The following is a 70,790-nucleotide window of genomic DNA, read 5'->3' as shown; positions in this document are numbered from 1 at the left end:
AGGCTTGCTAAATTTAGCTGACCTTAGCCTGAAGTCAAACCTGAGGCTTGTTGACCCGGGGTTAGCCCGGACCGATGCGATTGCCGCTCGGGTTAAGTTGCCCAAAATTGTCAACTTAACCCGACGATTGTGAATGCTCTAAATAAACATTTTTCATGTGAGCGTAGAAGTAAATATATAATAGAATAGCAATAGGCCAGGAAGCGAGCACGACAATGAGGGGCTAGCTAGCAAATATACAACGGGCATTTAACAGAAGAGGCTATAGTCGAGTGGTTTCCACTCGCAAGGGTTGCTGATCAGATGGCTCACCATGCCGGTGAACACGGAATTAATGATACGTTCATAAACATTGATGTTTTAAGCACAACGTGACACTGAACAGTAAGGGTGTTCAAAGTTGAAATCATAAAATTTTCAATGCATAAAATCATAAAATCATAAAACTTTCAAGTGATGATTTCATATGTACCATTCTAGAAATGTTGCTCTAATTTGAGTGCTTGGGTGCAACATATTTTTTCAGCTTAGAATTTTATGATTTTATGGTGTTATGATTTTATGCAAGTCAACTTTGAATACCCTAAGTGAGGGTCGGGCATAGTAGTACCCGCTCTGAATATCTGGTGCCGATTTTTTTCATGGAAATCAGGATTCACAAATGCAACTTGAATGTTAGTTTCAGTCGAGCCTCCAGTGTTTCGAGATCAACTGGACGTTGTCTGGGAACAGCGGATTTGGATGAGATAGACTCACCGGTAGGGGCTTCGAATTGGCCGGCGAAGGCAAGCCGCATGCGATGATCAACAAGAGAGCCAAAATGAGGGAGTTTGACATGTGAGACATGGCAGAGTTGGCTGTTATAGCCGATTGCAGCGGATTGATCGCTAGTTAGATGCACGTTTCTCTGAGTAGGGATAAGTCAACAACTGGTGGAGAAGGCTTACATTAGCGGTGTGTGGGTGGATGTGAAAACAAGTGTTGATGGGTGAGCGAGTGTGGTGGGTAGGGAACATGGAGGTGATGGGGGGTCCAAGTCGTGGTTGGATGGAGGTTTTATAGGCCATCCGGCCCCCTCATGACATCATCATTTGTTCCCTCTCCCATCGAACTCCAAGACGCCCCTCGGACTCTGTACATGGCCTCTGGCATCCGCCAGCGAGCAGTCTCTCGGCCGGCCTGACCTAACGTAGTAGGCTGGGTGTCTCTTAGGCACAAATGGACAGATAGATGGGAATTCCTCCATTCCGAGGTTGATTGGGAAATTGTTCAAGTTTTGCGTCCGCCGAGGTCCGCCGTGGGCCCCAATTATAAACAAAATTTTGAGTTTTATTTTGAAAGTATTCGAAAACAATTTTGAAACGAAAAAGAAATCAAAATGAAAGATTTTTGATTTCAAAAATCTCTTGCGCAAACTTCAAACAGCAGGGTGCACATATAAACATATGTGCATCCCTCACTGTCAAACTCATGTCAGAAACAGCAAAAAGAAAACAAAAACAAAAAAAATTATATTGTGTAAAATCTATATAATCTCTTGGTTACGCTTTAGCTCACAAAACAGAGCATGATGTGTTATTGAACAGTTGTTTTTTATCTACGTTGTGTTACGATTAGTAGAATGTTCTTTCATTAAAATAATCTCATTTTCCTTATAAAAAGCGATGATTCAATCTTGTTTCTATTTTTCCTTAAGAGACTTATTTTGTTATTTTATGTTATCTTCTCAAAAATAGTATTTTAGTTTTGTCTCAAAAGCCATAACAGTGTGGCATGTTCTTTACACTCACCAAGTAGCTTGCCTGAGTAGGCAGGTGCAAGCTGTCCGTGACACGGGCCAGCTGGATATCAATACAGCTGAAGTGTTCCGCCTCGGCTGGCTGAACCAGAATCCGCACACCGCATCACTACTCGCCATGATCCCCCTCCCACTCATGTTGTGTTACCGGGAGCGCAGTGGGAGGTGGGTGGAGTCCATGGAACCGTCCAGCCCTCCCTGTACGCGCTAAGCCCCAACGCACGAGATGGACGCCGACAAGCTGTACATGGAAGCTCGTGCTCTGGAGGCGCCGGAGATAGCGGGTACTGGGAGCCAGGGGAGGTCGTCTCCCAGAAACCTCAGGGCCCCCCTTTTCCCCTCAGAGCTCGCTCCTTTCCCCCAAGCTTCCCATCTCCCAGTCTCCCTCTCGCCAAGATCCTAGGATTGCTCAGTGCTCCTCAACTCGCTCCCACCATCCCAGATCTAAGACCTTTTTTTGCAAATCTAAGACCTTTCTTTTTCACACAAATTTCGTAATAGTACGTTCCCAAAACAAGCATTTCAACCCAAACAAATCCTCAGAAACACACAAACTCTCTCAGTCGCTTACTCATCCCCTCTTCCCGATCTCTGTCCTACCCCACAAACCTTGATAGTCGCAAAATGTCTGGACTGAACATCCAAGACACGATGAACAGCATCAAAGCCGCCCCTGTGGCGGATGAGGGCAGCCAAACGGCCCAACCACCCACCCAATCCCAAGAGTTGTACACAGATGCAAACCCGCAAGGCGCATTGTCCCAAGCCACAGGTCCAACCCTAAAACCAACCAAAGCGGTAAAGGTCACAAAGAGTAAAGTGGTCACTCAAGCCTCAGCAAAAAACCCCCCAGCTGCGCCAAGATGCGAACCGGCCCAAGAGGAAAACCCAGGAGGACCACTCAGAGACCCAGAAATCGCCAAGATCCTTGATCCCGCAAGTGGTAAGCCAGAGAGCAAATAGAGAAGTGGAGCAGTAAACAAATCAGTAAACTGACGGAAACCACAGCTGCCCCAACAGATCCAGTCACAGACAAAGCCAACCCACTTACCGTTGACAACAATGAGTTGTTGGAAGCCGAAGTCAACAGGGAAGCCCAATCCATACTAATGGCCCAAGATAATCAAGGCCAAGAAAACTGGAGATGAGGCAAAGGTGGAACGATACATGAAAATTTACAAAGCCGTCTTGGCATACAAGAAGACCGGCAACTCCAAAACGGCGATACCGACCGTCACTAAAGTGACAGCTCTAAGTGTTAACATCCCCTCCCCTCAAACACCAACCATCCCCCAAAAGAGGCCGGCAGAAGCTGCCAAGACAACCCAGGTCCAAACAGTTAAGTTCATAGCCGACTGATCCAATTCGCCTGACAACAGCGGTTTTCCCCCCTACTTCCACAAGTTGCTCCTTGAGTGTAAAGGACCCCTCCCCCTAACAATCTTCAACAGGGAGTGGCAGGAAAGAGCCCTAGCCAAGCACTCGAAGAAACGACCAAAGATTGAAGAAACCGCTGCGGAGAAAGGCCTCCAATACCACAGATTCCCCGTCCCGGACGAATTTTCCCAAAATTTTTCCGACTGGACCTTGAATCACCGCTGTTTTCACTTAACAATGCAAGATAGGTACAACTATCCGGTCCTGGCCAACTGGATCCTAGCCCACAAGGAGCATTGCGACCGGCTCCACAGGAAAAGGGGCTTCATGGTAGCCCTTTGTTACAACGTCAGGATTTGTAATAACGCCTTTGCGTTCTGAGTAGAAGAGAACGGAGAGGAATCCTTCTCCAATATCTCCCAATTCAAGCAGGAGACAGCGGATGAAGCAATTTCTACCTGCCAAGACTTCAACAAGATCGGACTTGCGGACAACCTCTACGCGATAGGAGACGGGAAGGTTGGAGGAGATCCCTTGAAAGGCATCCAACCCTTGAGACCGGCCAAGAACAACCCCCAGCCCAACCCAATCCACCCAAAACCAAACCGCAACCAAAAGGAAATCAAGAGGACGGGACCAACTCAGCCCAAGGACACTTGTCCCTCCCCCCCAAGCCTGACCAAGGTAGAGCCCCCCCCCCAGTAGCGGGTACAAAGGGAACCATTTCAACCCAAACCACATAGGTGGAAGCGTTAGAAACCGCAACAGAGACCAGTTGGTACCCCATTTCCCTCTGCTTTGTCCCTTTTCTCCTCCCCCCCCCCCCCCCTCCCTTTGGAAACCCAAGCTCTAACTCCTCTGTACGGACCGTTAGAACGGCACCCTTTTAGGGCTATCCAACACCCCATAAGACATGTTGCTCGCCACTCTCTACGTTTCCCCTTGCTCTCTCCTTTCCCCTCTCCCCCTTCCTGTGCTTGTTGGATTTCTATCTCTTCCTTCTGCCTCATTGTCTCCCCAGAGCTCTTGGTTGTCATTCTCATATCACCTTATGCCTGTCACACCTGATGTTTCCTTTTAGATTGGTCATGCTTCCTGTCTCACTAGCCATGTGACTTTGATCCCTGTCTAGATTAGCCCGATTAGCTTTCCAACTACTGTGTTTCCTTGTGCGCACTCGCTCTGCTTGTGATCCCTTGACTGTCACCAATCTCTCCTTGAGTTCCATCTGATTCCATCACCTTCTTTGCATATCCATTTTCATGTTGCCCACAAGTTGATTCCCTGTATGTAGTCTATATATACATAGCCTACAACCTGCAATCAACTCTCATCAGTTCTTCCTCTGTTTTTTCCGCGCCCACTATCCGAGCCGATCCGGTGAGCACTATCCCCCTCACCGTCCTCTCTCGAGCCCAAAGGCTCATCTCTGTGCCCTATTCGTGCTGCGGTCTTCTCGTGAAATCCCTTCAGTGCTGTTTTGTCACTTTCTCTGCCTTTTCTTTGTCACTTCCCCCCTCTCTCCCTTCCCTAGTTGTTAGCCTTTTCTTTAAACATCTGAGACACATAAGCAATGGAAAATCAATGAATCTCTGACATGCGCGATTCTTGAATTCTTGCTCATTGCAGGACAACTGAGTGCCCTGTCCCCCAAGAGCTATGTGAGAGTCCAAAGCCCCAAAAAGAGAACCCATCACCCCCAAAAAGAGAACCCATCACCCCCAACATGCCCAACATGGATAACGTGCGAAATGAACATCAAAGAATGGAGGAAAGCCCTGCTCCAAGCAGACCTTTCCGAGAAGTATAGTGATGTTGTCCGCGGCTTCCAAGAAGGCTTCCACCAAGGCATTTCAGACCATGACCTAGGCCCAAGCATTCCGTACTACACGCCACCAAACCACCAAGGAGCTCTCTTAGCAAGACAAAAAATTGAATCCACGATTGGCAAGGAGATTGCAGCATGTAGAATGTTCGGGCCATTCACACACAATCAGCTTATGGAGCGCTACGGATTTTTCCAAACTAACCCCCTTGGAGCCGCAATGAACGGAGATGGCTCAGTTCAACCAATAAACAACTTGTTGTTCCCCAGGAATGACCCAAGGATACCATCTGTCAACTCATTTGTGGACAAACTTGACTACATCACAACGTGGGATGATTTTGAGGCAACCTCAAGATTCTTCCGCAGCCAAAAGAAGCCCCTTCTCCTGGCAATCTTTGACTGGGAAAAGGCGTATTGCCAAATCCCAACGGCAGAAAGCCAATGGCGCTACCTGATGGTTAAGGATTTCAACGGCGGAATCCTTATTGACACCCGCATCGCGTTCGGAGGAGTAGCGGGATGTGGCTTGTTTGGTAGACCGGCGGACACCTGGAAGGAACTCATGAAAAGCGAGTTTGACCTCATCAATATTTTCAGATGGGTAGATGAAAATCTGTTTGTCAAGACACTTCACTCAACGGTAGAGATGGACCACATTGTAGCACGATCGGAACAACTTGGTGTCAAAACAAATGCAACCAAGTTCTCCCCATTCAAGGAAGAACAGAAGTATATTGGCTTCATCTGGAACACTAAGAAGTGTCAGTTTTTAAACTTGCGCATGGGTTTTGGTTTAGTCTATGCATGCGTTTATGCATGCAACAAGGATGCACATGCGTACACTTATCACTCTGTCAATCGGTTTCGTTGATCTCCCTGGACTCCAAACAACAACCTTATTCCTCCGCCAATAAAAATCTTCTCCCCTTTTTTTGTACTTCTCATTCTTCCATCTTCAATCATCACTCAATCATCAAACAACAAAATACTCAAAGCAAATTCTTCTTTGTTAATCAAATTGATTCAAATCCAACTCTAATAATCTCAACTCTTGCTGATTGCTAACATCTAGGAGGAGCTAGATTCAGCTTCTGGGCAGGTATTCATTTACAACATCTATTGGTTTTATGAATTATGTTATTGACTTAATTACTTCTTTTCTGATAGGCTGTTTCATCGTGATAACTCCTTGTGTTATACATTGTTGTCGTTGTGATTGTGTTGCAATTTTTTCTTTGATTTGATTTGTTTCTTTGAGGTATTTATCTTTACTTTATTATTATTATATCATTATAATTAACCAAGTCTAACAATTGTTTTCTATTCAAGTGTATTACTGTTATTGAGTTTATATTTATAACTGTTTCCATAAAGTAATTGACCTACCATTTTTACAAGAAGAAGACCGTCCGCCTCCCAGATGACAAAAAATACCAGCGGGTGCAGCAAGTCAAAGTGTTCCTTGCCCCCAACGCAGAATTCTTGTTTGCCCAAGTTGAGCAGTTAGCGGGCCGCCTGAACCACGTGTCGTATATCCTTCCACAACTGAGGTGCTACCTCAACAGCTTGTACCAATGGATGAATGGATGGATCTACCGGAGGAGGACCGCACACCCCCCAAGGACGCCAGGGCAGACCTTGAATACTGGCTATCAACCCTACTCCAATATAAAGAAACAAGGATGATACAGAACCCAGACCCTACTGAAATTGGGTGGGTGGGCAACACATCTACCGGCTTTGGAATAGGTGTCCTTGTTGGCAGAAGGTGGGCCCAATTCCAGCTAGCACAGGGCTGGGATAAAGGACCCAAACCAAAGAGAGACATCGCATGGCTAGAAACCGTAGCAATACGGCTAGGTCTCCTTCTCCTACAAGAGCTAGGCATCCGACCAGGTAAGACTCTAATAGTCTGGACAGACAACACTACGACCAAGACAGTCATTCTGCAACGGAAGTCTAAACACCCGGCCGTCAATGAGGAATGGAAGATTATACAGAAAATGCTGGTAGACATGGAAATTGACATTGTCTCCAGACGCGTCACATCCAAAGAAAACGCCGCGGACGCCTTGTCATGTGGAGACCGCTCAAAACATGACATGCAGTTCCAGGTGGCGGTAGTAGTGCCGTGGGACCTGGAAAATAGGCTATTTCAGGTGTAAACATGTTTTAGATCATTATTTCCTTTCCCCCTCTCCAATGTTTCCCCCTTGCTTTGGTGGCTGTTTCAACTCTCCCGGTTTCTCCCTCTCATGTGTAATAAAAAAAAAAATTGCTCCCATTTGCGCCCCTTCCTCTCAAGAAGAGCCACGCACCAAGCGAACCACCTCCGGGACATGTCGTCCTCCGACCTTCTGAACAGTCTGACAACCCTTGCTAAGAAGGGCTCCTGCTCTCCACGCAGGACGAACACTTTATCCTTGGATACAGGTGGAATACCCTTGCTTGCTATAACTCCGCTGTGAAGAAATACATCAAGTTCACAGAGAGCTCTGGCCGCATCCCATTCCACTTACCGCTGTCTGCAAAGGATATATATGATTTCTGCTACTGGGCAGGTTGCACCTTTGACCGTCAAGACGCTCATAAGGTTTCCTCCGTGACCCTATCAAAATACTTAGCGGGCCTCCAAATGTGGCACACAATGCATGATGCTCCCTACCCACACAAGACAAAGAACAAAGTCACCACTCTCTTGAAGTCCTCCGCCTACATCAACGCTAAACAGACCGCAAAGCCAAAAAAGAGAGCCGTCCTTGTGAGGCATCTGGTCATGCTCACGTCCGCCTGGATTAACGGGACCGCGTCCCAGAAGGCTCTCTTATACTTGTGTATTGTGGCCTTCTGGGGTTTGGCCCGCCTTGGCGAACTCACGTACAACAACAAGTCCGGTCCCCTCCGCGAATCGGCGTCAGTCCTCGTCCGTGAAGTCCAATTCCAGGTCGTTGGACCCAAGAAGAGAGCCGTCCTAGCGGTCAGAGGAGCCAAGACTGCAAGCCCCGGAGTGACTCAAGAGATCCACCTATCGTCCGTGAAATTCATGATATGCCCAATCTAATTAGCCCTTGAAAGACGGATCCGAGACGCCGCTGGACATGACACCTCATTGTTCGTATACTGGGACGCCGGGACGAGAGTCCACATCACTAAATCCTCCGCAACCCGCGCCTTAACCCAGTTCTGGAACGAAAATGGTTGCTCTGGGATCTCGGGACACTCCTTTCGGGTCAGTGGGACTTCATTCTTCCACGTGACCGGAGTCCGCAAGAACAACCTCTGCTGGCTCGGCCGGTGGGAGTCAGACTGCTACAAGTTATACATCCAAGAATACTCCTACGAGGAAAGCACAGACACTAGCAACGTTCTGCGAGAACTACAGCAATGCTGGGCGGCGTAAGCTCCCTCCTCCCTTGATGCAATTCAACCTTTCCCTTCAAGCAACCTCCCCATGTCATCTACTTGCCACTCATCGGGAAGGAGCAGACTCAGTATGTCAGAATACAGGAGATGATGCACAACCTGAAAAAAGGCGCAGGGGAGAAACAGACTGTCATGCAAAGACATGTAAGCACAGATGTTTCATCCCTCCAAACAAAAAGCCACAAGTGCGGTAGCTAACTCCGGGTTGTTTCATTGCAACTACAGCAGATGTCACTAGCAACAACACCCCTAGTACGCAAGCCACAGACTACAGAAGCCACAGCAGCAAGGCGAGCACGGTTCCAAGACCTTTGGACCAACAGTTCTATCGTCCGCATAGCTCTTTATACCACAGAATAACCAATCACCCAGCCAGCCTCAACTCTTGCATAAGTCCATTGACCAACAAGTGAGTGCAGATCCTATTTATAGCCAGACAGTCACATGATTGAGACTGACCAGGACGGTCTCTTAGCCACAGCCTTAACCGGGAAAACTCGTTGCAATCATAAACCGTCACCACAAGCGTGCACATTACAAGAGGTAGAAACATCTCTCCTCCTTTGACAGCTTATGCAATGGGCACTGAGTGAGCTAGCTGAATTGTAGCGTTAAAATCACAGACAACAGACTGTACTCTTTTCCGAAGCCGATCCCTTCCTACCTCAACCCTCCTCAAGACCTTGTGTCCTTTCTATTTTCTTCTTTCTCTCTTAAACTCAGAAGCACGGCAAACTGGCCTGCTCTTAGGTGATTAACTATTTCACTCCATCTCCTTATTGTACTCAGATAACGGCAATATTCCATTGTACATAGTTTTGATCTAAGTTTTCTAACATGAAATCGTAACTCTTAGTTGTCAGAATCTTTACAGATTTACAGTCTCAACCGCTCAAGCAACCTCACTCACCACTCGCAGCAACTAGGAGCAGGATTGAAAATGCCAACCGCCACCCAACAAGGCTCTCTTCCTCCAATCAGCATTCCAACTCCTGTAACCGCCATCACCAGCAAGAAGGAAGAAAAAGAAATCATTGTAATTCCAACCTTCAATGGCAGCAACTATGCTAATTGGCAGAACGCCATGAGTGCCTATCTGGAATTCAAGAAGCTATGGCCTGTTGTGGAAAAGGACACGTCCGAGTCAAATGATGACAAGATCAAGGAACAAAAGTTAGAGGCGTGGCTCATCCTCAACTTAAAAATTGTTCCTGAAATTCTCATGAGCTTGTCAAGCACCTGTGGACGCGACCCCAACAAGAAATGGAATTGATTGAAGACCAATTACGCCACGGCCACCATCTACGGCATATATCACATCTGGTTGCAGTATCTTCGAATCTCCTACAATGATGATCTCCTCAAATACATCATCAAGGTGGAGGCATCATTGGCAGAAATCAGCACCATTGGACTTAGCGTCATGAACAAGCTCATCAGCGTGAGCATTATTGAGAAGATCACTGAGAGAAGGCCCATCATCATGGAAAGGATCTTGGGCAACATGGAGATGCTGTTGAACCCATTTCTCCTACTCAATAATCTCAGACTAATCACAAACCATGAAAAAGTCACAAGAATGAAGACTCTCTTGAACGAACCCAACCCTTCATCAGGTCCTCCATCCGGTACAGCGCTAGCCACCAGCTCAAGAAAACAACCATTCATTGCATGCAAGAATGGGAGACACAACCCAGAGGCAATGCATGAAGAAAACCAATGCTGGACTCTTCATCCAGAGCTCGGGCCAATGTCATTGCTACGGAAGAAACAAGCAACCAACCTTGTTACAGCCACTAGCAGTGATGATCGAGGCAGCACCGGACAGAGCTACACGTATCACATCACGGCTGAGCAAGTTGAGAGAAACTCAATCATTCTAGACTCTGGAGCCAGTCAACATATGTTTAACTCTTTGGCATACTTCACTGAGACAACCCTCACCAACGTGCTTATAATCACAGGAACCGGCAACAATAACCCTGAGATGGTTGGCAGCAGAATCAGAACGGTCAAACTCAACTTCAGCAGCAACACGGTGATCACCCTTTGTAATGCCCTTTATGTTCCCAACCTCGCGACCAACCTCATTTCCTTTGCGCAGCTAATCAAAGACAAGGCTGAAATTTACAATGACAAAGGAAAAATGATGGTTAAAATCAACGGAAATCACAGGATGAAAATCAACACAAGCCAAAATCTCTTCAAGATCAAAGGAGCACTATCTCCAAAGTCAATTGCCTGGAGCACCACAGTCATAGCACGGGCAAATACCTTCATGAATTGGCATCAAAGACGCGGTCTGTGACCCCGCGCCCTGCGGACTCACAAGAACAATCACATAGGAATCACGGAACCGTCCCCGGCAGGACCCTTAGGCCTTGTCTCCCCGCGCCCTCCTAGCTCAGCAGGGAAGTACTGACCACTTCCTCTGAGCTAGGTGAGCACTCAATCATTCCTCTTCCCCCTCCCCCATTCCTTGTTGTATGTAGTGAGGGAAGTACTGACCACTTCCTCTGAGCTAGGCCTTTTGCAATAAAGAAAACCTTGGTTCTAGAAGTTTCCCTCCAAGACCTGAAAGTCTTGTCTCTGAGCCTGCCCCTGAATCTGAAAATCTAATCTGTTGTGAAGAGTCTATCTGAAGACCCTTACACGGTCATGCAAGTGCAGCCAGAATCAAGACAGTCCTCGGCAACATCGACCTCCCTTGAGAGAAAGCCGCCTGTGAAGCGTGTATGCAAGGCAAAATGATAAAACTGCCGTTCAAAGGAAGATTTTCTCCAACCAAAGAACCCCTTGATCAAGTCATACACGGTGACATTGTCGGCCCAATTTGGCCAGTCACAAACAGCAGATGCAGATACTTCCTCACCATCGTCAATCAGCACACTGGATTCATTCATCTCAGCCTCCTCAAGGAAAAATCTCAAGCAGTCTCCGCCATCCTTGAATACAAGACAAAGTTCAAAAAACAAACAAGCAAAACCATCAAAAAGACCAACGGAGGGGGGGGATTTCGCAACAACGCCCTCAGCAAAATTCTTAGGCATGAGGGCATTCAGCACAATGTATCTCCGCCCTACACTCCACAGCACAACAGGATCGCTGAAAGAGCCAATCGCACTGTCATTGAAATGACCAGATGCATCCTCATTCAGTCAAACATGGCTGCTGAATGGTGGGGAGAAGCTGCCCTCACTGCCACCTTGATCACCAATTCTCTGCCATTGCTAGCCAAAAGTTGGTCTCCGCCAATAACACTTTTTCTCAAGCTCCGTCCAAACACACCAGAAACTTTGTTTAAATTCCACCCCTGAAAAAACAAAATCATTGACAGGGTAAATTAAACTGCAAATTTGATTTTTTTTCTGTGGTTTGTTTTTGTATTGGAAAAAATATACATGTAGGTTAATTTGTGTGGAAGAGTGTACAATGCATAATTTTAGATAGAATTATTTTTCATCACCATGTTGGGAAGATAATTTGTCACAACAAGAAGTCAAAAATCTGTCATTCTTTTCTGATTTTCTTCCTTCATCATTCTTCAACCCATTCCTTTCCCTCCTGTATCCCTTTTTTATCTCATTGAAATAAACTGCAACTTTGAATTTTTTCCATGGTTTGGTTTTGTGTTAGAAAAAAAAACATCTGCCCAATTTGATGTGAAACTTGCTCGTGTGGTTTGTAGAGGGCATTTCATTGTTTACATGGTGCATCAATTTTTTCATGTTTCTCCATGTTGTGTATTTGGTTTTTTCTCATGCTTTGTTGAAGTATGTTGAGTGGGGCTCTTTCATTAGCTACAACTTCGATCATATACATGCATTTCTGGGTTGAAAGGGGCTTGGAGAGCGGAGTCAGTATTGGGGAGAAAGATGACATTTGAAGCCCCCCGGAAACAAAACTGGAGAGGGCTGGGGGTTTTTTGCTGGCTACTGGCTTGCAATCGTCTGTCAACTTGACTTGGTTGGATGGGGATGATGGGGGGTTTTGTGGGGCAGGGCACAACCTGGGGCGCGCGGGGAGATGGCAAGTGGGACGGGGCAGGCGACGGCGTTGGACGACGTCGGTGACGACAAGGGAGGAAGAGGGAGGATCTCTGATGATACGTCGGCTAGGCAGGCAGTGTTAGGAAGGAGAGGGATGGCAGCGGCCATGGGCGCGAAAACTTCAGCGGCGAACTGTCTAGCTTGCGGATCGTCCGAAAATGGTCGCCTGCGGAGTCGGAGAGCAGGGTGTTTTTGGACTTGAGGTTTTTGCACAGGGTCTGAAGCCGTTCTGAGTCTGTCTCGTCCCCCACAGTTGTTGTCGATGGCGATGGTGGAGGACGACAGCGACGCCGAGGATCTGCTCGGGCGGGTCGATGAGCATCTAGGCCGTCAGCCAGGGGCTGGTTAACACCGAGTCTGCTAAAAGATCATCCACGCCGGCCATGGGGTCCAGAAGCGCGACAGCTGCTGCAGCTACACCGGCAACAGCGTAGGCTCTGACTGGCCCTGAGTGTTGGGGGCACCAGTGCCCACGGAGACAAAATCAGTGGGGGGCGGGATGAGCAGCAAGCAGGCTGGCAACGGGCCGACGGAGTTGATGGTCGTCAATCGGGCAGCCGGGGGGTTATGTAGACCGAGCTGCTGCTCCAGATGGAGCGCCAGGGAACGGCCGAGTGCATCGTCAAGCGACTCGGAGCGTGCGGCGGTCAAGCAACTTGGAGCGTGCGGCGGTGGCTAGGCATCGTGTGAGGGGTCAGACAGTTGGCCAAACGCCTCCACCACAGGCTCTGAGCCCGCGGCCATCGTTGTCGGGGCTGTTGTTGGTGTGGTAGCAGGAGTACTGCTCATCATCCGGTTCAGGACATGGGCCGCATGGGCACCATCGAAGTCCAGTGGCTCGCCCTGCTTCAAGTTCTGCGCCGCCGTTCTGAAGGGGTCTGTTGGTCGGTGCCTTGGCAGGTCTGCAAGCGTGGGCAAGCCGATCGAAACCCTCTCGCACGAGTCCGTTCGAGGGTTGCAGGATTAGAGGAGGATAGCTGGCCAAACAGGGTTTGTGGAAGGCGGAACTACGTGACTGTTTAAAACAAAATTGTACATGCTAGTGTCAGCATGAGGAATTAAGAGCGTTGGTTGGAGGATGGAGTCGGGTTATGTACTCGCTATTTATCGGCCATCCATGAGCGATATGACGACGGCGAGCTTTAGCAAGGAAGATATGACGGGTCTGCTGTTGGTTTTTGGAATGGCGAGTCTGTGTCACTTCGATACAGAAAGGGGGTTAGTTTCTGCGGGCAATGAAGGGAGATGAGAAAAAGTTTGGAGCGGGAAAAAATTCACTCCGTGACCATGGGCAAAGCGGGAGAGAACAGCTGTGCTTAAGTAGAGCTACAAGTTACATAAGCTGAACCCATGTGCTGCACTCGGTCAAGATAAAAGCATCGAGATTGCATTTGCCATGTCCCTCAGCGCGAAGCAGCATGCATTTCTTCAACCTCAGCATTGAGAATGTTGCCGCTGTTTCCTGTATGCTGCCTTTTGCATCTACAGGTATCAGCAGTGCATCTGCACCGCCTTGGCATTAGGTGCTGAACAAACGGTATGTATGAGAAAAAACTTTTGATTTTTCACTTTTCCATCTACCACACCGGGAGAGGTAGAATGGAGGGGGGAAGCAGGATCTGGCCGCTGCTGGAGGGGGGGGAGTGAATCGGTCCGGTCGGACATAGCTGTGGCTACATGGTTAAGCTTAAGCTCCACTGCAAACTTACCTGGATCACGAAGTGCAAGGATTTGCACAAGCGAGGGACGGTAATTCCTTGCAAGTGCCATCCTTTTCTGGAAGGGCTTCAGTCATCAAGAGGTTGTTTGCAGCCTTTAACATCACCCTTACATTGATAACATACCATATCACCCCTCTTATCTGCAATAACCACTGAGCTCACTCTCATATTCTCATACTCTCATATCTCCTGGTTGCATATCACGCACCTGTCACAAGTTACCCGGTTCTTGGTTCAACTCCCAACTGACACTGCCAGCAAACAGGTGACGTAATCCGGGTTTTGTCGCGCTGACGTAATCCAGATTCCAATTCAAACCCGCGCCCCGGGTGTGTCGTCACCTGTTGTGGATTTCGTCACCTGCCATTCTCAGTGGCAGGTGCAAGACAAAAGCACGACTCCCTCGATGGCCGGTGCTAACCGGTCATCAAGGGGACACACACACCTCCCTTGATGGCCCGTCTGGACCGGCCATCAAGAGGAACACACAACATTATCTCGTTGGCCGGTCAGTACCGGCCAGCGAGAGTAAGGCACTGCTTGCACTCTTGATGGCCGCTACTGACCGGCCATCAAAAGGTGACACATATACCCCTCGGTGGCCTGTCAGTGCACCGGCCATCAAGACAAAAACACTAAACTCTCAATGGCCCGTACTGGCCGGCCATCGAGAGCAAAACTCTTTTCTCGATGTGTATACACATCACCCTTGATGGCCCGTCAGTACCGGCCATCGAGAGGAACATAATACACTCTCGATGGCCTGGACTGATCGGCCATTGAGAGGACATGCGCATCTCGCACAGTGACCCAACTGGTCATTGAGAGCAAAGCGCTTCACTCTCGATGGCCAGTCAGCGCAGGCCATCAAGAGTGTAGTATATTCCTCTTGATGGCCGGTACTGACGGGCCATCGAGTGGGGTGTGTATTTCCTCTCAATGGCCAATCAGTCCAGGCCATCAAGAGTGTATTATGTTCCTCTCAATGGCCGGTACTGACGGGCCATCGAGGGTGATGTGTATACACATCACCAAGAGAGTTTTGCTCTTGATGACCGGCCAGTACGGGCCATTGAGAGTTTAGTGTTTTTGTCTCGATGGCCGGTGTACTGACAGGCCATTGAGGGGTATGTGTATCACCTCTTGATGGCCGGTCAGTAGCGGCCATCGAGAGTATAAATAGTGCTTTACTCTTGCTGGCCGGTACTGATCGGCCATCGAGAGGGTGTAGGGTGTTCCTCTTGATGGCCAGCACAGACGGGCCATCAAGGGAGCTAGGTGTGTGTGTCCCCTCGATGACCGGTTAGCACCGGCCATCGAGGGAGTGGTGCTCTCTTGCACCTGCCACTGAGAATGGCAGGTGACAAAATCCACAACAGGTGACGACACACCCGGGGCGCGAGTTTGAATTTGAGTTTGGATTTTGTCAGCGCCACAAAATCCGGGTTACGTCAGCTGTTTGCTGGCGGTGTGAGACATATACCCTTCTCAGTCCAGACACTCTTCTCAACTTTTTATACCACCCTCTGGAAGACCTGTGTTCAACCCCCACTGGAAACATCAAGTCAACTTTCACCCTTTCCATCATCATAAACCCTCTCAACTCTCACATACCTGTCATCAAACAACTTCATCTGGAACACTCAGCCCCAGCCAAACACATACTCTTTTCTATCCCTCTTATCTCCACTGCATATGCAGGGGACCAACCCCAATTCTTCTGTATTTGACATGTCCCCGCTTCATTTATGCACCTCAGCTTGCAGCTGCATGCAGTCTTCTGACCCCATTTCTGCACTCCCTGCATTAGTCTGACACCACTCATGCACCCCTTGCATGAGGTACCCCTGTATTTGACATTTCCCCGCTTTGTTTATGCACTCCTTGCATAGTATGACATCATCTTTCATTCCTCACCCCAATGTAACTGGTTTTGTTCAAAATAACCAGGGAACGTAACTAGATAAAATGGAGCCCATTTTCTGCAGGAGATATTGTAACTCCAAATTAGATATCTGTAACTAGCAGATAACATAACTGTAAAGGTTACGTTACTCTCAGAGTTATCCATTTGGAGAACGTATCTGCCCACCGCTGCTTATATCATTTAGATTTATGTATAACTGTGTTCTTTTCTTTTGCTCATCCTCTGTAATTTCAGTATGCTTGGGATTTTAAATCCAGGGCCCTGTTCCCTGATTGAGGTGCCATACCTGGCTGTCTGACACTGTGCAATTTATGACTCTTTCCAAATTGTCTCTGATCATGCAACATTGGCTGAAAATAAAAAAATTAACCCTGTCGGTGTCCACTATGGTCAAGAATCTGCCTTGGATACAGAGTCCCTGACCCAAAGGAAAATTGAAAATTTAGGCTGTCACAAGCTTTGCAACTGTGTTGACTCTTTCTGGCACAAATGCTACAGATGGGTGCTCAGGAGCTCAATCAGGATGATATGGAGGTATAGGGACATTACATAGCAGAGGCTGTCACGTTTGGACCTTTGAGATCACATATATCATCTGGGGTTATTAAAATCAGTAAAATCTCCTTAGGAGAGTGTTAGTATTAGTCATTTAGTTCTTCTGTGTCAGCCATTGAGGTTCCCTGTTTGAATTTCAACTTCAATCAATGGAAATAACTGATCAAGCAAGCATGAATCATCAGGCAATTCACTGCCCCTGGGTGGAGTCTGATCAGGATTCCCATAATTTGATCACCTGTGCCCCACATCACAGCTGTAAAGCACAAGCTTCAGTGCAAAAAGATGAGAACACATGCATAGAGAATAAATATTGGGTGTTAGGGTTAGGGGTTAGGGGTCAGGGCAGTTTTTTTTGGAAAAAACTTGGCAAGGTTTCAAGTTTGGCAAGGTGTGAAACCAAAAAAAGCCACTGACTCCCACCAAAAAGCCTAGCTAATAGTCTGGAGTGAGAGATTTTGTTTGTTTGTTTGTTTCTGCCCTTCTCCTGAACCTCATTTCCTGGCAATGACATGCGGCTATGTGTATTCCACACGGCTCAAAATTCTTATTTCTTAACACTGATTGCGCGGCGTTAACACACCGTGTTTTCTCTGGTAGCCACACAGGCGCAAAGAAAGGAAGAACTCGCACCAAAACTAAATAATAAAAGAACAAGAATGGCTCATAACCTAAAGAGGCACAAGTATGTAAATACGAGGGAAGAAGACTAATTGCTAGATTGCATAAGAGACAAAAGCATAATGTGACTAGAAATACAAGGTTATTTATAGTACACATTATGTTAGAGAGAAAACTGGAGAAGATTGATGAGCACTGTGAGAAAGAGATGTCATGTCAAGACCATTGTATATGTCAGTCATGACATATACTGTGGTGAGACGTAGGCCCCGTTTGGAGCCAATATAATCCGGGCAATATATGAGTTTTTTTGCCTGACATCCTATGTGACATCTGATCAGGTCCGCCAAAACTTGCTCAGATGTCACAAAATTTCGGATTATATTGCGCAATTCTATTGGCTACAAACGGGGCCATAATCTTTACCTAATATTACATAACAAGCTACAACACAGGTATGTACCGGCCATCAAGTGACACAGCACTCGATGGCCGGTTGGGCCTGGACCGGCCTTGCGAGGGCGTTAATGAGTTTTATTTGATGGAATACGTCTCCAAGTTGGAGGAAGCTTGTCATACGCATTGTGACAGTGACATGTGGTATTCCAACAAGGTTTTACACAGGGAACTTGAAGGATTGAAGTCTTTCTGGGACCCCGGTGGCAAGGGACAAAAGGGATTTGTGCCCAAATTTTTGCAGGTTCAGAACTCCTGGGTGCAAGATCAGGAGATTCTTGCATTTGGGGGCATTCAAAGAGGACCCTGGAAACCCCCTATGAATGGGGGTAATTTAAAATCCAGAAGTTTGCCAAAATTCATACATTTTCTGACTCAATTCATACAACGTCATGACTCAGAGGATTTTCCAGTTTTTCATACATCTTTAATGCCTATCATTGCTGCCGAGGGGGGGGGGGTACAAAAAAGATGAAAAAAAAACTTGGGGGCACCAAGGTGGGGTACCAAAAGTAAGGGTGTGTGCTTCAATTTTTCAAAATTCCCCCTTTTCTTGTCCTCTACACAAAAATTGAAAAAATAGGAGGGTTCAATTGTTGAAATTCTTCACTTGTGGGCTGAAGAATGCTGTCTGGTGATTTTCAGCTTGATTTTTAAGAAGTACTGAGGGAGATAAAATTGGGAAAATTGAATTTTGACGTCCAGACAAGATGTGCTGCTGAGGGGGGCGGGCGGGGTTCTGGTGCACTCTCAGGAATTTCATACATCTTAGTAACTACCCTCCCTTACTCAGGAAAAATTTTATACACTTGAAATGCTTACCATTGAGGCCAAAAAAGCCCATTCATACCATTTTTGTGCCTACCATTTTGGGATTTTGCCAAAAAATTCATACATTTTCATTCGGACTTACTTCGCGCACTGCAAAAAACTCTTTGTGCACTGCACAGTGCGCGCAGTCCCAAACACTTCGCGCACTGCGGGTGAAATACACACTTTTTTCAAGATATCTTCTGACCAATCAATAGAAAGGCTTTTAATTGGTCTCTCTGAATTTTTTGGGAGTTTTTTGAAGCATTCTTCCATGTTTAAAAAAATCATAAAAAACCAGAACAAAGGTAGGATGTGGGGGCCTAAAAAACAGGGTTCCCATAGCCCAAAAATTCCAAATCATTTATTGAGTAATTAAATATACAAGAACAGCTACTTTGATAATTTTGAGCCACTTTGTGCAAAAATAAGGGTATGCAAAATGAGGAAATTTCACTACATGATAGCACATTGCATCTAAAATATCCTCATTTTTCAGACCCTTATCCTTGCACAAATTAGCTAAAAGTTTTCAAAAGAGCTTTTCTTATATCTTTAATTACTCAATAAAATATTTGGAATTTTTGGTCAATGGGGACCTTGTTTTTAAGTCCCCCACATCCTACATTTGTGCTAGTTTTTCATGATTTTTTTAACACAGAAGAATGCTTCAAAAAACTCCCAAAAAATTCAGAGAGGCCAATTAAAAGGTGTTCTATTGATTGGTCAAAAAAAATCTTGAAAAAGTTGTGTATTTCACCCGCAGTGCGCGAAGTGTTTGGGACTGCGCGCACTGTGCAGTGCGCAAAGTAAGTCCGTTTTCATTACCCCCATTTAGAGCATCTCCAGCAGAGCCTGGATTGCGCGAGTTTTGAGCTCAAATGGCAGGTCACTCAACATTTTGGGGGTCCAGCAGACCCCCTGTACGACCTTGGATTGATCCAAATCCATCCCATCCCTGACCGCGGCCGGCTACTACCCCCATCCAATAGCCGCCCTGGACACGGCCTTCTATACACCACGCATCACCTACCCACCACTCCTCGCCACCGCGTCAAGAAAATGATCGATCCAACTCTTCAAGATCTCGCTCCTAGCCTCTCTCCCAGAACACCCTCTCCACCACCTCAAGAACAGCAACCTACCAAACCAAAGAAAGCCAACGCACCTGTGAAAAAAAAACAAGGTCCAAGAAATCAGCTGCTACACCTGCTAGGACGGCTACAATGGCTCCACCGGATACCACTGCCACAGCCCCGACAACTGCTGATACTTCTAGAGTTGCTACAACCGCTGTTAAATCTGGAACAACAGGAGAGAACGACAATGCAAACGAAGAGAAGGAGAAACGTACCAAGAATCCACATTGGCGAATGGAAGAAGATAAAATTCTATGTATCTCCTGGCTCAAAACAAGCAAAGATGCGGATATTGGAACCGGTCAGAAATCATCGGGCTTTTGGGAACGAATCCACCGCTGTTTCCTTGACATGATGCAAGAACATGTCAAGGAACACAAGAACGAGAAGAACTTCACTCCGTTTCCATTACGTCTCCAAGGTGCCCTCAAAAGTCAATGGAGTCTTATTCTCCATCGAGTTAACAAGTACTGCGGATTTTTCTTACAAGTTGAACGCCGACTTGGAAGTGGCAAGACCCGCGACGAAATAGTGAGTTGGGTTTTTTGGTCTTCCTCACTGATGATGTTGTTTCTAATTTTTTTGTTTGTTTGGATCTCAGGCCGTTGAAGCTAAAGAGATGTTTAAAGCTGATTTGGGCTTTTTGTTCACCCTTGATCACTGCTGGCTCATCCTTCATCATTTGCCAAAGTGGCAAGACACGATGGACGAACTCACTGTGCAATCAAAGAAAGAAAAACGAGCCCCAAGTTCTCTTCCAGCCTCCGAGGTTACTAGTGGCAAAGGAGATGGCAACGACGATGAAGATGAAATCAAATTTCCGTCTCTTGGATCTTCGCGGCCTGAAGGACGTAAAGCTGCCAAAAAAAGAAAATACGAACAAGGCAAGGCTCTCGAGGCTCAAAAAGAACTCATCAAGATCTCCCAAGAAAAGGCGGCTGCTATGCAAACCGTTGCAGATGATGTAATTATGTCTAGAGTTCTAACCAACATGGATCCGATTTCTCATGCTTTCTACACTGCTAAAAAAGAAGAGATTGCCAAACGTAATGGCTTGATTCCCTCCGACTCCACCTCTTAGTCCTATACTTTGTTTTTGATTCCCTCCGACTCCACCTCTTAGTCCTATACTTTGTTTTAGTCTTGTCTCTTACTTTATTCTGTTCACAATTTTCTGTTCTTTGATTATCAAACAGATGAATTGCCGAGAAATTGAATGAAAACATTGCACAGATATCAATTGTGTGTTCAACAATATTGAGAGACAGATAAAACAGAGAGGTTTGTTGTGTGTTATGAGAGGTAAAGAAAATATAAATGAATACAAAAGAGGCAGAGATCAGGGATTTTCATCAGTCTCATCAGAACTGTCTGAGCTTAAATCTATTGGAGCATCTCCAAGTGCCCTTCTCAATCGGACTCGCTTCTCATGCAAAGTCCATTGAAGCTCGATTAGGTCGTTTTTCAGTTTATCGTGTGTTGATTGGTTCTGTATTGCTTGATATCGCTGGAGGAAGTAATTAAAGTCGGATTCGCTGCTTTCGGTGGCAGTTGGCTCGGCGTAATTACTTGGCTGTTCATACACTTGATCGTCTTCGTCAGGAGTACCTCTTTCATCTTCCACAATCATGTTGTGAAGAATTATGCAAGTCTTCATGATGTAGCTGAGATCCTCGTGCTTCCAAAGTCGGCCAGGCTCCTTGACAATTGCCCAGCAAGCCTGCAAGATCCCAAACGCCCGTTCGACATCTTTTCGATAAGCTTCTTGATGCTTTGCGAAGTTCTTCTCCTTCTTCCCCCTTGGGAAGCTGATCGTTTGCATCAAAGTCGCCCATTTGGGGTAGATTCCGTCCGATAAATAGTAGCCCATCGAGTAGTTGTTTGAGCCTATTTTAAAATGGACCTCCGGACCAACTCCGTCTTGAAGGTTTTGGAATAGAGGTGATCGATCAAGAACATTCACATCGTTTAAAGTCCCAGGCAAGCCGAAAAAAGCGTGCCAGATCCACGTATCGTAGGACGCAACAGCTTCAAGTATGATCATAGGTTCTTTTTCTTTTCCGCTATATTGACCCGCATGCGCTGTTGGACAGTTTTTCCAGGACCAATGCATACAGTCTAGCGAGCCTAGCATTCCAGGAAAACCTCGCTTCTTGGCAACGTGGAGTAGGCGCGAAAGGTCCTCTTGGTTCGGACTCCTTAGATATTCTTCTGAAAACACATTTACTACTGCTCGACAGAATCGCTTCAGACTTTCAAGCGATGTTGATTCACCTATACAATATAAAGATGAGATTTGTTAAAAAACACTGCAAAACATACTTGAATAGAATGACTTACCCATTCTAAAATACTCATCAAGTGAGTCTGCACTACAGCCATAAGCGAGCATCCTCAGAGCGCAGGATATTTTTTGATATGGGGACAGCCCAAGCTTCCCAGCGGCGTTCCGCTTCTGGACAAAATAGTTATCGTGTGCCTCGACCGCGTTGAGAATCCGGACAAACAAGCTTCTGTGCATTCTGAATTGTCGACGAAACTTCTCCTCCGAATATGACGAGTTTTCGGAAAAGTAATCCTTGCGTAGCTGGAGTTCACCTTGAAGGTGTTCGCGATTGAATGTTCTTTGGCCAACAGTTGATCCTCCTCCCCTTCGAGGTTCGTCGCAATTGCTTGAAATGATCCCCTCGAACGCATGATAGGCAATAAAATCATCGTCGTCGTCCATGAAGTTGAGTAATTCGACCGAATTCATCCTGGAGATATCGAGTTGTATCGCAGTCTTGCTGTTTTGCAGGGCAAGGAGGCTATCCACCCCAGGTGTGATCGCCAGTCTGCTGTGGAGCTGTTGTGAAACAGTTGAGAAAGGTTTGTGAAAGGTGGTCCCGGCCGGCTATAGCTCGCGGGTCCCATCCCCGCTCTGCTGGAGATGCTCTTATAGGGGGTTTCCCGGGTCCTGTTCAAAGTAGAGCCCCCAGGTCGATGTTTTTGGCAGTGTTTTTTTCCTGGAAATCACACCTGATCAAGGTCCTGCACAACCTGATTTCAACTTTGAAACCCCCTAATATTGTTGCATACAGACCCTGGTTCATGAGGGTCAAGAATTCTCAACAGTTCCGGTGATGACCGGCCGGCTCGGCTGGCGGTTCTCTTGGCAGCGGGGCTGTCCCGCGAGGCTGACGTAATCGCGGCAAAGAATTCGGTACCAAAAGAAAAGATCGGCGGTGCCTTCAACTTCCCGTGAATCCGCCACCTTCTCCCTCTTTCCTCACCATCGTCATTACTCACTTTTCTTTCCTCCCTCCCCCTCTCCACAGCAGATAATCAAGCAGCAGCCATGAGACGGGCAGAACTCAGTCTCGGATTGATCCTCAAGCCGCGCTCGTTCGTCATCAGCTCTCCAACACATGCCCTGCTCCTAAGGCCATTCGACAAAGCTCCTTCGAAACAACTCGTCGTAGAATTTGTCCAAGTCAATGAGAGCACCGAAACCGGGATCAAGCTAGCACCCTGTTGGGGATGTCTGGGCTTGCTCGAGATCGAACATGGTCAGTATACCATTGCGCTTTCTTCGAACAATTAAAATATAATGTTGGGCTGACCGTGATGATTGTAAACCCTACACAGAAATATTCATCCTCATCGTCACTCATGCTACGCCCGTTGGAATACTGCAGCCCAGTCATGAGCAAATACATCGCGTGGTATCCGTCGACCTGTTCTGTCTGACCTCGGCCGCCTTTGACTATCAACACATCTTTCATCATCCCACGGGGAACTTGTCCTCGAGTGTTGATTTTGACGAGCCTGTGGCCCCAGACCATCCAGCCCTGAATGGGATCAAGAAAATACTCTCCAACGGCCAATTCTACTTCTCCACCACAGCCACCGATCTTCCGTCTCGTACCGAATATAGAGTGACCGCCGAGAACCGATCGGAAGACGACTCCTCCCGGAGGTTCTCCTGGAACTCGTTCATGCTCGTCGGGCTCAATGGCTTTCAAAACGGGCTACCCGTCGAGAGCAGGATCCAATTCGACCTGCAAAATTTCCTTGTCTCTGTCATCCAGGGATACGTCGCTACTTACGAATTGAAACTACCCCCACCACCTCCAAGCACCACCAATGACAATCTTCTCACCGACCAACTCACAGAACCCATCGCATTCTCAATCTCACTCTTTTCCCGCTTGGGCTCTCGACGGGCGGGTACTCGGTTCAATACCCGCGGGATCGACGATGATGGCAATGTGGCCAACTTTGTCGAGAGTGAAACATTGATCGTCTCTGGCTCGAATCTGTTCTCGTTTGTCCAGATCAGAGGATCGGTGCCCCTATTTTTTGAGCAATCCGGAACGGGGATGACCAACGTGATCGGAGGTCTTAGTGGACAAGGACATCGGACTCAACTGACTCGGACGGGGGTCGCGACTCAGCCTGCATTCGAACGGCATTTCGAAGACCTCCTGCAACAATATCCTTCAGTGCACATCATCAACCTTATGAGCAACTCGCGTGACGGAGAAAGCTCGCTGAGTCAAGCCTACCAACAGCGCCTGAAAGCTTTGGCAAGGGACGAGGTGCAGATGATAAATTTCGATCTCCACCAGCGAGCCAAAGCTGTCGGTCTCGATGGCGTCCGACAACAGCTGAAAGCTGATCCAATGATCGGCGGACAGATCGAGCAGATGGGATCATTTTTGGCTACCATGTCCCCCGAAAGTGAAATCGAAGTGGTGACACGTCAAGATGGAGTCTTCCGAGTGAACTGCCTAGATTGGTGCGATCACCATCCCTCTCCTCTACCGCAGCTCTTCGATTGACCTTCTTTGCTTATAAACATCCTGCTTCATATCCTTTGGTTGATGGTCAAATTGATTAGTTTAGATCGGACCAATGGTTAGTTGTTGACATTCCAAAACTGAATTCCCTCCTTGCTAAAATGCGTATTGTCGAAGTGTTCTTTTAGTTATCCAGGAAATGTTATCTCGGATGGCCGTCGAAGCATTTCTGTCTGTAACTCATCCGCACCTGCTGAGGTCTGATTATTTAGTAAGCAAATGATCACAGTGTATGACTTTACGACACAGCTGTGCTGATGGTTTTTCGAGTTGTTTTTTAGTGGAACTGTCATCGCACGTTGTGGGCTGATGTGAGTCCATGAATTTCTCAGAGCATGAATATCTAGCTCGTGTTTTTAAGCTGACACCATGGGCCTGGAAACCAGAATGGAGATGTCCTGTCGAAGATATATGCTGGGACTGGCGCTTTGAATACTAGTTTTACCAGGGGCGGCAAGCAGACATTTAGTGGTTAGTCTCCCAATGACTTCAGTATGGATATTTTTTGCCTAAATTGTTCTTTCTAGTCCTCCTGACTTCTCACTCGGACTCGAACAAATTATAGGCATCTTGTCGAACGCGTCCAAATCTGTAGGCCGGATGTACAATTCGAACTTTATTGACAAATCGAAACAGGCGCACATTGATCTGATGCTGGTATGCAGTGAAATCTATGCTATTACATACCATTGTGCGCTGTCAGTTGCTAACCCAGTCCGTTTTTTGAAATAGGGAAATTTGGATGGTCAGAAGCCAGTCAAAGTGTTCGATCCCCTGAATGATACAATTAAAAGGATGCTGCATGAACGTCGCTCTGACTATTCACAGACGATCCCTATATCTCTTTGGGTCGGAACTTACAACTTGAACGGTCGAGCTCCACCTATGGCCAACAGTGATGAACTGATGGCTTGGCTATGCCCCACACCAAGTAACAACCAGCGTCTCTCGTTTTCGCAATGGGATCCTGCTAATGATTATCTGGTTTTCAGATTTCGAACCTGATATCATGGCCGTCTCCTTTCAAGAAATTGTTAAACTGTCACCCCAGCAGATCATGATTACAGATCCTGAGAAAAAGTAGGTCATTCAATTACACAAGAGCGCATTCCGTGTCTTAACATTTTGCTAACCCTCCGAAAAACCCACTTAATTCAATCACAGGACAAGATGGGAGCGAATCATATTGACCTCACTGGAAAACCGACCGAGCAAGAAATCGAGCTATGCGATCATTCGGTCGGATCAACTTGTCGGCGCGGCTTTGATAATCTTAGCTAAGGCTGAGCTTGTTCCAGCCGTACGGTCCGTGGAAGCCAAGACCAAAAAGGTAAGATAAATGGGGGCTCTTAGTTGTGTTTGTTTGAACGACTCAAAATGGTGCTGATGACTTAGATAGACTGGATTAAAAGGAATTGCAGGCAACAAAGGGGCCGTCGCTATCCGCTTGGATATCCACGACTCTAGCTTTTGCTTCGTCACCGCCCATTTCGCCGCCGGGTTATCTAACGTTGATGAACGTAATCACGATTATGAAACTATTGAGGATGGACTTAAGTTCTTGAAAGGCAAAACTATTGCTGGTCACGAGTTGAGTGACAATTTTCATTTTCTGTAGATGCACACCACGGCTACCGCTGACCCATTGCTCTAGAAACGTAATCTGGGCCGGGGATTTCAATTATCGGATCGATGGGGGCTTGCCAAATAACGCGGTGCGACAGGCTGTTGCTGACGAGAATTACGCAGAACTGCTGGCGGCCGATCAAGTTGAGCGATTCGTCTGTGGTTTGAGTCTCAATTCAAGTTGCTCAATTTTGTTTAATCATCGTTTTTGGTAGCTGTTGGAAAACATGGCGGCTCAAGCGGTTTTTCCCAAATATACTGAGGGCACAATCAACTTCCCTCCCACTTACAAGTATGATGTAGGCACAGATCGTGAGCCTGATTCTTTCTTCACTCGGACGTGTGCCTAGTCTTTGTTTTTCCTCATCAAATTTTTGTACAACAGGGTATGACACGAGTGAAAAAATGCGAATACCGGCTTGGACTGGTTAGTATATATACTTCTAGCTTAAAGTATTTATCAAAGCATTCTCGCATCTAACTTGCGGATTCTTGTTCGATTGGCAGACCGAATTTTATATCAAGGCAGTGATGTGAGTTTGGGGTTCGACTGGCTAGACACAGTTATGTGGAGTCAAACTGATATAATAGTCCTTTGGTTTAGCTCAAATTGATGGATTACTCACGTGCTGAATTAAAAGCCTCAGATCACCGCCCGGTCTATGCTACCTTGGAAACCAAGGCAAGGATGGTTGACCGGGTCAAGAAAGAGATCATTAAACAAGAAATCCTCGAAAGCAGTGAAGTGGGCAGTTTGCGGGACTCCCTCATGATGCCTTTACAAACCGGTACAAGCTTTACTTTGTCGAGTTGATACCTCAAGTTACTTGAGACCTGATCGCTGCTCGTGTCTCTTGCAGGCGACTCTTCTAGTGTAGAGGCAACAGTTTTGGATGAATGGTGGAAGACTTCAGGTAGATCCAGTTTAAAGCGACCCTACAACCTGACTGATCACTCACACAAGTCTGGTTTATATCTCCAGAACATCCGAATGGTACATGCGAGATCGACCCGTCTGATCAGGCTCTGACAATCGGAAGGTCGAGTAATCCGTTCGTCGCAAACGTTCGCACGACACGCTCGGGGCGTCAAAGCTCCACTCCTGAAGCAATTCCAGCCGGGAACAACTATTTTGTCAACGGAAAATTTAATGGCCAGATCTCCTCATCCGCCCCTTCTTCACCCCCTGCGCAAGTGGGTAAGGCTATCCCGCCGGCGATTCCAGCCCGACCCACCAGTCGGTCCCCATCTGAGACGCGTAAATCAGTGGCAGAGAAACCCGGCGTCTTGCCCAAAGTACAACCACCTCCGCCCCCACCAAGACCCACTTCAAAGATGATTGCAAGCAACGATAACGCACCGATCGAGGTCGGCTTGAAGGGCCCTCCACGCCCCCCTCCCACCACCATCGGCTCCTTGCTGACTAGCCAAATCCCACCTGCTTCGACTCTGCCCTTCAACTCGCGAACCCGCTCACTATCGGGTCGGAAGAGTTTACCCAGTGGGCTTCAGCTGAATGTCCCACCCCCACCATCTCACCCGGCTTTGAAGCCGTCTCTCCGTCAGGAGCCTGTCAAATCTCCTCTTCTCTCTGCATCAACTTCAAAGCTCTTGTCGAGCAGGCAGGCCACGCCAACTCGGCCTGGCTATACTACCCCTCCTCCTCCTCGCCCAGCTTCACGAGGACTACCCGGTAAAACCGACGCCTCAATCGGACTCGATAACCCACCTTTTTCACCCCGTCCATCCTTGAAGGTATCTCAAAGGAAAGAGGCTACTGCCACAGACATTGACAACAGCAACCCACCCCTTCCACCTCGAGTGGCTCCGCGGGTCTTGACTAGTGAAAAACCACTGACTCCTGGTGCTGAAACCAAGGGGTTGGTTTTGCTGAATGTGTTGGCTGGGAAAGGTATCGATCCGGCCGAGCTCGATCGCAAGAATCCAACCCCGCCGCCTCGGCCAGTGTCCCGGATCTTGTTAGGGAAGGAGCATCCAACAGTTGGTGGGGGTATCGTGTCTGAGGGACCTTCGCTTCCTGCTCGGCCGGTATCCACTCTCCTGACTCCGGCCAATCCGCCGATCACGCCTTCTCAACCCGGACCGACATCCGTACTGGAGAAAGAATCGGGCGCCGGCGGCGCCTGCACAAGTTCACCTTCCCCGCCGCCTCGCGCTGCCGTTCAGCTTGCGAGCACTCAGCCTCCCCCTCCGCCCTCCCGGAAAGCCTCGAAAGTCTCTTTGAACAGAGAAGCTACCCCCGAGCTTCGTCAACCCGCTACCCCCACCCGACCGGCCTTGAGAAGCTCACCTAGCTGCAAAGACCTCGGCCCTCTCCCCGACCAACCTCCCCTGCCTGGCTCAGTTGTCACTCCTCCACCCCCTATCCCCCCGAAACCCAAGCCTCCTAAACCCGCTCTCAAACCTAAACCAATGACCCTTAGAAAAGCCGCTTCTCATGATGCTCAATCCTTGAGACCTGCCAAGCCTCCTGCATGTGAATAACTTGGGCCTCTCTCACTATTAAGCTCTTATCTGTATTTTTTTCAGGAAGTTTTCCATGCACTGTTCTCAAATACTTATCTTTTCTGACACACGTATAGAACTGTATCTGTTTTCTCTTCCTCCTTTTTTCTTCTCTTTGGTTGTTATAATTAGTCAGGGTTGTCTTTCCTCTGATGATTTGACTGTCATCTATCCATATCAACAATACACATTATACATACAAATGGATAAACTTTGTGCTCTGCCAGAGACACTTAGTGCCCTGTGGCAGACCCAATTGTGAAGTTGGGACACAGTGTGTGCCCTCTGACAAACACTCTGTGCACTGTAATTTCCCTTAACTTGTGCTTTGAGAAATAGTGGACTATGCAGTTGAGCAATTAAAAAGTGTCCCTTTACAGTATTCAAAATTGCATAATAGGAGGTATCAAATATGACCAAATCCACCATTATGTAATTGATGGGTTTGAAATAACCCATCATTTTTAAAACATGCTGGTCCTTCTTCTACCCCATATTGGGCTCCACTGGTGACAAATTTGATTCTTGGCTAATTGACTGGTTTTTAATTGTGGATTTCTCATATTTGATTCCCCCTAATACACTGAAAGTTTATGTAAAAAAATCTTATGCAATTTTGAACACCATAATTGTAGAGTGGAGTCAAATTGCAGAATCTGAACTCAAAAGAAGGACAAACTTCAAACATAAAAATATTTTGAGGGATTGTTGCTGAAATGGAGAATAAAGGCAGACTTTTGGTCAGCTATGCTGGCTCCAAAGCAGAGGGGTTGCATGTTGTTGGCCTCCCTTTGAATAATGCCTTTGCAGCAAGCTGGGGCCGGGGATCTTCTTCCCACCACTGTTTGACCCTGCTAGATAGTGATGGATGGTGAGCCTGTCCACATCAGCTTGCTGATGTTAGGGTGGTGGGCTTGTGTTTGGGGCTCTGCTGGAGTGGGAGCCCTTGGTTTTCTCCTGTGATTTTGTATGTTTGTAGGGGGGACCCGTGATGCTTGAATCCTTGATCAACATCTTTGGTCATTGGGCCCACCAACTTGTAGATTATATTCTTTGGGTTCTACTACTTCTGTAGCGACGAGAATGTAAAGTACACGTGCGTAGGGTCATATTGAGCCAACCAGCTCAGCAGTCAAAGTTCAAAAAATATTTTGCGGGCTTAGGGTTACAGAGAAGGGGGTTAGGACACTGTGGGCTGGTCAACAATTTCCATATATTTCGTCTAAACCTACAACAGCTCAATTCTGAAAGAAACAGGCATGGAGGAAAAGCAAAAGGACAGCTCCCGAGTCAGGATGATTTCTAAAGCAACAGCGTAGATGGAGTGGTTACTTACATAGTTTTGGTACAGAGCAGTCGAGCTAAACTTGCTTCCTTGTCTGATCACCTTCTCAACCGCATCGAGAAAGTCCTTCTCATTTGCCACTTTTCTCCGCGCCCTGATGGCAAACATACCCGCCTCAGTACAAACCGAGCGCAACTCGGCCCCGGTCGCGTTAGGACACAACCTGGCGATGAGCTCGTATCGGATGTTTCGTTCGATTGACATCGATCGCGCATGGATCTTGAGAATGTTGGCTCGACCTTCGTTGTCGGGCAGAGAAAATTCGACACGTCGGTCCAATCTCCCAGGCCGAAGAAGCGCAGGATCTAGTGTGTCGGGGCTAATAAAAGGAGAAATATTTGTAGAACCATCTTGAAGTTTGGATGTGCTCAATTAACGTACCGATTGGTTGCCATGATCTATGGGAAAGGAAAAAGGAATTTCGAGCATCAGCATTTGATATCAGAACAATTAAAATGTGGTAAAAGAAATTGAGACGAACGACTTTGATGTTTCCACGAGGATCAAAGCCATCCAGCTGGTTAATGAGCTCCAACATTGTCCGCTGCACTTCATTATCTCCGCCCTGTCCGTCATCGTGTCGGGCACCGCCAATTGCGTCGACCTCGTCGAAGAAAATGATACAGGCCTTCTTGGTTCGTGCCATTTCAAACAGCTCTCGGACCATCCGAGCACCCTCACCAACATACTTCTGTACGAGCTCTGAACCGATTACCCGAATAAAGGTGGCATCGGTACGGTTGGCCACCGCTCGCGCGCAAAGGGTTTTTCCAGTGCCTGGTGGGCCAAAGAGCATAACACCTTTGGGTGGATCAATCCCTAAGGCCACGAATTTCTCAGGCTATAATTGAATTTGTGCTTGATTAGTATGATAGGAGTCGGGAAGGAAACGATGCTGTTTGCTCACATTGAGAAGTGGTGTCTCGACAACTTCACGCAGTTTCTCGATCTGCTCTTTACATCCTCCAACATCCGAATAGGTTACGTCTGGCTTCTCTTCAACCTGCATCATCGTTACGGAGGGATCGATTTTTGGGGGGAGTGGAATCTGGATTTGATATTTGTTTCGGTCGACTCTAAAAAATTGAGATTGTGGTTATCAATTACTGCCCCCCTCATAAGCAAAACGAAAATCAAATCCAGACTTACCCAACCCTCATACCTTCTTCGATATCTGTGGGGGCCATTTGCTCCCCAAGACCGACGACAAATTTGGCGATTTGTTTGACGTTGATCACATATTTATCCTCCTCGTCCGCATTTGGACGAGACATTCCAGCGCCGGGAAGCGTCCTACCACCAGCCCCGGCGGCGGCGGGTTGTCTTCCGTTGGTTCGTCTGGAAGCCTCATCCTCGGGGGAGGCGTTTGCATCGGGGGCGCGGATGATCTTGGTGCATCTAGCGACTTGTAAGCACGATGTCTCTTGGCTCATCCGAACTCGATCGACGGCTGTATCCCAGAGGTTTGGGGGCGCCAGGCCGGTATCACTCTCCTTGACGCCCATCTTTTCACCGATTCGTTTCTGGAGATCTTGAAGGTCTTTCTCGATCGTTCGAAGTTGCCGTGCATACGGTCCTTGGCCATAGGTCTTCAGCAGTTGTATGTCTCCCTCATCGAGTGCTATGATGTCATCCGTCGCTGCAATATCGTCTGAAGTCTTTTTTGCTAAGAGGTGATCGGTTGATTCAGTCAGTCAAACATTTTGAGAAATCTTCAAGTGTTGATTCTCGAAATGGAGGTGGTCTAAACAAGAGAAGAGTTGATTGCACTCACACTTTTCCCAATCTCTACCAAGCACGTCGGCAAGAAACCAGATGTCAAAACCAACCCAGCTGTTGAGAATGATTGATTCCTGAGGCGAAACTCACTGTTTGGGTGGCATCCTTCCAAGTACAGCTCACGGTGGGTCCTGGGTGAGGGCTGAGTTCCTGGTTGCTTGGGCGAATCGGAAGTTCTGATGTTGGAGGGTGAGGGTGGAGAATTCGAGGAAAGCTGCGAATGGAGAGTGGTGGTGACTCAGCTGCTTGCGTGAGAGGTGAGTGACGTCAGAAGCGGGTCGGCTGGACGGTCGGTTGTCTGCTGGGGTCGGACTGCGGCGGGCTCGAGGACCGAGGGGGTCTGTCAGCTGTGCAGCCAATCCACTTTTTTGGAGAGCCCAGTTAGACAGATAGGAAGCTGGAGTGCATGGAAAGATCTGGTGACGAGCTCAGATAGGAGAAGCACGAGAGAAGCACCGTCAGCAGTGGCAAGGACGCTGCGCGGTATCCACAAGTCCAGCCATTTCGTCGAAAATCAGACAGGATCAAGGCGGGCTTGACCGCGCTAGCTTCCTTGACGGCTGCTGCGGGTGGTCTGGTCCTGTATTCATACAGTTTGTTCCCATACAACCACTTGAAACCAATTCTAGGATAAGAAAGTCAAGTCACTTGATGGCACATACTACCCTTATCTGTTTTGTTATCATCCTCCTTTTTTCTCTGAACTCTAGCCTTCAAGTATCGCAGTGCTTGGTTACTGGTGATATATGGTAAGCTTGGAGCTGCGTGGAGAGTACCAGAGATTATGATGATGATGTATTATTGTGTTGGTAAGTTGGATGCTGTTTTGACTTTCAATAAATTTCTGTTAATGATTTGTATAGGCCATATGGACATTGATCATTGTCTTTCCCTCTTAAATCCAACAATGAAGAGAAGACTACGAACACCAAGCCTCGAGGTAGACCATGGCACAGTGCAGGACTAGATTGACCACCCAGCGAGATGGGTCAGCGATATACCAGGGTCCAGAACCAACGAAACACGCCAGCGGACGCAGAAGCAGGCGAATGAGATGTGTCGGTACTTGTACGCGTCGGCTTCATCAAACAGAGCTCCAGCGGGATATGGAGATTCCTGCCCAACGGACTCAGGGTGCTCAACAAGATCAAGGCAGTCGTCTCCCGAGAGATGGAGCACATCGGTCAGTCTTCGGCCGTTCCCCCTCGAGCCACCTTTTCTAAATCAACTTACCCCGTTCTATCCCGGCAGGCGCGAACGAGATCTCAATGCCTCTCTTGCAGTCTCAGAAGTTGTGGGATTGCTCCGGAAGATTGAACCATGGAAAACTGTTGGAAACTGCCGAAAACTGCCGCTGATAAATCCGGCATCAGTTGTCCCGCCTCACACTGCTCTCGCCGACCCACGAAGAGCTGACGAGCTTGGTCCATGGAAGCAACTCTTTCGGATTGAGTCCATCGTCCAATGTACGTCCCAACCCAGAAAAGAAACGAGACGCCATGCGGTGGCACTGATAGATCTCTGCCCACCTACATAGTCAATCTCTCTGCATCCATCAAAATGTAGTAAGCTGAGCAGTCACCCTTGCCTGAGTCAATGACCTCATGGGAAGCTACTTGGAGCCCAGACGTTTGGTGCAGAACCTCATTCCCAATGTATTCACATCACTATTGGTTAGTATCCCACCATACTAGAATAACTTACTTCACATAGAAAACCACACCCATAGACCATTTTGATGTGAGAAACAAAATGTGTGAATGAAAGAGAGGATGAAACAGCCAGACTTGAGTTATTCAGAAATATAGCAGACCAAACTCAAATATAAATGAAGATCAAAAGGGATCAAAAAAGACAGGATGAGCTGGGTTGTGCAAAAAAGAGTGGATATGGCAAATGATTGAGATACAGAACACTTGAGGGCTTATTGGGCTTCCCTTGGGAACAATAGTGTGTGGATTGGGGACAATGATAAAGAGTAAGAGATGGAAGAAAAAAAGCAGCCTGAAATAAGAGGGCAATAAATAGGGAATTGGTGGTGAAAGATGGGTGATTCATGAACAATGAGTAAAGAAAATTTTCAAATCCACCTATTTTGATCTTTTGTTCAGTTCTGGCAAGGGAAAACCAGAGTCATATTTTATGAATGGCATGTTTTCCATAGAGTTCGAAAACAAATAAATTCCACCCAGATAGTTTTAATGCACCCTTTGTGCAAGAAAGGAGAGGAAAAGCCACCAAAGATTAGTTTGATGGTTCAATAAAGGGGATCAGCTATAATTCAGCAGAAGTTGCTCACCAAAATGTTGGCCAAAATATAGCAAGCATGATTCCAGCAATGACAAAAAAGGTAATAGTCATGCATAGCCCACCCCACCTATTGAAATCACCACAACAATGTGCATCCCAACAAGGTGCATCACAACAAGATTTATCCTGATCTTCATGGGTTTCTGATTCATGCTGACTCTGCCACTGGGGTGTGATGCCCTTGGAAGTTTCATCAACTTGTAGCAAGACCTGTGCATTTGCAGGTAAATCTATATCCGTGATACTCAAGCCAGCATCCTGGTTGGATTGAAGTTGGGTAAGATGATCCCCATCCACTGTAATTCTTTTTTCAGGCTTTTAATATTCACTAGAGGCCAAGGCGGCTTTGCCGCTGCAAATTTAGGAGTTCAGGGAAAATTTATCATCAGCCCCTTTCCCCATTCTTCTCCACAGGCCAGTAAATGCCCTCTTGAAAGCAAATGTTAAATATGAAATGCATTCATAAACTCCAGAATATGTAAAAGGATAGATACATAAATAAAACCCTGAGACCTGTATCAGCATATTATTAAATTTCCTTATCCTATTCCAGTACTGATGGGTCTTTTCATTTCAATTTGAATGGACATCTGCATAGCCTGAGTAAGTTAGCCTTGTTGCCTGGAACTGGGAGTTGAATTTGGCGTTGAGGTTAAATGGGAATCCTAAAGTACACATGATAAGCTTGATGCCTTCCCATCATTGAGATCAAAATCATATCTGCTGAACAGATTTGTCATTCCACCAGCTCAAATTTTGACAGTCTCCACTGCTCCATTAGAAAAAGCTTTCAGTTTGCCTAAGTAGCTGGAGAGTTTGAAAGTCCAATATGGTTGTCACTGAGTCTTATTATAATTTATTCCAACTTTAAAGTCAGATACAAGAAAAAATTTCAAAACAACAACCCTTGTTTCCTGAGGGAAAAACAAAATCAGATTGATCACTGGTATTCAAACAGTGGCATCAAGAAGACCCGAAAACAAGAAAAAAATTCAGGCCAAGGACAGGCAGGCCAGCTTGATAATTGATTGCTACAATGTGGAGCTAGGAAAGATTTTAACCAGTGAGCAAGGGAGAAGGAATTAAAGAGGTCAAGACAGACTGGTCATCGAGGGTAATAACACCTCCTCTCGATGACCGACCATCACCGGTCATCGAGAGGAGTAGCACCTCCCCTCGATGACTGGTACACACCGGTCATTGAGGGGAATCACACCTCTTGATGACCGGTCTGTACCGGTCATCGAGGGGACTCACAGACCGGTCATCAATCACACCTCTCGATGACCGGCGCGGACCGGTCATCAGTCACACCTCCCGATGACCGGCACAGACCGGTCATCGAGGGTAATAAGACCCCCTCTCGATGACCGGTCATCACCGGTCATCGAGGGGAGTAACATCTCCTCTCAATGACCGGTCTGTGCCGGTCACCGAGGGGAGTAGCACCTCCTCTCAATGACCGGCCAGACCGGTCATCAAGGGGAATAACAACTTCTCTGGATGACTGGTGTGTACCGGTCATCGAGGGGAGGTGCTACTCCTCTCGATGACCTGTCTTTACCGGCCATCGAGGGGACTCACACCTCCTTGCGTTGACCGGTATACACCGGTCATCCAGAGGAGGTGTTATTCCCCTCGATGACCGGTGTGTACCAGTCATCGAGGGGAGGTGCTACTCCTCTCGATGACCGGTGTGTCCCGGACATCGAGGGGAGGTGCTACTCCTCTCGATGACCGGTGTGTACCAGTCATCGAGGGGAAGTGCTACTCCTCTCGATGACCTGTCTTTACCGGCCATTGAGGGGACTCACACCTCCTCGCGTTGACCGGTATACACCGGTCATCCAGAGGAGGTGTTATTCCCCTTGATGACCGGTGTGTACCAGTCATCGAGGGGAGGTGCTACTCCTCTCGATGACCGGTGTGTACCTGACATCGAGGGGAGGTGCTACTCCCTCGATGACCGGCACAGACCGGTCATCAAGGGGAGATGTTACTGGTCACCGATAGGTTTTGGCTTTGGCCGGCGCGTTTCCTGCGTTTTCTGTACATATTGGTGGTGGCGTTTGTTCCATGGCGGTGGCGTTTTTGCCATGGTAGTGTTGGTCTGCGTTTGCTGTACATATCGGTGGTGGCGTTGGTTCCATGGCGGTGGCTTTTTTGCCATGGCAGTGTTGTTGTGGACGCGGTGGCAAGTCCAACTCGAAGCCAGAGGCCTGCGGGCTCGGGTATATAAGACCGCGAGCTGGCCAGTCAGATTCTCCCCCCAGCCGCATCCGTTTTGTCTGTAATTCCAGCTGGCGGTGCGTCTCACGCTCTCCCGCTGCTGCTTTTGCATTTGCACAGCCTGGGGGGTTAAAGAGCTGGCCCCCACTTAGCAGATTGCCACCGCGCTGCTGGGGGCCTTCCTTACATACTGTTTGACCCATCCGGTGAGTTGGGCGGCAGTATGGGCCTGGGTGCAGCAGCTTTGGCTGGTGTTGGGCTAGGTTGTGTTTTTTGCAGAGGCTTTCCTCAGATAGGGGAAGCCTTTTTTGCTTTTGTGTGATTAAAAGATAGGGAAAACCCTTTCTTTGTTGTTTTGTGGATAAAAAATAGGGGAAACCCTTGAATTTTTTTCCCACAAAACTCTGGTTTTAATAGACTTGGATTCCCAAAACAAGATCACAAACCCATCAGGCCATGCATGATCCCCATAATTGCACAAGGTTGGAAAAGGTCAATGCAGAACACTTACATGGAAATTCTGGCCAGATGTTTCAATATTCAATATCAAATCACCCTTACTGAATGGCTTTTCACAGACAATGGAGGTGGAGCAGTGACTTGCAGAGCTCAATGGCTTTTGTAGACCCGCAAAGCTGGAGTATTGTTGAGTGTTTTCTAGCGCATGCTCTGCTCCTAAGCTCCCTCCAAGAAGTTGCTGCAAAAAAAAAAAAAAACCATTGATTGTCAGATTGATGATTGGATTGAGATCCAGAAACTCAAGATAAAAATTTGGTAGAATGCTTAACCATGAGCAGTGCCAATATTATCCAAGCAGCCATATCTGAAAATTGAAATATGGATATTTTGTTTATTCTATGTAAGAAAATAGTGAAATTTAACAGGGCTGATGATGATAGCTTGGGAATAATGAGAGTGGTTAATTAGGGTATTTGTATCTTTCAGAGATCAATATGCTCCCCCAAAGCCATTAGGGATGTTTTGAATGCCTGTGTGAATATTTATATGAAACCCTGATTGATATATACAGACAGTGTTGGCTCAGCTCACACTTGAATTTGTGATTACAGTTTCTTGCTGAAACCTGCTGGAATTAATCTTTGTTTACAGGTTTTTCATACAGAAATCAAGGCAAAAGCTTCATAATGGGGAATTGAGGCAACTGGGGTCAAAATATCAAAATTGTTTTGCAATACTGTTGAGATATTTACTAATACATATGTAAATGCAGTGATGTTAGGCTCACTCAGCTGGGGTAAATCAATCATTTGGATATGGATTCCCCACAGCCAAACCCCAAAATTAAATTTCATCCCCTGGTGTTACCATTGGTGTTTTCAATTTACAGTTTATTTGGCAAAACCCCCCACCCCAAGGGTGGGCAGTTAAACTACAGTATGTTACAGGGGCCTTTTTGGAGACCATTTTTTTTTTTTAGTTATTCAAATGGTCCGCTTGAGTAACCTAACTTATTTTTTTGGATAATGTAGCGTAAAATAACCCTTTCTATTTTTTGTTTTGTTTTTTGTGTTTTTGGATACCGTACCTGCCAAGTTTTGCAACATACTTGCAAGATGAATTTAGCTTAGTGGTTAAGCCTTGCCTGTTGTGCAGGTTGTGGGTCCAATCCTCTGTGTAAACCTCTTTTGACTTGGCATTCTGGACTGTTTACCATCAACTTGAGCCAAATATAATGTACTCATGTTGATCAAAACAGCCATCATTTTTCACCTCTCATCAAAATTTACAGCTAATTTACCTACATTTGGCCAAAAAGTAATGGAACTCAGTTTGTTTAAACTATCTTTGTAACTTAAATAGGAAAAAACACCCCTTTTTCCCCTGTGGATATTGTCACTAAAATTAAGATATCTGTAACTGATGCATGACTTAACCTTTAAGTTTATGTTACAGTTACATTCCCAATTACAGGTAATGTAACGGCCCACCCTTGCCCAGACTGACCATAATACAGCAACTAGAGGCCAAGGCGGCTGTGCCACTGCAGAGCCCACATGCCCAGCTCAACTCCTTTTATTCAGCAACATTAATGTTGATTTTTTGACTGCGGACCACACAAACAGTGAAAAAGATGAGCCTGAGGCTTGAGAAAGGGCAGAAAGGATGAGGATCTCACTGGATGTGGCTCAAGATGGGGTGCAAAAAAGATAGAGGAGAACCAATGATGGAATTGCTCTGGGCTAGGCTATGTTTAAGTAGACTAGATACACAGGGCTGACTTGTGGGAGCAAATGAAAATGAATATGAATCAGGGTTGAAAATTGGGCAGGCTCAGGCCACCCACGGGCTAGCCCGCCTCAGCCCGCAACTTAATTGGACAGGCCGTGCCGCGCCAAAACCTCAGATTTTGCTGTCTGGCACACACCAGTGTCTGCAATGAGACAGACCCAGGCTTTGCAGCGCCGCCTTGTCGGGCCAAGGTGGGTGGCCTGCAGGCAGAGTCCCCTGGGGGCCCACGGGTCAGGTACAAACACTCTCAAAAAGAAGGTATTTCTGGAGGAACCTAGGAGGAGACATGGTTTTTTGCAATTCTAAGTACATGTATTCAACTAGAGCAACTATAAAAGAAAATTTATAGAAGAGAATGGAAAATAAAGAAGAGTTTCACAAAGAAAGAAGGAAAGAACAGGCTACTTTTTCTTAATCCAGTCTTGAGCACATAAGAGTGCTTCCATGGTTTCTTTGCTCAGGCTGTGTCTTGGCAGTCTTCCAAGACACAGCCCCAAGTGGAAAAGGCTGATTCCAATGCCACAGAGGTCACCGGGGACATCAAGATTCCCTTGGCAAGCTTTGGAAGGGTTGGAAAGCAGGTGGCATTGACCTTCCACCAGCTCAGAATATCAAAATGTTTGTTGCTGGTTATGCCAACATTCCTCTCCTCAAGGTAGAGATAAGTGCAGATGGCAGCAGCCAATGGCCATGGGCAGTGGCTGGTGGGTTAAAAAAGGCACTCCGGTTCTAAATATGAACTTGCAGGGTTGTCTCAAACCCAACTCCAAGACAATCTACTAGAGGACATTGGCTCAGGGGGTGGATTTGGCCTTGAGCCTCACCTGACATCTGTCAGGTGCAACATGCAGAAAAGATTGGAAAAGATATAAAAACAATATGTGATTGCCCCCGGTCAACAAAACTAGAAATTTTGGAAAATGATCCGACAATTCTGCAAAACACAATAGCTTGTCAAGTTTCCGGCCTATCCTGAAGCATCAATGCAATCCTTGCACAAATCTGCTGGTTCACAGGATGCAGTACCTGGGTTAAGCTCAACGACCCCCACATGCGCAAAGAGTTTTCCGCAGCACCCAAAGTGTTGAAATTACTCAGGTGAAAAGAATTGTGTGTTGTGGGATTTGAACCCACGACCTTCTATTCATGAGAGCTGTTCTTATACCACTGACACCGCATGCAAACAGCTGACAATTTTGCATAATTGTCATCATGGGGATTTGCGCGCGGGCTCAAAATGCATTTGAGGACACCTGCGTGACAGGTCAGTCGCCATGCCTGTCAAAATTTGTCTGGTCAGGGGCCAGCCCACAAGCCCCGATTCCCACAAGCAACAACTTCCCACAACAAGTGACACATCAAGCGACAACTTCCCACAACAAGCAACACAACAAGCAACAGCCTGCCACCAATCAACACTTCAAGCCAGGTAAGTTTATTTAACCCAATGTCATACATAAATTGTTATACAATTCAAGTCAACCCGGCTAATGTACACACCCCCTCTCCCTTTCATCTTACCCACAGGTCCGCTTGGGGTGTCACCATCATCATGTTAATCTGCACATGTTTGATATGTATCAAGTTCACGGTCACTGATCCCACCGGAACAAACATCAACGGCCGTTTCATGTCTGCTTGAAATAAAATGAAGCATCAAAGTGACGATCGCATTCAACATACATCAATTGGTACCCAAGTTCATATCTCACATCAATCTACCAAACCATCACATACATCTCAATCCAATTCAGATTTGGCAAGTGAGAATTCAGCACAACTGACTGATGATTCCCCTACCACGCTTCGACAGGCTCCAATAGATGGCAGGCTTTTGTTTATAAATCATTCACACTTCTTAATTGAAGTTATTCTAACACATTTTGTCTTCTTTTTTGTAGAAATGATGGGTTTTTTTATATGCTGGCTACATCTCTATGGAAATGTTGGATTGAAACAATGTCAGATTGCATGGAACCTGATCATGAAGATTATTGGCAATGCAGAAACAAACCCGCATGGACTCTCAACTATCCCTAAAGATCCTCGCACAATCCTCAAGAGAACTATCAGATCAAGGTTCAAGAGACGATCTGTTGCCCAACATGTTTCAAGCTATACAAACCACCAGATTTGCCCAACCACTGCACCTATTGCAAAACTCCTAGGGCTTGAGTATGTGGATCACCTCTGTTCAAAGAAAAGCAATTATTTGTCGGCAATTCCCACCTTGGAAAATTCCAACCGTATCAGTTCCGCTTGTGCAATCGTCAGTTTTCCTTGGTCAGCATACCTGCGACAGTCTTTGTCAGCCAAAGTCTTTTGGACTGGCTCCAATGGTTTCTCAATCTTCCTTCAATTGAAAGTGAAATTGACGCTTGGCAAACACACATTGAAAACACTTCAGGCAAAACTCTCATTGACATCCAACAAGGCTCAGCTTGGAAAGGATTACGCTGGAATGAAAATACGGAAACATCTAATTCACTCGGACTAGTTTTCAACCTCTTTGTTGATTGGTTTAACCCTACTGGAAACAAACTTGCTGGACGACAGCAATCAATTGGGGTAATTCTTATGAATTGCATGAACCTTCCACCAATGATGCGGAACAAGACTCAATACACATTCCTATTGGGCATTACCCCAGGACCACAGTACCCAAGTATGACTACAATCTCACACCTAATCAAGCCGTTGATTGATGAGCTGGTCCAACTTGCAGCACCAATTAAAATCAAAACGGCAGCTTATCCGGATGGCCGCTTGGTAGAAGTAAAGCTATTACCCGTTGTTGGTGATATGGGTGCAACACACAAGGTTTGTGGGTATGCATCTCACTTGGCCAATTACTTCTGCTCATGGTGTGGTGTCAAGAGTGACGATTGTAACCAAATGAAGATCAGACCCCCAAGGTACGGATCAGAAGTGCAAAGGTCTTTGAATCTGTGGCTGGCAACAAAAACACTGAGCGGCCGGGAGAAACTTCTACGAGGTACTGGCGTACAATACTCGGAGCTCAACCAATTGACTTGCCGTGATCCGGTCAGACATGTTGCATTGGGAATCTTGCATAATTGGATGGAAGGTGTCCTGATGCATCACTTTTGCAAACGCTGGGGCTTTCAAACTCTATCGTTCAAGGAGGCAAAACTTTGGGGTGCTCAAGAGTCAACTAGCAGAAAAAGACCACGATTGGATGGCTTACACGGACATGAACCAGATGAAGCAGAGAGTGATGACGGGGATAGTAGCAACGATGATGTCAAGCTTGGTCAGGGGATAAGAGGGTTGTTGACCAATGAAGAAATGGACTACTTTTGTCGTGCACTAGCCAAGGTGGTCCTCCCTACCGAGGTTGGCATCATTCCAAGCGATTTGGGGAAGGCCAAGTGTGGAAAACTGAAGGCATCTCAGTGGTATACGCTCTTTGTATATGTCATTCCACTTATTGTACCCAAGATGTTTGTCAGCAATGTTACGAAGATAAAGCAGCACCCCAATTGTCCCTCATCATGCAGAACATCTCAAGTCTAGTTCAATGCACCCACTTAGTCTGTTCAAGGACAATCTGACCCTCCCACATGGTCCGATTTAATCAAATGTACAATAGGTACACATCTACTCCGGAGCAGATTTACACAGACCTAGTTGTCCAACCAAACCACCACTACGAATTGCATGTCCCTGAACAAATGGCCTTGTGGGGGCCATTAGGTGGTGTCACTGAATTTGCAGGGGAGAGGATGATTGGGAAGCTGAGCACTTTGAATACCAATGGGCGACTGGGTGAGTGATTCCTCTAGCCGTGCTTGATTGGTTGTACTGATGAGCACATTTTGCCTGTTGTAGGTGAATTGGAAGGTACATTAATCCACCGCATGTCTCAGATCCAAAAACTTGAGGCAAACAAGGATTTTCAGAATTTTCTTGCACCACAGCTCAATCCGGAAAGAGAGCAAGGGCAAGGGAGGTGTGTAGCTGTTTTTTGTTCTTGTGACAATTTTGTAGCGTTCCTTCCTATTTTTTTTGTTGTAACAATCTGATGGCTATCCCCAAATTGTTACCCCTTTTAGCAACACTCACGTAGTGCCCATGAAAATATACCAATTGCAAACCAGGAGAGCCAGAAGAAGTCAGAAGCACGCTCCTGTTGGTCCAACCTGCTGCAAACCGGGCCTTGAGCCGTGAGCTTTCAATTTGCTACCAGGCCTCAACATAATTCAGCAAAACAATTCTGTAGATTGAGGATCAATTGTTGTGAGATTTGTCTTGTTCACAGTAAGTAATATTGTGTAAATAAAATTTGATTATGACCAGCATCTTGGATCATGCCGTGCTCCGCTCCCCCACAGCGAATGACTGTCCATTGGGTAAGTGGCTCTTGAATCACATCTTTTTTTCGATAAATTCCCAGTCTATATCTTCTATTTCCATGCTGCATTTGAATTCAGATTCAAATCAGTAACACCAAAATGTGAAATATTCAAAGCGTCAAGAGCTTACTTTTGATAGGCCTCAACGCCTGGACAAGCGCCCATAGCTTCAAGCTCAATGTCTCCATTTGTCTTTTCAACCATAGATAACCCCGCCAAAGTGCTCTTCATCTCAATAATAGCCTTCATGTACGCAGCGGCCCGACAGTAAGTGGTGATTGTTTTCTCAAGGTGAGCAATGTTTGAATTGTTGAAGTGTTTGTTGTAGCTTGCTTGTTCCACCATTGAAAACGGTGCACCCTTTTCAATCCAATTTTGAAAGTCTTCCTCAGCATGGCCGAGAGCCATTTTTTGAAGCTCAGTGACTGCTGCCTCCAATTTCTTCACTCGATCAATATGTTCCTCCTTGAGCCACCTGAGTTTGTCGTGAGTTAATGTGTAAGACCGTTTCAAGAATCTTCCCATGTACCACGCCGCCTTCCAGATATCAGAGTCTCTGACCGCCATCTTGATGTTTTTGAAGGCCAGTGCGCGTTCCTTGTCAGCCGTGTTGGTGATTCTGAGATTGTCACTCATTGCAGTTCTGTCTTGCTGTCCGAAAAACACACCGGTGTCACCGCGTTTATTCTGTATGTGGTTCTTCGGAAATATTCCACCTGATTCCCTCACACTCCATTGCTGCGTGGGCTCCAGGGCCTTGCAGCATTGCACAGCAAGACCCACAGCTTTGCGGAAGGCAACATTGCTTGATTTTCTGTTTCATTTTTTCTTGCTATCATATTTTGAATTTCACACTTTCACTCTTGATCAGGGTACTAAGTTTTGTAGATGAGGTTTAATGACAAAGTAATTGGAAAAAACAACTTGTTAAAAGCCAAAAAAAGACAGAAATGGAGTCAGAAAGTAACATGGAAAAACCACTTCACATGAGATCATTCGTAATGTAAATCAAGGGCTCTATCAACAATAAAGTCAAATTCTGTCAGCCTTAGAGATACAACAAGTATCCTAAAAGTCTGCAAAAACTGGTAAACCACTTACAAAAACTGAAATATTATTGAATATTCAGAATCCTCGTGTTAAATTAAGGGGGGTCACCCACTCAGTAACCCCTCATTCCTACTCCTTCAATCATTTTTTCATATATGTACATATAGCCATGAAGCGCTCCAAAGAGCAGGAAAAATACATAAAAAATCTTTACATAAATCAAAATACATAAAATTATATTCATCAGTAAATTCCCTTTCTCCAGTGAAACAGGATCCACGGGTGAGAGCAACACTTAGTACAAATTGATATTACACTTCATATTAAGCTATTTTCAGGTGACAATTGGTTATACAAATGTCACGTGTGGGAGTAAGGGAAGTTGTGTAATATTGTACAAATAAAATACCCATAACCAAGGCAGATTACACGTCTACCCTTGGCATTTACCCATAGCCAAAACTAAAGGGAACATTTCAGCGCCCTCAAAGACCTCTCCAGTATTTAAAGAGGTAATTGAGCCACTGGAATTGTCTCCCCAGACATTTCACCACCCATTAACCTGTAAGTTAACTCGTGAAAATTCTCCTCTGGCTTATTAAAGCCACCACTTCCTTTATTTCTGCCCTTCTGGCACGAAATCCACTAGATCTTAACTCTAAAATTGTCAATATCCCTTATAAGCATTTATTACAGTTATATCTTTATAAATAGTTGCTGTAAGACCTCCGCCTCTGACGCGCAGCCAATCAGTTTAAGCGCTTACCAGCTATTTCTACGTCAAAAAACCTTATATATCCCTGTTCTTAATAAGTAAACCTTATTAATTACAAATATCTTCCTCTTACATAAGAGTGTTTAAACCCTTGTAGTGGTTACATACCACGTAGCAAGTTTGGCACATTATTGCCAGTGTTTTATTTCAGTACAGTTATAGTACTAGGGCAAAAACCCTTATTTCTGACGGGTTTTTACCCTAAGTTTCATAAACATAGCTGACAAAATCTGCAATATGCTTTTTTTCAACATCCTCAATCTCATTGTTCTCAATTTTATCACAGATGTTAGTCATTTTTTTGGCAATCTGAAGAGATATACCAGTCTTTGTGAATTCACCATTTTTGGTTGGCCTCAATGTCCTGTGAGTGTGTAGTCGTTGCGAAAAGATCATTTGAACCATCATGTTGGGCTTGAAGTGGATGCCGAACCCAGCTTGCGGAAATACAAACTGACCATTCTGCACATCAGAGCCTAAGGCGCTTAGACCGGTGGACTTCAGCGTTGGAATAACCAATAAGAAAGCAAACGGGAGACGTTCATTGTCCCTGCGGTCCTTGTGCGGAAGGTTGAAGAAGCCGTCTGAGGTGAAGGTAAGATTGCTGGAAAAGCACGTGCGACTGAGTGGTGTGTCGAGATCAGGGATTTTGGGCTCTGAAAATCCTGGTATGCTGTGTTCAATCATGAATCAACGTTTTTGGAAGAGAGCAACATTTCCAATTGGCTGAAACAAGTCCCATAAAATCTTGTTGGCACGGTCGGCATCTCGCATGTGTTGTTTCCATTCTTCAAGGTTTTCCTTAATAGCCTTAGAGTTGACATAGTGTCCAACGATTTCTAGCCTAGTTGAAGATTTGCGCCATCCTATGGCCCACATGGAGCCCCCGCAAGATCAAGATTCAGATCCAACAGCATAGACAAACATTTTGGACTTCTCCAGAAAGGCTAGAAACCAGTCCAAATCACAACGCTTATCCGCAGAAATATCCTTAAGATTAGTGAAGACTATATCAGCCACAACGGTTTGCTGTTTATCTTTTGTGAGCTTCTTGTCGAATACGCGAACATGCCTGTGATTGTAGAGGCGGAACTTTTTGGGATCAGTAACAACCGAGATGGCAGCATCCATTTCTGCACTTGTTGGGTTGCGCGCGAGTATTGGCTCTGTAGAAGGTGGGGGTCCCCCATTCTTGAACTTAGCCTTCTCCAATTTCCGCTGATCCTTTCGCTTATTCAAATTGGCCGTGATTGCTGGGAAGAGATCTCAAAGTGGATCAATCTTGACATCAGTTGTACAACCTCCAGTTGCGGGAGGTAAGTCAGTGACCCAGTTCACTGTGGCTGTGGTGTGCCTCGCTCCTTGCTTCTTCATCCAATTACGATTCCTCTGGCGGTGCCAAGTGGCTGTGCACTGACTAGAAAAAACCATCAATCAATTCCATGCAGCTAGAGACATTGTTAGAGTTTTGACTTACATTAATTTTTCCTCTTCTGTCTTGGGAGCCTCCTCTTGATTTGGGAGTTCTATCTGCTCAGCCTCAGGCCTCATTGGAACAAGTACCTCACCATTTTCAGATGATTCACCTGTGTGGTGGCCCCTCTCGTGGCCAGCTAGTCAGGAGCATCAAGACTCATCAAGGCATCAAGAATCCAAAACATCAAGATCCTCTCTCCTTCAAGATCCTCAAGACCTCAAGAACGTTCCCCCCCTTTTTTCCTTTTCCCTCTTTCTATCCCCAACTCCTCTCATTCTCAATTCCCAGCCCCCTTCAGCTTCTTGGTCCTAAGTAAATAAATGAAAGGATAGCTCACACTGATTGGGTGGGGGTTGAGCAGCTCAGGCTTGGCTTGGATGGAGGAAACAGTGATTCTGTAATCAATCAACTCATCAATCAGTCAATTCGTTGGCCCAAGTACATAAATGAAGGGATAGCTCACACTGATTGGGTGGGGGTTGAGCAGCTCGGGCTTGGCTTGGATGGAGGACATGGTGATTCTGTAATCAATCGACTCATCAATCAGTTGATTTGTTGGCCCAAGTACATAAATCAAGGGATAGCTCACACTGATTGGGTGGGGGTTGAGCAGCTCAGGCTTGGCTTGGATAGAGGAAACGGTGATTCTGTAATCAATCGACTCATCAATCAGTTGATTCGTTGGCCCGAGTACATAAATCAAGGGATAACTCACACTGATTGGGTGGGGGTTGAGCAGCTCGGGCTTGGCTTGGATAGAGGAAACAGTGATTCTGTAATCAATCGACTCATCAATCAGTCAATTTGTTGGCCCAAGTACATAAATCAAGGGATAGCTCACACTGATCGGGTGGGGGTTGAGCAGCTCGGGCTCGGCTTGGATGGAGGGAAGGAGCTGGGGAGTCTGCAATCAAGCCGCCGGTTAAGCTGGCTGGCTGGGCGGATTGGAAACCGCGATGACAAGGAGGGGGCACAAGACGCACGTCCGATTGAAAAGTGGTGAAAACAAGTGCTGTCGATGTGTTGGGGCTGTCTTGGTCCACGCTTGGATTAAGTTCAAAGTTTGAACTCAATGCTGTTCCCCCCCCCCAACCCCCCCCCCCCCCCCCCCCCCCCCCCCCACCCAGAAATCCCCGGCCCCGCGAAATTTGAAGCTGGTCAGTCGGAGGCCTTCACGGTTTGGAAGCGGGTAAACAAGTACTACGAAGTGTTACTGGAAATTCAGTGTTCCAGACCGCCTCCAACCTCTCAATCCTCGACCGCTCCATCGGCTGGATGATCTTCAAACTCACCAACCTCACACTTGCCTTCGATCTCAACTCCTTGGCCAGAGAAGCCGGCGCAAACGGTCTCACCGTGTTCTGAACTCGTGGTAGGAGGGGGTGCGACATGCTTTTCATTGATGATCTCTGATTCTGATCTGGGCCTGACTGAACACACTGACGCGATCTACAAACACCATGAACAACTAAATCAAATGTCTTATGGGACCTTCAATCCCTCCCCTGAAGATACTTGGGACCAAGTTCAAGAACTGCCTTGGATCGACAAACCAACAAGCCAAGCCTGGATCAATGTTGTTTCGGCTGCTAAGCCTGTGTTGTTCAATACTTGGGAGGAGATTGGAGAGTGTGTCAAAAGTTGGACACCTGACTATCTCAAGCTGAAGTGTGGACAGAAAAAATGCTTTGCTCATCTCTCCAATCCTCTCTCTTCCACCACTTTAAGATGGCACAATAAGAACTTCAAATACGAGAAAATGAGCTTTATGGAGCTGATCGATCAAACAACCGGCGCCGCAACTTCTGGCGGCAAGAACAAGGATCGCCGGATCGTTTACCTTCGCTCATTATCTAACTCCCCCAAACATCCCTCTAATTTTCATACCGACTTCCCCGAAATCTCTCTTGATTTTAAGATACCTCAAGCCGTGAATGATTACATTATTGATTGTGACGCCTTCTTTTCGAGTGTTCTCCGGATTTCTGGGGCTGATATGGGGTAAGGTTTTTTATGTGAAAAATAAAATCGAATCCGCATGTGTGTTGAATCACATTGTCTTTTTCACAATGGCGGCCAGTCTCTGGCCTCACTACGATACATACGACAATATCCTTGTGCAAGTTCAAGGGAAAAAACTGGTCAGGCTCTGGCACCCAAGGTAAATTCAGACCCGCATCCGATTCCTTGGAATTTCCATGTGGCGGCTAACTGTATCTCGATCAAGCAACAGGCAGATTACCAATCTGTATATCGAAGGTAGTTCATCACGTATTCCTAGCTTTGACCCGCCTGATTTGAATTGGTTCCCACTCTATCACAAGTCGCATCCACTGCTTTGTGTCTTAAATGTACGTCCAAATCATCTGCGCCAGCCGTTTGTATTCGAGGGATAGTTGATGATGAAAATGGGGCTTTGTTTGACGGTATGAACAGTCAGGAGATAGCTTATTTACACCCGCGAACTGGATACACGCCGTCCAGACGCTAGAGCCGAGCATCTCGGTCAACATGTTTTTCAAACCCAATCGCCTCTCAGACTTTTACAAGTCTAAGAAGAAGGACATATGGGGCAATGTTGATCTGGCACCTTACAACGAGCTCCACGAGCGACTGTTCCTGGATATCTTGGCTGCAGCTCCTCATCAACGCTTAGCAGACCCACCTCGCGATCAGAACAACTCACTCGGCTCGCGCTTTAACTGCTTACCCATTGATCAGCGGCAATTCTATCTCAAAAAAATTGCCATTGACTTGATTAGACATGCTGATCAATTGTCCCAATCCTTGTAAAAGCAAACAAAGTTTCTTGCGCATTTCTCCTATATCTTCAGCCATGCCGTTATCTGTGAAATTAGGAACACTTTAGCTTATTGCTTTTGTGCACAGTTTGGTGTATACATTTCCTTGTTTTTGGAATCCTTCAATACTGCCATTGGCAGTCAAAATCATCATCCCTTGGTCTTTTGCTTGTTATTCAAGGAAAGCAATCAATATGAAGATTGGTGCAAAGTTATTTCCCTTTGGTAAAACCACTGGAAAATACTTCACAATCACACATGTAACAATGTGTTCACGAACGACTAATCCATTAAATTCAGGCGTGAGGGCAAAACACAAGCAAATATGTCAAGCATTACGGCGTATTGAAGCAAGGAAAAAAAATTCCAAGACTGAGGCAGGCTGAGAGTACAACTTCAAGATCAAGGTCAATTGAGGGGAGAGTTGTCACCCTCATGAATTTAGGTGGATAGAGCAACCATTACACGGAAGGGTTGAACAATTTATAGAGCAATGAACAACATATGTAAGTGGACAAAGGAAGACAGTGTTGTTTTATGATTCTCTTTTTTTGTCTGTGTTTTCCAAGGAAATATGTGTATACTACCTAAAACTAATTATTGGCTTAATACATTTCATCTTTGTCATCTTGATCCTTGCCATCATCACCCATGATTTCATCCTCCAGTTGTTCTTTGTCACCAATTTCTTCCTTGTAGTCCTCGTCCTTGTCCTCATCATATACATTTTCCCAGTTGCCCTCCGCCACAAATCAATCATCATTTTCCTCCAGGGGAGCCGGATTGATAGAATACTCTTGTGCTTCTTCCTCTTCACCATCACCTTCATCCTTGTTATCTTTGGGGATGTCAACCAGTTTGTAAAGTATCAATGCGGGTGCCAATTTGTTGCGGCTGAACCTGGAGTCCAATAATGCCTCTTCTGCATTGTAGTTTGGGTGATTTTGAGGCAAGAGCGACTTTGACGGATCCAAAAGAAAGGCCACCCGGGTCAGGTCCGGTATTTCACGCTGTTGGGGTGTTGGTAAGTTACCCAACCAGCGACGCAAATAGAAGTCCAAAGGAAGCTGTCTCAGAACTTTTGGAAAGATTGATAAGACCGGTTCCCTGGATACCCTGCGAGGCTTGCTTCGGGAGCTCTTGCCGGTTGCAATAGCAACTTCGTTCATCACACTGTCCAATTGTTGGAAGAAGATGTTGGCAGCTTTTGAGCAAAATGGTAGGGTCTTGACCACAAAGCATTTCCCAGCTTCATTCCATTTTTCATTGCTGTTTGCCGCAACATCCTGGATGATGTCCTTGTACCGTTTGGGAAAGTCGTTTGCCACAGCAAACCTGTAACGCGCCTCTGCAAGCTGTAAAAATTAAGTGAGCCAGAGCCAGGACCCAATTGGTAATGTAAGAGGAATGACTCACTCGAGATTGCTTCCTTGCCGCGTTTTTGACCATTACGGTTTCAGCCTGTTTACCAGGCTCCTTGTTCTCTTTGGAGAACTTATCAAGCTGGACATGGTGCACATAGTGATTGTATGCCCGAATGAAGATTGCCATGTTGTCCTTGTATTTTCGGTTGAAATTCATAAAATCGTAAGCCCCGGACATGGCAATTTGCCGGAAGATGTTGAGAGCTGCAATACAACAAGCCGAGTTGTACAAGCTTTCGGGTCCTTCTTCAAGGTTTGGACACCAGATGCAAATCCCTAACTTTGCAAGATACCCGTGAATGTATGCAATGTAGCTTTCCTCAATGTGGACAAAGCTTTTTCCAACTTTGATCCTGCCTGCCCAAGCATCTCGTAAGGTCTGTACGTCAGATTCGGCAAGTATACTGGCGGAGTTTGAATCTTGGGCAAAGCGTTCAAAGTCGGCAACATTGGAGAATCTTGAACAAAATTTGGCAACCAGGGCGGCATTGATGACGGGGGGGACAGAGGCAGTTTCAAGCAAACCCCACAACAATTGGATATGAACAAAAAGACATTCCTAGATGAAAGCACAATCACTTCAGGTTGATTCAAATGATGAGGAAGATAGCTTAATTACATACTTTGGTTGCCTTGAAATCATCCGGGAAGTTGTCCGTTATCATCTGATTTGGCTTCTTCTTGGAGGCTGATGTGGATTTGTTAGCCTGAGCAGTAGTGCCAACGGTGAAACCAATACAATACATTACAGTAATGGCCAATGTATCTGTATTGTAATGTTTATCCAATACATAGCAATACAATACATTGGCCTTGTATTGGCGAACCAATACAATACAGATACAATGTATTGGAAAGCCAATACATAGATGAGCAATACCATGTAATGTATTTCTTAGCCAATACAATACCAATACATTATTGATACTGTATCTGTCACACCTGCTGAAAACAGAAAAGAGATAAAAATAAAATTTTCGGCTATTTGCGTCATTTTTGATCTGCGGTCTGCATGGAAGTGCTTGTAAAGGTTAGCGCGTGTTCCTGGTATCTGTTTGTAGCTGTTTCCACACCATTGACATTTGTATAACACCGGAGGGCCTGATTCCTTTTTGAAACAAACAAGGAAATATCAGCATATGGATATCTTGAAGGAAGATGAGCTCGCATACGGGAAGGAAGACAAGATGAAAAAATTAATACCTGGCCATTGGCTAACTTTGGATTGTGGAAGTACGCCTCAATGTCATCGAGGTCAAGATCGTCATCTCGTTTCTTTCGCTTCTTTTGGCCGCCTTTCACCTTTGAGTTCTCGTCCTTAGAGTCTTGCCGTATGTCAATCGCTGTTTGGGGATGATCGGAGCTAATATCTAGGTCGGATTCAACATCTTTTCTCTTCCTCTTTGAATGTGAGCCGGTTTTATTTTTGGTCCGTTATGCAACTGAAGTTGGAGTTGGAGCGACTGATTTTCGGCCATCTTGGCTTGGTCTGATGAAATTAGGATCAGAGCAAGCAGGAGTGATAGCGCGGCTGGATTGACGGGAGGGAGGCCAATTGGAGGCTGGGGATGCGGATGATCGACGGCGGGGCGGCATTGAGGGAATAAGTGATAACCGGGCCGGACTCGAGTTGGACTTGGAGGATGTGATCCTAGTATTGGACAAGTTGTATTACTATAACTTGGAGTCAAGGCGGACCAGTCAAGCCTCAGGTGTGGGCAGGCTGTGACTGCCAGGGGACATGTCAGGTATTTCAATACATGTGTTAATGTATCTGTATTTTATCTGTATTGTATCAATATCTCTGATACATAATATGTGATAACGTGTAATGTATCTGAAATGCCAATACAAAAATCCAATACAAAGTGTAATGTATTGCTTTGACAGATACATTACAGTTACAATACTTTTGGTGCTTATCCAATACAATACATGCCCAATACAGATACATGTATTGTATTGGTTACACCGTTGGTAGTGCTTGGTCCAGCCCTCTTGGGAGTAGTGGATGATGGAATGCTTGAGGCAGGTTCTGACTGGGCACGGCGGAATCACTGACTTTGAGCAGTATTTGTAAGGGCTTGGGCTCTTCTGAGATTTGGTTGTGGAGTTGGGGGTTCTACGGCAGGCTTGGGGATTGTTGTGGCTCGGCGGTTGCTGGAGTTCACGGCCATTGGTTGTGCAGTTGTTGGTGTTGGGTTGGAAGATTCAGCATTGCCCATTTTGAGCTGCTAGACTTTGTGTTGAAGCTTTTCAAGGGTACCCTTGACTTGGGCCACATGACAAGAAAAGATTGTTTCAATGATATTGTCAAGATGCGAAAATAATTTATTTTCAGAGACAGAGTCCATGTTGTTGGTGTTGACGGGGGCAGATGGGTCCACTGGGATCATTTGTTCTGACATGATTGGACAAGCTGTGGGTGGATGTGTGCACAGGCCGGGTTGACTTGAATTTTATAACAATTTATGTATGACATTGGGTTAAATAAACTTATGTGGCTTGAAGTGTTGATTGGTGGCAGGCTTTCGCTTGTTGTGTTGCTTGTTGTGGGAAGTTGTCGCTTGATGTGTCACTTGTTGTGGGAAGTTGTTGCTTGTGGGAACCGGGGCTTGTGGGCTGGCCCCCAACCAGACGAATTTTGACAGGCGTGGCGACTGACCTGTCACGCAGGTGTCCTCAAATGCATTTTGAGCCCGCGCGCAAATCCTCATGATGACAATTATGCAAAATTGTCAGCTGTTTGCATGCGGTGTGAGATAAACACACAGTTGGTCTTACTGGTGATTTTTGGATATTAGATCATATAGCTTGGCCACTCAAATGGGGCTTGAAGCATATATTCCAACACACCCCCTTGCTTCATGCACCATCAACAAACTATGAATATTGCATATGCAAATCATGTATGTTTGTCATGCATCATAGATAATGATTAATGCATAACAATTATGAAATTGAATATTGCATATGCATATGGAAGCATGAATATCAAGTTTTCACAAGGTTTAGCCAACTTTAATTCAATTCACTGAGAGCATCCGTACTGATAATTGGAAAATGATCCGACAATTCTGCAAAACACAATAGCTTGTCAAGTTTCCGGCCTATCCTGAAGCATCAATGCAATCCTTGCACAAATTTGCTGGTTCACAGGATGCAGTACCCGGGTTAAGCTCAACGACCCCCACATGCGCAAAGAGTTTTCCGCAGCACCCAAAGCACTGGACACATGTTTTACAGCAGGTGTGTGATTTGCCACTCCAATCAACACCTTGCAATCCCCAATGTGAATTGATTGGTGCTGGGCGGGGTTCTTTCTGGTCGTCGATACGTATGCATCTACTTGGAGCCAATTCCGGAGCTTGGACCAGCTGTTTTTGCCATTCCCAGCTTCTTGAGTGAGCCGCGAGCCTTGTTTGGTCATGTTGCCAGGTCATCGGATGTGATGGGCTCATTGGATGGGTGGACCTCAATTGGCTCAAGTCAAACCCAGAAACATGCCACTTTCCATGTCCAATTGAGCTTGCTGAGGGTGTGGATTAAAGGGTCTTCAGTGATACCATGTGGATGACCCGGTTGTCTTGATGCACATTCCGTCTTTAATGGTTGTCAGCTGAGCGTTTCCGGCTGTGATGTGTACGTTAATTAACACAGCCGGCAAAAGCTGGCCTGCGTTTGGTCCACTACTCTGACAGTGCGGGGCAGGGACGTCTGACTGTACAGTGAGGCTCCTGAAACAAAAATATGGGCGTTGGGCCCGCTGGGTGCTCAGGCAATAATTGAACGGGGCAATTTTTAGCATTTTTTCATGGGTTAGACTGCTTATTAAGGGCTTGGGAGGGTCTTTGTTTATCTGAAGGGATTTGAGTGGGTATGCTGGGGTTGCAGCTAGCTGCTACACCAAGGGCAACTTGGTGTTAGGAGTGAAGACTGTTGCGGTGGCTTGGCCAAAAAGGGTGGAGTTGGGGACTTTGGGAAGGCCTTGGTGTGGGTTTCTGTTGGTGAGGAGAAATAGCAGACAGGCAAAATGGTTTTTGTGTAATGAGTCAAGGATGGTGAGTGTGATAGATAAGGAGAGGGTATTCAACGGCCAATTTTCCCAAGCAATGCTGTACTTCCAGCTATCTGTTGTCCTCAAACCCTCTGCTGTTGCGCGTGTGTAGTCTGAGGGGCAAAGAGTGGGCCCACGGGTCTGCAGCCTTTGCTGCGTGCCAGGGGCCTGTTGAGTTGTCTGTTAGTCTGCTACCATGATGTATCACCACAGTATGGAGGGCTGTTGGATCGACCCATGAGCACTACCAACCAACCACCCATCTGGCAGCCACAAGTGTCTGTAGCCTAGTTGGTAAAGGCAGCACTCTAGTATGTGTCTCAGCATAGCTGAGGCCGTGAGTTTGACTCTCACCAGACACATCTTCATTTTACAGTCTCTACAGGTTATGAGCCCAGAGCTACCTGAGCGCTACTCGCTTACAATAGAGACTTGATGAATTTGTGAATGCTTACTTGTAAGACCACACAAACCCCTATAAGCCTACATCTAGATCACGGGTTCAATCCCTACACTGATCATCTTTCCTGGGTCTCATTCCCACTCTCTCTTGGGGTCAATCCCCACTTCCCATCATGTAGCAAGGGGGGGTTTTGAGTTGTCTGTTAGTCTGCTACCATGATGTATCACCACAGTATGGAGGGCTGTTGGATCGACCCATGAGCACTACCAACCAACCACCCATCTGGCAGCCACAAGCGTCTGTAGCCTAGTTGGTAAAGGCAGCACTCTAGTATGTGTCTCAGCATAGCTGAGGTTGTGAGTTTGACTCTCACCAGACACATCTTCATTTTACAGGCTCTACAGGGCCTTCATATCCAACCTTTTTGACCCATGCGCTTGACGCGGGCTGGAGGTTGATCCTGGGGGCACACGGCTGCTGATTTTGGAAGGCTAGGTTGTGGTTTAGATAAATTTCTTTTGTTGGTATCATTGTATTAAGTCTGGTTGCATTTTTTTGTTGTTGATGAGACATTGTTTTGCTTCTTTTTAACATTTGTACCTTGGGGAAACCCTTGATTTGGTGATTTTACAGGGTGGACCCTTGATCTTAATTTTTTCAATTTTGTAAAAACTGTGCAGTGTGTCTTTGATATACTTGGATATTATTTTACTGTAGCAATATCTTTCCACTGTTGCTTCAGCCACTGACGTCCGGGGATAATCACATGTTCAACAAGCTCACATCACTCTTTGTTGAATTGGCCCACCATAATATCCAAAATAATAGAATGACTGACTTGTTCTAAAAAACCAGAACCAGATAACATTATAAATTGAAAAAAAAACCACAATATAAATGAAAGTAAGGATGGAACAGCCATACTTGAGCTCTTCAGAAATATAACAGGCCATAGAGAATAATGGTTTGGACCCGTTGGTAGGTACCCAGAACCGCCGGCACCCGCCAGGCGGTGCCGGATGCCTGTTTTTTTGTGAAAAGTGGGGGGGTGCCCAGGTACCGCTTGAGGTACCCGCTCAAGTGCCTCCCGATGCGGCAGGGGCTGCAGCCTGTGCCTAATACATCGCACCCGCAAAGTCCAGCTCGCCGAGAGAAATAAACACCTCCTGGCGAGCTGAATTTTTACACAGCTCGCCAAGGGTGTTCTTTCCGGTGAGCTGGTCAAAGCCCAGTCCGCCAAGAGGTGTGTATTCATCTAGGCGAGCTGGACTTTGACAAGCTCGCCAAGAGACATACCTCTTGGCAAGCTGGACTTTGGGTAATTTGTGTCCCCAGTCCCGTACGCCAAGTACATGAGAAAAAGGCACAAAGTACTGCTGGTACCCACCATGTGGTGCCGGGTGCAATACTTGGTCCCTACTTTGGGAAGAAATGTACTCGGTACCCGGGTGCCAACTGGACCAGGGTCCAAATCATTATTCTCTAGCAGACTAAACTCAAAGATAAATAAAGATCAAAAGCAAACAAATGAGGGGGAAAGTTGTGTTGTAAAAAAAGTGGATTGGGAAAAGGATTGACATGTAGAACAAGAGCTTTGGGTTTATGTGAGCCCCCCTCTAGGGTTTCACACAAGTATCACAAGTCCCGCCGCAGGACTCATTTAATTCAAGTTACTCCCTGCCTTCCTAGCTTGGTAGAGTCAATGTTGATCTCTCCGCACTAGGTATGTTGTTTCCTTTTCTCTCCTTTCTCTTTCCTTATCTCACTCTTCCTTTGTATGAGAGATAGTGATCTCTTGGCACTAGTTCTTTCCCCTTTGAAATAAATAACACAGTTGGGCACTAGAAATCCTCAAGACAAGTTCCTCAGCGCCATCCTTAGCCTTTAGTGAAGAGTCCAAACAGTGCTCTTGCAGTTTCTCTTGAGAAGAATATTGTGAGGATTGGGATCAATTATAAATAGGAAGATCTTAAAGAAAAAGAGCAAACTGAAATAAAGGGGCAATAAATAGGGAATTGGTGGTGGAACTTGAAGATAGGTGATTCATGAACAATAAGCCAAGACAATATTCAAATTCACCCATTGTGATGATATTTTATTCAGTTATGGCAAGCAGGGTCAGCTTTCATGAATGACATCTTTTCCTGAGAGTTGCACAATCAAAATGGCCACCCAGATAGCTTCAATGAATCCTTTTTTCAAGAAAAATAATGAAGGGATGGGCAAAACCAAAAAAATATTAGTTCTGATGGTTCAAAAAAGGGAATGTTAAGCTATACTTGAGAAGAATTTACTCACCGTATTAATGGCAAATATAGGGCTAAGAGGCCTCCAGCAATGACAAGAAAGGTAATAACCATGCATAGCCCAACCCGCATATTGAATTCACCACAACAATGTGCATCCCAACAAGGTGCATCACAACAAGATTTAACCTGATTGTCATGGGTTTCTGATTCATGCTGACTCTACCGCTGGGGTGTGATGCCCTTGGAAGTTTCATCAACTTGTAGTGAGACCTGTGCATTTTCAGGTAAATCAATATCCGGGATACAAGACCCAGCATCCGGGTTGGATTGAAGATGGTTTTGATGTCCTGCATCCACTGTAATGCTTCTTTCAGGCTTTTAATATTCATTCCCAAAACAAGATCACAAACCCATCAGGCAATGTATGATCCCCATAATTGCACAAGGTTGGAAAAGATCAATGCAGAACACTTACATGGAAATTCTGGCCAGATGTTTCAATATTCAATATCAAATCACCCTTACTGAATGGCTTTTTACAGACAATGGGGGTGGAGCAGTGACTTGCAGAGCTCAACGGCTTTTGTGGACCCGCCAAGCTGGAGTATTGTTGAGTGTTTTCTAGTGCATGCTCTGCTCCTAAGCTCCCTCCAAGAAGTTGCTGCAAAAAAAATTAACCATTGATTGTCAGATTGATGATTGAATTGAGATCCAGAAACTCAAGATAAAAATGTGGTAGAATGCTTAACCATGAGCAGCGCCAATATTATCCAAGCGGCCATATCTGAAAATTGAAATCTGGAGATTTTGTTTATTATACGTAAGAAAATAATGAAATTTAAGAGGGCTGATGATGATATCTTGGGAATAATGTGAGTGGTTAATTGGGGTATTTATATCTTTCAGAGATCAATCTTCTCCCCCAGAGCCATTAGGGATGTTTTGAATGCCTGTGTAAATATTTATATGAAACCCCAATTGATATATACAGACAGTGTCAGCAAGAGAGGCTCAGCTCAGACTTGAATTTGTGATTACAGTTTCTTGCTGAAACCTGCTGGAATTATAATCTTAGTTTACAGGTTTTTCATACAGAAATTAAGGCAACAGCTTCATAATACAGAAATAAGCATCCAAAACCTGCCCTTGTTGGGGTCCTGCATTGAGGCAACTGGGTCAAAATATCAAAACTGTTTTGCAATACTGTCGAGATATTTACTAATACATATGTGTTAGGCTCACTCTGCTGGGTTAAATCAATCATCTGGATATGGATTCCCCACAGGCTCAGCCAAACCCCAAAATTAAGTTTCATCCCCTGGTGTTACCATTGTTGTTTTCAATTTACAGTTTTTTGGCAAAACCCTCCACCCCAAGGGTGGGCAGTTAAACTACAGTATGTTACAGGGGCCCTTTTGGATACCATAATTTTTTTTTAGTTATTCAAATGGTCCGCTTGAGTAACCTAACTTATTTTTTTGGATAATGTAGCGTAAAATAACCCTTTCTATTTTTTGTTTTGTTTTTTGTGTTTTTGGATACCGTACCTGCCAAGTTTTGCAACATACTTGCAAGATGAATTTAGCTTAGTGGTTAAGCCTTGCCTGTTGTGCAGGTTGTGGGTCCAATCCTCTGTGTAAACCTCTTTTTACTTGGCATTCTGGACTGTTTACCATCAAATTGAGCCAAATATGTACTCATGTTGATCAAAACAGCCATCATTTTTCACCTCTCATCCAAATTTACAGCTAATGGAGGACTTCCCGTCAAGTCTGTGAGCCTCCCAGATCTCAATTTACACACCCAAATTCTTAATTTTTGACAAAAAGGGAAATTTTTTCCTAGCCCTACAGTTCATTAATTTCATGTGCAATGGTTGAGTTTTTGATAGGTGTCTTAATTTAGGATTTAGAGAGGCATCTAGAGCTCTCTAAATGATGACGGGAAGTCATCCAATTTACCTACATTTGGCCAAAAAGTAATGGAACCCAGTTTGTTTAAACTATCTTCGTAACTTAAATAGGAAAAAACACCCCTTTTTCCCCTGCGGATATTGTCACTAAAATTAAGATATCTGTAACTGATGCATGACTTAACCTTTAAGTTTGTGTTACACTTACGTTCCCAAATACAGGTAATGTAACGGCCCACCCTTGCCCACACTGACCAATATACAGCAACTAGAGGCCAAGGCCGGTGTGCCGCTGCAGAGCCCACATGCTCAGCTCAACTCCATTTATGCAGCAACATTAATGTTGAGTTTTTGACTGTGGACCACACAAAAAGTGAAAAAATGAGCCTGAGACTCAAGAGAGGGCAGCAAGGTCAAGGAGCTCACCAGATGCGGCTCAAGATGGGGCGCAAAAAGGATAGAGGAGATGAAAGATTTCAAAGGACTGGGATGTTTTATTGCTAGAGTTAGACTTTGTACTGTAGCTATGTAACAACCGCTTTAACACAAACTTAAGTAAATATGAATGGCTCTGTTATTTACCTGGGAGCAGACGAATGTGCTGCTCTTTGACAGTTTGAGATGAAGGGAGAACAGAGGTGAAGTGCCGTGCCGGTCCCGAGTGGCTCGACGTTAGCGTTCTGCGCGTCATTAAGCTGGGTCAGCTATTTGCACTTGATAGAGTTTATTGTTCTCTCTTGGTGGGTGTCTTACGCTCTTAGAGCCTGCGGCAGTTATGATCCGTAGTGTTGGTTCTCAGCGAAACGGCAAAGGAGGAGCGCTACGTTATCTAGATTGATAGTGCGATTCTCTTAGCTCATAGTTTCGTTTTCTGAGTTCACATGATGCTTACTCACCGACTTTATCCTCTACACTTTGTGTGGGGTCGGTTCCAGCTGTTGTGCTCTTTTCGGCGTTGTCTAGAATTGACGATCGAGGCATTAGCACACGACTGGTTAGTGGTTAAAGTCAAAACATCTTTTGCTCACCTTTGGTGGGCGATGTTATTCTTGCTTTAAGCGACTGGGACTCGGGATTTACCGCGAGCTTGGGTTTGCTATGCGCTGGAGTCGTGCCTGCTTGCATCAAAGTTTGATGTGTCAGTTTTGCGACTCCGCGGAGCTTGTTTGGACTGCGGAATATGGTTTACTTTTGCTTACCATTTTCCGCAGCTGTTTGAGTTCCCGGCCGCTTACTCAATTTATGAGTTCGTGGCCGTTCACCTAGGCGTGTAATCTCACAGCCTTCCGTGCTTCGAGTCGCAAGATGCGAAGCAGGTCCCGGTATTTGAATGACTGAAAGGCTTGCCAGCGATCTTCTGATTGTCGTCCTCCCTGTAGGTTTTGTGAGGAAGTCTGCCGCGTTTTGAGTTGTCTTGACGTAAAGGACGATGATCAGGCCGACGGCTATGAGCTCCCGTACAAAGTGTAGCCGAATGCACATGTGCTTCGTCCTGAAGCTATTCTGTGAAGTTTCGCTCTTTGCTAAGTCGATAGCGCCGCGGTTGTCAATGAAGACTTGAATGGATGTTAATCCAGGGAAGACCAGCGTCTCATCCGCCAGGTTTGCAATCCAGGCCAGGTCGCGTCCAAGATCCGAGAAGGCTTTGTACTCTGCCTCGGTTGTTGAGAGCGAAACCGTTGGCTGTTTTGAAGACTTCCAATTTAAGAGATGGCTTCCAAGTTGAACTACAAATCCAGTGGTGGATCTCCGCGTGTCTGGGCAGTTGCCCCAGTCGGAGTCGACAAATGCTTTGAGTCTTGAGCCTTCTTGTTTCGCGTAAGTCAGGCCAATGTGTTTGGTACCTTTGAGGTAGCGGAATACCTGGATAGCTGCTTGAAGATGTTTTGTTCCAGGATGTTCGAGGTACTGGGAGAGAGTGCTGACTGCGTATGAGATGTCCGGCCTAGTGAGTATACTCAAATAGTTGAGCGAGCCGACAAGTGCCCTAAAGCTGACACCCGTCTCATCAAACGCCTTGAGCTCTGCAGCTGTTGCCTTTTTCAGGTATTCTCGCGGGTTCAGCGGGCAGGAAGCCGGGTGCAGATTTGTTAGACCAAATTCTTGCAGTTTCCTGTCGATGTACTGCGTTTGATTGACTTGGATGCCGTTGTTGAAGCGCTCAATGTTCATTCCTAGAAGGAACTCAGCTTCGCCCATATATTTGATTTCGAATTCCGACTCCATTTCCGCTTTGAAGACCTCAGGCCTGTCGCTGATAATAACCAGGTCGTCTACGTGAGCGAAGATCCAGGTTGCTGGAGTGTCCCCCGAGGCGGTACGCCAGAAGACGCAGGGGTCAGACAAAGCTGCTTTGAAGCCAAGAGTGAACAGAAAGTTGGACAGGCGCTTGTACCAGACCAATGGTGCTTGCCTCAGCCCGTATATGGCTTTCTTCAGCTCCAGGATGGAGCCAGGTGGGCACTCTAGTCCCGGAGGTGGTAGAAGGGTCACCTTGTCCTCTAGCGGGCAAGTTAAAAAGGCGCTGCGGACGTCTAGTTGGTGAATTTTCAATCCGTGGTTGACCGCAAAGGAGAGCAGGAACCGCAGCGACGCTGGTTTACCGGTCGGTGCGTACTTGGCTTCAAAATTCAGGCCATGTGTTTGCTTGAAGCCCTGTGTGCATATTCGCGCTTTGAACTCAACTACTTGATTTTCTGAGCCGAGTTTCTTGCGATAAGCCCATGTTGCTGGGATGGGGTCGTCGGATTCAACTCTCACGCGCACTATCCAAACTTCGTGCTTGCGCATGTTCTCGATTTCCTTTTCTTCCGCCATCTTCCACTGTTCTCTCTCCGACCCAGACATTGCTTGGTTGTGATTCTTCGGTTCAATTGAGACTGAGATGGTGTATGCCTGCTTTCGGTCACGCTTGCCAGTCACTATATTGCGCTCATCAATCGCGCTAATGATTTGACGCGAAGGTTGAGGGTGATCGTCATCCTCCCGCGGTGAACTTGTGTGCCTAGATGCTTCGACTGGAGAAGCTCTTCTGAGTTGATTGAGAATGGACCCTGTTTTGGTTTCTTCATCCTCATTTTCAGAGGCTTCATCGCCTTCTGTGTCAGCGGGGAGAGTCGGTTCTTCTTCCTCGAAGGGCAGGTCCGCCTCAGCCGCGAAGTTGGGTAGCCTGTCAATGGTGTTGACCAGCGGGTTTCGACGCAAGGGTCCGCAGGTCGGGAAGGTGCTTTCGTCAAAGTGAGCATGTTTGGCCGTGAAAACTTGCTTGTCATCCAGCCGACATATCTTGTATGAAGAGTAGTTGTTCTCATAGCCTACTAGCACTCCCTCCCATGATATCGAGTCGAATTTGTCCAGGCGTTTTTGTTTTGGCTTTACTACCCACACTCGGCAGCCAAACGGTCGAAAGAAATTCATGTTTGGTGTCACCTTGAACAGAAGCTCTATAGGTGTCTTCTTGCTCCTTGACAGAGAAGGCAAGCAGTTTGTCGTGGCTGTAGCGGTTCGAACCGCCTCGCCCCACCATTCCGGCGCCAGATTGGATTGCATAATCATGCACCAAGTCATTTCTATTATCGTGCGATTCGCTCGTTCTGCCAGGCCGTTGTTTTGCGGGGGATATGGCGGAGCTACGTTGTGGATTATTCCTGCTTCCTTGAGGAGATTGCTGAGCGAGGTGTTGCAGAATTCTCCTCCTCCATCGGTGATTAGTTTTTTCATGCTGTGGCCGGTTTGCTTTTTGAATAGCTTCCGAAACGCTTCTATAGCCTCAGCTGCTTGGCTTTTCTCCTTCAGAATGACCGTGTGTATGTATCCCGTATACTGATCGACTAACGTGAGAAAGTATCTGGCGTTGCCGTTGGTCGGAGGAGAGATGGGCCCAACTAGATCACCGTGGATTACCTCTAGAGGAGCATTGGCTGGCTTGAAGTTCCCGTTACAAGGAATGCGGGTTGATTTGCCCTGCATGCAAGCATCGCAGGCGTGGGTCTTTGTGCGGTCAAGAGGCGCGGGTAGTACAGTGGCAATTCGAGCTGAACTGGCGTGACCTAGTCGATTATGCCATTTTACAAAGTCAGATGGGGGCTTTGCGGTTTCCGTCAGAAGCCCGACAATTAAGTTCTCAGGGTCAAGCACTCCTTTTATCTCAAGAAGATCGTTGCTGGTATCCACCGCAAAGGGCTGACCGTCGTCGATTTTGACGGCAAAGCCTTCGCTGCCTTCCTGTATTAGTACTTTCGACTTCATCAGCTGTACAAGAGAGACGAGGTTCCGCGTAAGATTCGGGACATATAGGGCGTCCTTGAGGGTGAGTGTGCCGCCGTTGGCTAGCGGTAGAGTTGCATCGCCTCGAGCAGTAGCGACCAGATCGCCCGGTCCGCTCCCCGTGACGATTTCTATCGTGACTGGGTGTGTGCGCTTGAAGTAGCCGAGCGTTGTGAGCATGTGATTGCTTGCGCCTGAGTCCAAGATCGTAGTCTGATGCTGAGATGGGCTGGAGTTAGACAGATAACTGAATGATGGACGAATGTTACTGTTGTGTGTCGATGGTTCTTGAGGCTGGGTGGTTGTATGGTAAGATTGACCCTTGTCCTTTTCAGCTTTGCGTTTTTCCATCGCCTCCTTGAATTTTGAGGGGTGCAGGGTCCAACAGTCTTGTTCTGAGTGTTTTGCCGCGGGGTTGTGCTTTTCGCCGTAGCATTTGATAGGATTGTACTGCTTCTTCCTCTTGTTAGAAGCATCGGTAGCGAGGGCAGTTGGTGTTAAGGTGCTTGTGGGGTGTTTGGCAGCCTTTCTTTTCGTAGACCTCTCAAATCGGCCAACCTCTCTGAGCCGATTAATCACGAATTTTGGTTTGCCGAGCGAGTTTAGGTCTCCGAAAAGACTCTGCATCAGAAAAGGCCGTTTCTTCGTGATTCTACTGATGATGCTACAGCAGATAACGAAGTCGGGAACGACCATGGCCAGAGATTCAAATTTGGCTAGGCATTCTTCCATTCCTGCGATATAGGCGGCCATGTCGTCGTTGAATTGGGTGTCTTCCCATTTCGCCCATACTTCATAGCTGGCGAGTATCGAGTCTGAGGCGTAGACGGATTTAAACATTTGCCAGAGCTCGTATGGATTGCTCGAGTTGTTTTTCTTCACGATAGTGTTGAAAACTCCGTCCGTAAGATTTGCGCAAAGAAGGTTGGCAGCCTTCTGTGATTTGGCCTTTGTTCTTCGAGTCATATCGGGTAGGGGAGGTTCATCAATGAAATGTTTGAGATTGAATTCGGCGAGGACCATTCAAATCTTCTTTTCCCAGATTTCGAAGTTTTCGCCGGTGAATTTGGGAACTTTCATTGTTGGTTTCCCACCGATGGAAGAATCGCTAGACTCATTGTCTGAATCGGCCATCGTATCGTCTTACTCCCAGTCGAGTGATCCTAGAGGTGCTGCTTGAGCGTCGAGACTGTAAATCTGAAAGATTTCAAAGGACTGGGATGTTTTATTGCTAGAGTTAGACTTTGTACTGTAGCTATGTAACAACCGCTTTAACACAAACTTAAGTAAATATGAATGGCTCTGTTATTTACCTGGGAGCAGACGAATGTGCTGCTCTTTGACAGTTTGAGATGAAGGGAGAACAGAGGTGAAGTGCCGTGCCGGTCCCGAGTGGCTCGACGTTAGCGTTCTGCGCGTCATTAAGCTGGGTCAGCTATTTGCACTTGATAGAGTTTATTGTTCTCTCTTGGTGGGTGTCTTACGCTCTTAGAGCCTGCGGCAGTTATGATCCGTAGTGTTGGTTCTCAGCGAAACGGCAAAGGAGGAGCGCTACGTTATCTAGATTGATAGTGCGATTCTCTTAGCTCATAGTTTTGTTTTCTGAGTTCACATGATGCTTACTCACCGACTTTATCCTCTACACTTTGTGTGGGGTCGGTTCCAGCTGTTGTGCTCTTTTCGGCGTTGTCTAGAATTGACAATCGAGGCATTAGCACACGACTGGTTAGTGGTTAAAGTCAAAACATCTTTTGCTCACCTTTGGTGGGCGATGTTATTCTTGCTTTAAGCGACTGGGACTCGGGATTTACCGCGAGCTTGGGTTTGCTATGCGCTGGAGTCGTGCCTGCTTGCATCAAAGTTTGATGTGTCAGTTTTGCGACTCCGCGGAGCTTGTTTGGACTGCGGAATATGGTTTGCTTTTGCTTACCATTTTCCGCAGCTGTTTGAGTTCCCGGCCGCTTACTCAATTTATGAGTTCGTGGCCGTTCACCTAGGCGTGTAATCTCACAGGAGAACCAATGATGGAATTTCTCTGAGATAGGCTATGTTTAAGTAGACTGAATACACAAGGCTGACTTGTGGGAACAAATGAAAATGAAAAAGAATCAGGGTTGACAATTGAGCGGGTTCAGGCCACCCACGGGCTAGCCCGCCTCAGCCCGCGACTTAATTGGACAGGCCGCGCCGCGCCAAAACCTCAGATTTTGCTGTCCGGCACACACCAGTGTCTGCAATGAGACAGACCCAGGCTTTCCAGCGCCGCCTCGTTGGGCCAAAGCGGGTGGCCTGCAGGCAGAGTCCCCTGGTGGCCCACGGTTCAGGTACAAACACTCTCAAAAAAATGTATCTTTGGAGGAACCTAGGAGGAGATATGGTTTTTTGCAATTCTGAGTACATGTATTCAACTAGAGCAAGTACAAAATAAAATTTATAGAAGAGAATAGAAAATAAAGCAGAGTGTCACAAAGAAAGAAGAAAAGAACAGGCTACTTTTTCTTAATCCAGTCTTGAGCACATAAGAGTGCTTCCATGGTTTCTTTGCTCAGGTGGCTTTGACAGTCATCCAAGACATGGCCCCAAGTGGAAAAGGCTGATTCCAATGCCACAGAGGTCACCGGGGCCACCAAGATTACCTTGGAAAGCTTTGAAAGGGTTGGAAAGCAGGAGGCATTGACCTTCCACCAGCTCAGAATATCAAAATGTTTGTTGCTGGTTATGCCAACATTCCTCTCCTCATGGTAGAGATAAGTGCAGATGGCAGCAGCCAATGGCCATGGGCAGTGGCTGGTGGGCTAAAAAAGGCACTCCGGTTCTAAATATGAACTTGCAGGGTTGTCTCAAACCCAACTCCAAGACAATCTACTGGAGGACATTGGCTCAGGGGGTGGATTTGGCCTTGAGCCTCACCTGACATCTCCCAGGTGCAACATGCAGAAAAGATTGGAAAAGATATAAAAACAGTATGTGATTGCCCCCGGTCAACAAAACTAGAAATTTTGGAAAATGATCCGACAACTCTGCAAAACACAATAGCTTGTCAAGTTTCCAGCCTATCCTGAAGCATCAATGCAATCCTTGCACAAATTTGCTGGTTCACAGGATGCAGTACCCGGGTTAAGCTCAACGACCCCCACATGCGCGAAGAGTTTTCCGCAGCACCCGAAGCACTGGATACATGTTTTACAGCAGGTGCGCGATTTGCCACTCCGATCAACACCAATCCCGATCGATTGGTGCTGGGCGGGGTTCTTTGTGGTCGTGGATACGTACGCATCTACTTGGAGCCGATTCCGGAGCTCGGACCAGCTGTTTTTGCCATTCCCAGCTTCTCGAGTGAGCCGCGAGCCTCGTTTGGTCATGTTGCCGAGTCATCGGATGTGATGGGCTCATTGGATGGGTGGACCTCAATTGGCTCAAGTCACACCCAGAAACATGCCATTTTCCATGTCCAATTGAGCTTGTTGAGGGGTAGGTTTAAACCAGTGATTTCATGTGGATGACCCGGTCGTCTTGATGCACATTCCGTCTTTAATGGTTGTCAGCTGAGCGTTTCCGGCTGTGATGTGTACGTTAATTAACACAGCCGGTTGAACAACTATTCCATGTGCATTGTGCCGAGTCCTCCGGCGCGGGTTCATCAGTCAGTGTGAGGAGTGAGGTTAGGTTTTGGTAGCGAGTAGGGGGCTTGGCTGATTTTTTCAGTAGCCCCCCTCGAGCCTGCCACCTTTTCCGGCGTCCCTCCCAGTCCGCCCGGCTGCTTCCCCTTCCTCTCCCATCCATATCCTTGGTGCTCTCCCGATCCAACCAGCTGCCTTTTTCACCTTCAGAAGTTCGCTTTTGAATAAAAAGGAAAACAACCCCCAAAAAAAGTATTAAAATTCAAAAAATCTCGCAAAAAAAAAAACAGAATAAAAACAAAAGTAACAGTTTAAACTAGCAACAACCCTACCCTCACTTCCGCCCCCTCCCCCCCACTCCCGTCCCGTCTTCTCTCGACTGCCCGCTTTCTTGAAGAAGACCGCCGAACAGACCAAATAAAATAAAACCACCAAAAACAACACCAACAACACCACCACCAACAGACGACCCAACCCATCCTCGTCCGTTGTCCTTTGCTTTAGCAAGCATCCCGATCGGAAACTCGTCAGTCTCTTCATCTCTCCCACCGACTCATCTCTCTTGTCACTCTCAGCCTAGTCTCCCACATCTCCCTTGTAAACAATCCCAACCAAGCATCCCTTCTCGCTCCGTTCAGTCTCGCTAACTCTTGCTTCCCACCTGACTCCGATCGCTTCCAACCTCTGCGTCACTGTCCCCGCTACATCATCACCCAGTTCTCCGTGTAAGTCGATCACCTGCTTCTCTTTTCTATCTTGCCATTCTGCGATCTTCCATCATCATCCCGCCCCTCCAACGTGTACCGATAACAGGGGATCACCGGGGCGTGGCTCAACTGCCCCATCGCATCCCCACCACTCCATCCCACGCGCCCTCTCCGAGCCCCCTTTTTTGATCCATCTTAACTTACCTTTTCTCCTATTTATCTGTTGGTCTCCCTAGATAAAAGGAACTTGATCCGGTAGTTTTTCAAAAGAAAAAAAATCTACATACAAACAGTCGAACTACTATGTCTTCTGCCGTCGCTGCCGCTGCTGCTCCGAGTGAAATCCCTGGCTCCACCAAAGATACCAGTGCCCCAAGTGTTCAGAACAATGACGCACCGGTTGCCACCAATCCTCCAGCCGAACCCACTCCAGCCGGAGCACCCGCTGCCGCTCCGGCCGCCGCCGCTGCTGCTCCCGCCCCTGCAGCCCCCGTCCCGAACGCCTCAGTCCCCTCGTCAATCGCCACGGCTACCCCCAACGCCAGCCCTGCTAGCCAACCTAACACCTCGCTCTATGTTGGTGAGCTGGACCCAACAGTCACCGAAGCGATGTTGTACGAGATCTTCAGCATGATCGGACCGGTTGCCAGCATCCGAGTCTGCCGTGATGCAGTCACCCGTCGTTCGTTGGGCTATGCCTACGTCAACTACCTCAATGCTGCCGATGGTAAGCTGATTCCCCTTGAGCCACCTCTCCGTCTTGCACATGACATACACACACTGACGCTTGTGCCCCTTCCTCAGCCGAACGTGCGCTCGAGCAGCTCAATTACTCACTGATCAAAAACAAGGCTTGTCGGATCATGTGGTCGCAGCGTGACCCGTCCTTGCGCAAGACTGGTCAAGGCAACATCTTCATCAAGAACCTTGACGAGACGATCGACAACAAGGCCCTGCATGACACCTTTGCTGCCTTCGGCGACATTCTCTCCTGCAAGGTTGCCACCGACGAGCATGGTGCCTCGAAGGGCTACGGCTTCGTTCACTACGTGACCGGAGAATCTGCCGAGGCAGCAATCAAGGGCGTCAACGGCATGCAACTGAACGACAAGGTGGTTTTCGTTGGTATCCACGTTCCTCGAAGGGACAGACAGGCGAAGATCGATGAAGTCCGATCGCAATTCACCAACCTCTACATCAAAAACTTGCCCACCGAAACCACCACCGAAGAGCTCAACGAGGTCTTTGGCAAATTCGGTCCGATCACTTCGGCTGCTGTCCAGTCGGACGAACACGGCAAGCACCGTGGCTTTGGTTTCGTCAACTACGAAAACCACGAATCTGCGAGCAAGGCCGTCGACGCCTTGCACGACAAGGATTACAAGGGCAATGTCCTGTACGTCGCAAGGGCCCAGAAGCGGACAGAGCGGGATGCAGAGCTCAAGAAGGCCCACGAACAGCAAAAGTACGAGACGACTCTGAAATATCAAGGCGTGAATCTTTACGTCAAAAATCTTGATGACGAATACGACGACGAGAAGTTACAGAACGAGTTTACGCCCTTCGGCACGATCACATCCTGCAAGGTTATGAAAGACGACAAAGGAACCTCCAAAGGTTTCGGCTTCGTGTGTTTCTCTTCGCCCGATGAGGCCACCAAAGCTGTGGCCGAAATGAACGGCAAGATGTTGGGCTCCAAGCCCTTGTATGTATCGCTAGCTCAGCGAAAAGAAGTCAGGAAGCAACAGTTGGAAGCCCAAATGTCGCAGCGCTCACAGATGCGCAGCCAGCAAATTGTAAGTTTCGTCTCTTGTCTCGTCCACCCAAGAAAGAAAGATCGTTCCCAATCACTAACCAACAACCCGTTTTTGGACATGTAGGCCGCTGCTGGTATCCCTGGTGCTCCTTACGGTGCGCCACCGAACCCGATGTACTTTGGAGGTGCGGCTGCTTACCCACCACACGGTGGCCGAGGGATGATGTACCCGCCGAACGGAATGCCCGGCGGAATGCCACCTCGACCTCGCTATGCACCCCCAGGACAAATGGCCCCGATGGGCATGCCCGGCGGCACACCATACCCACCTCATCCGCAAGACTACCCGGGCTACCCTGTCGGCGGGCCGGTGCCTCCGGTGGGCGGCATGCGAGGTATACCCGGCCCTCCAGCCCATCTCAGTGGCCCTAACCCGCCCAACTTCCGCGGCGCTAACGGCGGGCCCATGCCTCCCATGAACGGCCGCGGTCCCGCTCCCGGATCCAATGGCCCTGGCCCCATGCGTGGCGCTCCCCAAGGCCGCGAGGGCTATCCTCCTTCGGCTCTCTCCGGCCGCGCCGTCAGTCACCGGGTCTCAGATCTCGCGCCTGTCGGCCTGAGTCCCGCCGCTTTGGCCAAGGCTAGTCCCGCCGAACAAAAACGTATGCATCTCCTTTTTATCCCATCATGTGTGCGATCATAACCATCTTATGTTGACTTTTTTTTTCGGTTGTTTGCAGAAATGCTCGGTGAAGCTCTGTACCCGCAGATCGCCGAGAAGCAGCCGGAGAAGGCCGGAAAGATCACCGGCATGATCCTCGAAATCGAGAACGCCGAGCTCATCCATCTGCTCGAGAACCGGCCGGCATTGGACGCCAAGGTGCAGGAAGCCGTCCAAGTCTTGGACGAGTATGAACGCAAGGACGCCAAAGGCGAATTCTAAACCAACCTCAATCCATCCATCTTTCCAATCCTTCCAAACTAGAAGAAACAAACAGTAATTACTAAGAAGGGAGAGAAAAAAGAAAAAAAGTAACGGACCTCTCCCGGCTTGTTGTGTTCCCTAATAGAGTGTCTTGTGTTCATGTAATCTGGTCCTTGAAAGACTGTGTGAATCGATCGAATCTTGGGTGGCTGGTTGTGTGGACCCCTGCCTCCACCCGTCCCTTCCTTACACCACCTCTTCCTCCTCCCATCATCCTTCTTCTCTCTCTCCTACACACACACACACAAAATCGACCTGGTCTACTCGAAAACCTCCCCGTTTTCTTGGGAGCCCCTCTCTTACCCCCCCCCCCCCACCCACA

The 70,790-nt window shown here is 46.8% G+C and overlaps 8 protein-coding genes across 8 annotated transcripts; 3 read left to right on the top strand and 5 right to left on the bottom strand.

Annotated features, from left to right (window-relative positions):
• Positions 1-11,060: 11,060 nt before the first annotated feature.
• Positions 11,061-14,245, bottom strand: PtA15_17A177 (uncharacterized protein; the record flags this gene model as incomplete). The annotated part of the gene is made up of 6 exons (XM_053164265.1): positions 11,061-11,073; positions 12,390-12,540; positions 12,609-12,835; positions 12,918-13,150; positions 13,196-13,377; positions 14,185-14,245. The coding sequence occupies 6 exons, from the start codon at positions 14,243-14,245 to the stop codon at positions 11,061-11,063; spliced, it is 867 nt and encodes a 288-aa protein (XP_053028250.1).
• An 8,796-nt stretch (positions 14,246-23,041) lies between these two features.
• On the top strand, positions 23,042-28,676 carry PtA15_17A176 (uncharacterized protein; the record flags this gene model as incomplete). Its single annotated transcript, XM_053164264.1, has 17 exons — positions 23,042-23,252; positions 23,332-24,484; positions 24,663-24,756; positions 24,827-24,856; positions 24,932-25,016; positions 25,111-25,202; positions 25,278-25,476; positions 25,538-25,625; positions 25,710-25,875; positions 25,945-26,135; positions 26,200-26,314; positions 26,387-26,483; positions 26,557-26,598; positions 26,679-26,704; positions 26,776-26,959; positions 27,032-27,085; positions 27,154-28,676. 17 exons carry the CDS (start codon positions 23,042-23,044, stop codon positions 28,674-28,676), a joined length of 4,350 nt encoding a protein of 1,449 aa, XP_053028249.1.
• A 1,259-nt stretch (positions 28,677-29,935) lies between these two features.
• Positions 29,936-31,547, bottom strand: PtA15_17A175 (uncharacterized protein; the record flags this gene model as incomplete). The annotated part of the gene is made up of 6 exons (XM_053164263.1): positions 29,936-29,941; positions 30,034-30,361; positions 30,424-30,440; positions 30,524-30,883; positions 30,950-31,118; positions 31,192-31,547. The coding sequence occupies 6 exons, from the start codon at positions 31,545-31,547 to the stop codon at positions 29,936-29,938; spliced, it is 1,236 nt and encodes a 411-aa protein (XP_053028248.1).
• An 11,452-nt stretch (positions 31,548-42,999) lies between these two features.
• On the bottom strand, positions 43,000-43,622 carry PtA15_17A174 (uncharacterized protein; the record flags this gene model as incomplete). The annotated part of the gene is made up of 2 exons (XM_053164262.1): positions 43,000-43,048; positions 43,117-43,622. 2 exons carry the CDS (start codon positions 43,620-43,622, stop codon positions 43,000-43,002), a joined length of 555 nt encoding a protein of 184 aa, XP_053028247.1.
• Positions 43,623-45,167: 1,545 nt separating this feature from the next.
• PtA15_17A173 (uncharacterized protein) lies at positions 45,168-46,802 on the bottom strand (the record flags this gene model as incomplete). Its single annotated transcript, XM_053164261.1, has 5 exons — positions 45,168-45,175; positions 45,270-45,484; positions 45,545-45,655; positions 45,737-46,064; positions 46,754-46,802. The coding sequence occupies 5 exons, from the start codon at positions 46,800-46,802 to the stop codon at positions 45,168-45,170; spliced, it is 711 nt and encodes a 236-aa protein (XP_053028246.1).
• Positions 46,803-47,690: 888 nt separating this feature from the next.
• PtA15_17A172 (uncharacterized protein) lies at positions 47,691-49,081 on the top strand (the record flags this gene model as incomplete). The annotated part of the gene is made up of 4 exons (XM_053164260.1): positions 47,691-48,289; positions 48,369-48,449; positions 48,522-48,639; positions 48,725-49,081. 4 exons carry the CDS (start codon positions 47,691-47,693, stop codon positions 49,079-49,081), a joined length of 1,155 nt encoding a protein of 384 aa, XP_053028245.1.
• Positions 49,082-49,841: 760 nt separating this feature from the next.
• PtA15_17A171 (uncharacterized protein) lies at positions 49,842-51,178 on the bottom strand (the record flags this gene model as incomplete). The annotated part of the gene is made up of 3 exons (XM_053164259.1): positions 49,842-50,444; positions 50,506-51,072; positions 51,137-51,178. 3 exons carry the CDS (start codon positions 51,176-51,178, stop codon positions 49,842-49,844), a joined length of 1,212 nt encoding a protein of 403 aa, XP_053028244.1.
• Positions 51,179-68,030: 16,852 nt separating this feature from the next.
• On the top strand, positions 68,031-70,426 carry PtA15_17A170 (uncharacterized protein; the record flags this gene model as incomplete). Its single annotated transcript, XM_053164258.1, has 4 exons — positions 68,031-68,454; positions 68,532-69,523; positions 69,608-70,145; positions 70,224-70,426. 4 exons carry the CDS (start codon positions 68,031-68,033, stop codon positions 70,424-70,426), a joined length of 2,157 nt encoding a protein of 718 aa, XP_053028243.1.
• Positions 70,427-70,790: the final 364 nt, after the last annotated feature.

The sequence above is a fragment of the Puccinia triticina genome, chromosome 17A (assembly GCF_026914185.1).
Source record: "Puccinia triticina chromosome 17A, complete sequence".
Classification (NCBI taxonomy): Eukaryota; Fungi; Basidiomycota; class Pucciniomycetes; order Pucciniales; family Pucciniaceae; genus Puccinia; species Puccinia triticina.
The sequence above is the reverse complement of the archived record's forward strand: the minus strand, read 5'-3'. Positions and strand labels throughout refer to the sequence as shown.